Consider the following 72089-nt stretch of genomic DNA (forward strand, 5'->3'; position numbering starts at 1 on the left):
CTCATATTTAACTTTATATATATATATATATATATTTTTTTTTTTTTTTAAGAGACAGAGTCTTACTCTGTTGGCCTGGCTGAAGTGCAGTGGTGTGATCATAGCTCACTGCAGCCTTGAAACATTGGGTTCAAGTGATACTTTTGCCTTAGCCTCTTGAATAGCTGGGATTACAGGCAGGCATGCACCACCACATCCAGCTAATTTATTTTTAATTTTTTAGAGATGGGTCTCTCTATGTTGTCCAGGCTGGTCTCAAACTCCTGCCTCAAGCGATCCTCCTGCCTCAACCTTCTGAGTAGCTGGAATTCCATGTATGAGCTACTGCACTCGACCCATATAAAAATTTTTATAGATAGATGCATATGCACTGGTTAGTACACACCCATATATTTATTTGATCTGTTAGCTGAGAAGTCCTAAAAGACCTAGCATATTCTCTAGCACACAGACACCTACCATCCAGATCTTGGTTCCTAATACCATTGTCTAATAAAAGGATCTAAGGGCTTTTTGGAGACAGAACTGATTCTAGAACTGGGGCAAGAAAGACACAAGATGTGCCTAGAGCATGTTGTAGTGCCAAAAAGTAAGGAAGTGCTAGGAAAAAAAATCATGTTGTTGGATTATGTCAAAGAGGGCATAAGAGCCAACTGAAAGAGTTCCCGATGACCAATGGGGAAACAATTTGAGCAAAAAAATGAAAATAAAAGTAATATTGAATTATGACCTAAAGTGTAAAACAAGCATCCATGAGTTAGTAATGTTATAAATACATAATTGAATAAATTAATAAGGGTGTGTGTGGGTGTGGAGAGACAAATTGTCCATACGGAAGAATTCCAAATAATTTATGTAGATACTGTGCCCCCCTAAGAAGGGAGCATGCATCCACTCCTTATGTGTGGGCTGCATGTAGTGACTTCCCTCCAAAGATTATGGAAAGAGAGGAAAAAGAATAACTTTACAGTGGAGAAACCTTACAAAAACCACCTCAGCTAGTGATGAAGGTCAACATCAGCAGTCATAAATCATGATGATAGCATGTGTAGGGATGTGAAGTGACGAAAATGGCATTTTGTCTCTATGATCTTCCTCCTGTGACCTCATAAGCCCAATCTAAGACAAGAAAAACATCAAATTCCAATTGGAGAACATTCTCGAAAACACTTGACCAGTACTCCTCAAAACTCAATTTTTCTGTAAATCTAAAACTGTTCTGGAAAATAAAATCTGACCAGTCATAGTGGCTCACACCTGTAATCCCAGCACTTTGGGAGGCTGAGGTGGGAGATTTGCTTGAGGCCAAGATTTTGAGACCAGCCTGGCCAATACAGTGAGACCCTATCTCTATAAAATATTTTTTAAAATAAAAAGAAAAGAAAATCTATTTTGAAAAAGTTACTGACACATAGTTGTTTTATTATTATTGCTATTACTATTTTGAAACAGGGTCTGGCTCTGTGGCCCAGGCTGCAGGGCAGTGTTGAGATCTCAGCTCAATTCAACCTCTGCCTCCTGGGCTCAAGCCATCCTTGTACTTCAGCCTCCAGGGTAGCTGGGACTACAGGTGCACGCCATCACACCTGCTAATTTTAGTACTTTTTTGGTAGAGATGGAGTTTCACCATGTTGCCTAGGCTGGTGGCAAACTCCTGGGCTCAAGAGATTCTTCCACTTTGGCCTCCCAAGGTGGTAGGATTACAGGTGTGAGCTACAGCACCTGGCCAATTGTTCATTATTAAATGACCCAAGGCCCAGAGAAGTTAAATAATTTTCCCAAGTTAGCAAAAATGTAAATTATCGTCAGTATAACCTAAATATAAGAATAGTCTTTGTTGTGATTTTTTCTAATTTATTTAGCAAACATTTATATTATGGTTACTATGTGATATGCACTATTCTAATTGCTTTTCAAGTATTCACTGAGTTGATTCTCATTGTAATGTCATTAAGAAAGTACTACTGTTATTCCCATTTCACAGAGAGGGAACACTTGCCCAGGCTCAAATAGCTAGTAAGTGGTAAAGCTGATGTTTGGACTGACACAGTCTAGCCCAGAGATTATGTGCTTGACCACTACACCATTCAGCCTCTCTTATGTAAAGAAAACTTCGAAAAGTAGATTTAAATTAAAGTTTTCCCCACCGTTTTTTGGCAACAAAAATTGTTAGAGAACATTAAGTGCAGTTGGACAGTTACCACTAGGAGGAGTCAAAGCTTAGAAACCTTTCTAATGACTGTATTTCAACGAGAGTAAAGGACAGTTCTCATCTATATTGCCCTTAACCTGTTTCTGTTTGCTGGCCCATGAATAAAAAGAAAAACATACAAATAAAATGAATTCAGAGATGTCTGAATTTTGTAAAGTGTTTTACTTGTCTTTTTTTCCTTTATTATACATGGCCTTTCATATTGTACAATTTAACACTTCATTATATAGTGTTTTGTTTTTTCGAGTTGTTTCATTTGTCTTGTGCCCACACGGGGATGTAAACTTTCTGTTAGCAGGAAACATGGCTTATAGTGAACTCATTATTTTTAAAAATTGCATGGCACCTGGCATAGTGTTAGGTACTTTGTAAATACTTACTAATCAATTAAAATGCATAAATACCTTAATTTATGTAATAAGTGTGTTTTGAGGCTGGCATAAGTGAACTTAAAAATTCACTAGGAGTACTAGATATTTAAGGAAATCCAACAATGAATCTTTTTAATTAAGAAGAACTCTGTAATTTAGCCTCGTGTAAATCTCTATTTTCATATACAGTTTGGCTTAAAGCAGAAAGCACCTGGGTATACGTCATTGGTTGAATAAAAATTTATTTCTGTATCTTGTAGAGGTTTAAGAAAGACTTACTTGAATTCTGCCTTTTCTCCTTTCTAATGCTGATGGTAACAAACTGGGATACCCTGGGGTAATCAAGTGGTTAAAATGCTTTCTAAAGAGGCCGTGAGTTGAGATCCTGGTCCTGCCCCGCCTCACTCACCGGCTAGGCAATCCACTTGAGCTTTCTGGGACTCCATGTCCTCATCTATGAAAAGAGAGAGTTGAATGAGATGAGCTCTTTCAAAATCACCATTCAGCTTCCCAGGTAAGGGGGCAGGCAGACAGTAGAAGAGCCTTCACAGGCTCTCCCACCAGACTACCACATTTACAGTACCTATATTCTTTATCTTAGTTAGATACCATTGACATTGGGACAGTGTGTAATGATATAGTCATTGTCCACAAAATATTTAATATTTCCTTTATCCTCCCTGTCATCCAGGACGCTATACAAATATAAGGGTAGGTAACAACCTTAGGTTCCAGTTTCAAAGACAAGTATGTTAAGGGACTAGTAGAAGATATGACAGTTGTTGAACCTTTTATTTCTCTCCAAAGCTAACTTAAATAAAACGCTCAGGCTGGGCAAGGTGGCTTACACCTGTAATTCCAGTACTTTGGGAAGCCGAGGCGGGAGGATCACTTGAGCCCAGGAATTCAAGGCCAGGCTGGGCAACATAGTGAGACCCTATCTCTACAAAGAAGTAAAAAATTAGCCAAGTGTGGTAGCACACACCTGTGGTCCCAGCTACTTGAGAGGCTGAGACAGGAGGATTGCTTGAGACCCGGAGGCTGAGGCTGCAGTGAGCAATGGTTGCAGCACCGCACTCCAGCCTGGCCAAGAGCGCAAGACCCTGTCTCAAAAAATTAAAAATAAACATAAAATAAAAAAGAAAACCCTCAGATGTTAATTTTTTTCTAAAAAATAATTATAAACATTCAAAGAGTGTAAGATTATTCAGATATGTGATTTTCTACCTAGGGACACTACGGTTCATTTAACTTTAGAATCTATCATTGGCAAAGAGGTTTGGGGGCCATCTGGGAGTGGTTTATGAGCTGTAAATTGAGTGCAGTGAGAGCAATTAAGCATTTAAATTGGAGCAATGTGTAAACTTAACAGCTGGTAGGTGTTGTCAATTTCGAGCTACAGACCACCTGCTTGGCAGACCACCTGCTTGGCAGAATCTGCATACAAACTGAAAAAAAAATCAATGGAATAGTGAAAAGTAGAATCTGGATTTGGTAATTTGGAGCATAAATTCATATTGCACATACAGCTGAGAACCTTTCAGATTAACCTAGAGGTATGGCAACTCCTCTAGGAATGCTTCACTGGACAAAGATTTGTTAAGCTATTTAAAATGTGCTTAAATTACAAGTTAACTCTCTTAAATTACAACTAACTCTCACAGTTAATAGCTTGGGATTGTTACAAGAGAATCTGACCTTGAAGACCCATGTGTATTTATCTCATAATCTTTTTTTTTTTTTTTTTTTTTTTTTTTTGTGCTTAAAAACAATGATTGTTGAAGACTTACAAGCTTCTATTTAAGTGCATGGTATTTATAGAATATATTAAAGCAGTGTTTTTTTTTTTTTTTTTTACAACAACAAAAAATACCAATATTTATTCTGAAAGGCAATTGTATGTTCCAAGTAGCAGATATTAACAACTTCCAACACGATCTCTAGGAATAATCCGCAGTTCTGAACCATGTTTTAGAAAAACATTTCCAGCAGTCTGTGCAGGATTTATTCCTATTCCATCATTGGTAATAATTGCACTTGTTGCAGCAGGAACTTTAAATTCTTCTGCTGCAAACTTTAAGACTGCTGTGAAAGGTGTACTTTCAGGAACACTGAGTACTTTGTACGGCAGCCGCGGATCCGACGTCAGCGTGATCTTAAAAGAAACCTTCGACATGGTGGTGTCGGGATGAATCTAGAACATCTAAAGCAGTGTTTTTTACTGTTTCCAGGATCCTCCTTAAGGGTTGCCACAATGGTAAAAAAAAAAAAAAAAAAAGAAAGCAGGGGAGTTTCTGACCATTGATCTTCTGGCTTGCCATCATTGACCAGCTTCTTAGTTAAATACATGTTTAAAATTCTCTGTAATAAGGCACTGGTAATTGTTGAAAGGGAAAAAGATCAGGAAATTTGGATTAAATTTAGTCAGACCTATACTTACTACCCCTCTTTTTCATATTAAAATCCACCTGTCCCAGACTTGTTGCTTTCTGAGTTGTTGGGGCTTTTTTGTTTTACTTTGTTTTTTTTGAGAGAGTCTCATTCTGTTGCCCAGGCTGCAGTGTAATGTCACAATTTTGGTTCACTGCAGCCTCCGCCTCCTGGGTTCAAGAGATTCTCATGCCTCAGCCTCCCAAGTAGCTGGGGTTGCAGGCATCACCACCACGCCAGGCTAACCTTTGTATTTTTAGTAGAGACGAAATTTTGCCATGCTGGCCAGGCTGGTGTCGTTCTCCTGACCTCACGTGATTACAAGTGTGAGCCACCGTGTCTAGCCTATTTTCTGAGTTTTTTAAGGTAGCAGATTTGATAACTTTTGATAAACCAAGGGACATACATCACCTCAGGGAGCCTTATTTTTTCTACTAATTTTATTTATTTATTTATTTATTTATTTATTTATTTATTGAGAAGCTCTGTTGCCCAGGCTGGAGTGCTGTGGCAAGATCTCAGCTCACTGCAACCTGCGCCTCCTAGGTTCAAGCAATTCTCCTGCTTTCAGCCTCCCGAGTAGCTGGGACTGCAGGTGCCCACCACCACACCTGGCTAATTTTTGTAGTTTTAGTAGAGACAGGGTTTCACCATGTTGGCCAGGCTGGTCTCAAACTCCTGACCTCAAGCGAACCACCCACCTTGGCCTCCCAAAGTGCTGGGATTACAAGCGTGAGCCACCATGCCTAGCCTTGTTCTACTAATTTAGAAAGGGAATGTTTTTACAAGTTTTTTAGGGCTGTTATAGTTTCCTTGGTTCCTTAATCTTCTTACCTTGGTCTTAGAATAGGCAAGATCCTGAAACACATTCTCAGCCTTCCATACATTCATGATCTCATTCAACCAACATTAATGAAAAAAAGATGAATACGACTGTTCCTGGACCTTAAGGAGGTCCCAAGTTTAAGCAGGAGAGACAGAAACACAGAAATAACTACAACATAACAGTATTTAGAGTACTTAATGTCAGGCATTTTACTAGACAATTTATAAATGATACCATTTAATCCTACCACCAACTATAAGGGGCAGGTGTACATTTCTCCATTCGCAGATGAGGAGACTAAGGCTTAGGAAGTTACCTTGCCTTTCTTTTGCTCTCCTTTGTATAGTGCACTTGTCTCTCAAACTTTTAGTGTACCATTTGTCTGAACCCTCAAGTATATTGCATTAGGATTGTAATTTTTCAGGTGAGAACAGCTTTGTCATCTTTGTATCCCTGGAACATGGCTCAGGGCTTTTCATGTAATTCATGTTCAATAAAAGCTATTGGATTGAATGAAACATGGCAGAGTCAGGATTTGATCCTATGTGTGCCTGGCTCCAAAGCCCAAGTCCTTTCCACTCTGTTAATTTGTCTTCCTACCTCATAAGTGCAATAGTAAAAATACATACAAAATATGGGAGCACAGAGAAAGTCATAATGTGGTTCACAGGGAAGGTAATATTTGAGTTGGGCATTTGAAGAATGCCCAGTAATTTATCAAGTTGAGAAAGCAGAGAAGGCCTCTCAGCTGGAGAAACAGCTCACACAATGGCATGAGAAAGTAAAGTGAATATGATTTATGAAGAGTGCTGACTAATTCCATACTGATAAAGCATAAGTTGAAAGAAAGTGAATGATGGTTGTTGCAACTGGAATGCTAAGTTGTACTGGCATGTAAGGGACATTGTATGTCATTCTCAGGAAACAGTTTGGGCAATGGAAAGCCACTGAGGGTTTGTTGTTGTTGTTGTTGTTGATGGAGTCTTGCTCTGTCGCTCAGGCTGGAGTGCAATGGTGCGATCTCAGCTCACTGCAAACTCTGTCTCCCGGGTTCAAGTGATTCTCCTGCCTAAGCCTCCCTAGTAGCTGGAATTACAGGTGCACACCACCACACGTGGCTAATTTTTATATTTTTAGTAGAGACAGCGTTTCACCATGTTTGCCAGGCTGGTCTCAAACTCCTGACCTCAGGTAATCTGCACGCCTCAACCTCCCAAATTGCTGGGATTACAGGAATGAGCCACCATGCCTGGCTGTCACTGAGGGTTTTTAAACAGAGGACTCACTTGGCAGACAGGGGCTGGAATCAAAATATTTGGGTTCAAAACCTAATTTGCCTCTTACTGTGTGATCCCTATATAGTGAGGGTTTCCCATATCCTCCGTTTCCTAAATGAAAATGATAGCATCCTATCAACCACTGGAATTTTTATGAGATTCAAAAAAGTGCTTTGTAAGCTGTAAATCCAACTATAAACGCTAGTTATTATTAAATTAGCATGTGTATTAGTTTGCTAGGGCTGCCATAACAAATACCACAGACTGGGTAGCTGAAACAACAGAAATTTATTTTCTTACAGTTCTGGAGGCTGGAAGTCTGAAATCAAGGTGTGGGCACGGGATGTGAGGGCAATTGGCTGCAACATCTGTTACCCAAATGATCCCCAGGGTTGACTCAGCTGATCTGACTGGCTCAGTGAGTGTCCCCTTCCTCACCGCTCCATGTATGTCCCTCCTGAAGCTGCATGCTGATCGAGGAGGACTGTTCCTTGGTCAAGGATATAACAGTAGCTGTGCTTTTTCCGGGTTTTTAAGATAGCTGATTTGATGACTTCTGATAAACCAAGGGACATACATCAGGTTCTAGCAAGGGATATAATTGTTCTTTGGTCAAGGATATAAGAATACTTGTGCTCTTTCTGAGTTTTACTAGAACCTCCAAATAAGTTCTCAAGGTATTTTTGTAGGAAAATGTAGGAACTTACATCAGATCTCCCAAAACTCCAGGCAGATCCAAATAGGTGCTGTATGTAGCAGTCTGCCTTCCTTAAAAAAAGAAAAAAAAAAAAAAAAAAAGAGGGAAGGTCAGCAGGGTTGACTTCATTCTGAGACCTTGCTCATTGGCTTATAGATGGCCATCTTCTCTATTTGTCATCACATGGTGTGTCCTTTGTGTATATCTATGTTCCAATCTCCTATTATAAGGACACCTAGTCATGGATTATGGGACCCACATGATCTCATTTTACCATAATTACCCCTTCAAAAACCTTGTCTCCAAATATAGTCACATGCTGTCATACTGGGGGTTAGGACTTCAACATACATATTTCGGAGGTTCACAATTCAATCTACAACAGCACATAAGAAGATCAAAATGTAGCAACTCCACAATGTCTACTCAGGCAATGCCAAGTCAAAAATGGAAAGCCTGCATTATTTTCTTTTTTCTCTTCATCTCTTTTAAGGCCAGTCAAGTAAAGCAGTGGGAATGGAGAAGGAACAAATAAATCTGTAACTGGTTGTGATCAATTCATTGTAAGCACCACTGTTTACAGTCATGACTGTCCTATTCAACCAGGAAATGGAGGCATGGGCTCAGACCTGCATCTCTTCCTTGTGAAATAGATTCCCTGGTCAGAGGCCATGTTGGATGGAATTCCATGTCTGTGGATCAGGCTTTCGAGAAGCCTCAAGAAAATCATGCTGGCTGAGGCTCTGTGGACAAGAAAGGCAAACCCATGTCTGGAATGAGTATCTACTCTATAAGGATGAACTGCTGGCCCTCCTAGGATGGTAGGGACCCTTAGGGTGGCCTCCTCGAGGACCACAGTGTTGGTCTATACTGCTGACAATTTGAACATCAAGAGGCTGCAATAGCCAGACTGGCCCTGGGAAGTGGGAGTCCATGCTTTTGGGTCAATACATAGCCTTCATTCCTTCTACCATAGACAGTCTGTTCATGTGCCCATTGTGTCTGTCCTGGGATTGACAGTGGCAAGGGCTGGCTAACATCAATTAGCCAAGAAATTTTGTCTACTTTCTTTAGGAATTCTTCTGCGGTGGCTGCTTCTGGTGGTCATTAACATATTACACAAAAATCTTCACACTTGGAGCCTACTCTCTTGTGCCTTTACACATGCCTCTGTCTCCAATCCTCAAGCCCCTGGTCAGCCCCTAATGGTCAGGCCATTGACTACTGCCAGAGTCTGTATATATTCTTGCCTCAGGCCGTTTCTCCTTCCACTCCTGATGTTAAGGAAGAGGAGCACGTTCCTTCTCTGTTTCTCTTTGGCATCTGCCCTCCCGCAGGGAATACATGCATTCTGTGCTTCTCCTCTACACCGAATTGTACAGGGATAGGCCCAGGGTCACCCAGGTTTGCCTGCAAGTGGGTGGGCCAGCCTGTACAGTTCTGCTGCTAAACTACATCCTCCAAACTACCCTTTATCATAATTAAAGTGGTATTTTGATCTTGAATTGACTCTTGCATCCTTCTCTTAATTAGTTCCAAGCTCTGGAAATGTTACTGATTATGCAATCTGAAACCCCAACAGAAACTATCAAAGCTGGAATTTTGGCAAACAAATAGGCAGTATTTCTCTACTTTAAAATTTCTCCAGAGATGCAGGCATTTTCCCGGGTTTAGGGAATTATAGGAGTATTTGATCTTATGGTGGACACAGGAGCCTGAAGAGGTGTGAAAAAACATTGACAGAAAGTTATGAACGACCACAGGGTCTGAACAACGTGGGGTAGATGCATTCTGGTTGCCTCATCTCCTTGGCCCTCTGTAGGACTCCTTTCTAGGAGGCTGATGTGATGAGAGCCAAGACCAGCCTCCTGCAGCAATACAGATTCTTCTTTGAACTGATGGTTCATTTGGACCATGTCATGGAGAGAACTTTGGAAGGATCAGTGTGAAAATATTTTTTCTAACTCCTTTTGAAAGACCAAGTATTTTTCTTTGTATGCGTTTTTGCTGAATGTTACAGCAAGATGCTTTCTACACATTTAATTTTACACAAATATTGAATGTCTGTTGTATTTGAGATGTTGACTATATAGCATATATGTACTATATAGACTATATATGTACATATACATATACACACATATTACATATATACAAACAGTATATATATAACATATATAGTGTGTGACAGAAGGAAATAAGCAGTTACGTTTCTCACATTTCTTAAAAGTATTTTTTCATAACTACATGTCAGTATAGAATAACTAACTTTTCCTTTTCAAAGCAATGTTGAAATACTTTTGCTCAAGTGAGTAAATTATTAGGAAGTTCACACATAAGTGTGGGAACTAGAATACTCAATTTCACCTCACATGTAAGTGTCTTGTGTTTTTGTTCTAAGTAAAAAAACCAAAATGCATTTGATGTTCACTCTGAATTTTCATGGTAGCAACTGTTGTCCACATCTGGGTTTCCAGTGGCCACACCTGGGGCATCACAACACTGAAAACAGATGTATGGGCTCCTTGAGAAGCGGAAGCAAGTGTCAGATTCAATCAGAGAGGCAATGAGAATGTCACAGGGCGAAGCCTGTGTTTAATCACAAGGTGTCAACCTGGATCAAAGGATCCCACAGACTGATCGAGGCACAGATCAGTAGTTGAGAAAAGGACAAGGGCATAAGGAGATAATAGATGGAGATAGGAGATTGGAGAGCAGATAGAGAGCAAGCCAGTGTGCCTTGGCTTGTTGGTGTGTTTTGAGGATCGGGCTGCTTTGAATGAGCGCAACGCCACTATTATTCCTCTCACCCTACTGCACTGCCCAACATTTGACACCTGTAGCCTGAATGCTTTCATAGAAGGCCTAATACCATAGCAGTTAAAAAGCCTGAGCTTTGGAATCAGGAAAGCCTGGGTTCAAGTCCCGCTCCATTATTTACTACCATGTGACCATGAACAATTACCTTAACTCTTGACTTTTAGATTCTTTATCTGTAAAATTGAGCTAATAAAGGATTGTTTCTGATAGGAAGGGGTGGTGGGAATAATTATATGAGATAAGAGATTGTAAAGTTCTTAGCACAATGCGTGGCACCTAGTGACTCCCAGTAAAAGTTAGCCAATATGATTAACCTCGAGTTCTCTAACTGAACTCTGGAAAGACCTAAAGACGTGTAGAAGTGCCTTCCTCACCCTTCATCTTCACCAGAGCCATTCCATTTTTATCTACTTATATATTTTTCTTTTATGACGATATTGCTTGAATCAAGACTTATACTTTGTAGAACTAATCTTTAAGGCTGAGAACAGTGGCTCATGCCTATAATCCCAGCACTTTGGGAGGCTGAGGCATGAGGGTTGCTTGAGGCCAGGAGTTGAAGACCAGCCTGGGCAACACTATGAGACCCTGACTCTACAAAAATACAAAAAAGATTAGCCAGGCATGGTGGTGTGCAACTATAATTTTAGCTACTCAGAAGGCTAGGGTAGGAGGATTGCTTGAGCCCAAGAGTTCAAGGTTGCAGTGAGCCATGATCATGCCACTGCACTCCAGCCTGGGCAAGAATAAAATTCTGTCTCTAAGAAAAAAAAAAGAAAAAAATTATATATCTTCAAAACCATGATCTATATCACCCATGTAAGTCTTAAAATGGGCAGTTCAGGCTGGGCATGGTGGCTTATGCCTGTAATCCGAGCACGTTGGGAGGCCAAGGTGGACAGATCATGAGGTCAGGAGATGGAGACCATCCTGGCCAACATGGTGAAACCGTTTCTACTAAAAATACAAAAAATTAGCTGGGCCTGGTGGCGTGCGCCTGTAGTCTCAGTTACTCAGGAGGCTGAGGCAGGAGAATCACTTGAACCCAGGATGTGGAGGCTGAAGTGAGCTGAGACTGTGCCACTGCACTCCAGCCTGGGTGACAGTGAGACTCTGGCTCAGAAAAAAAGGCAATTCGCAATTCCAAGTACTTGCCCAGGATGCTTTACTAGAAAATTCCTTCCAGATTGGTAGATACCCTCTGGGTACAGTGTTCCATGGACTATGAAACCACTTGAGATACCATCATTCTGCTTACACTGTAATATCTTATCCACAAGGAGACAATGGAAAAATTTTGTCAACTTCTCTAATTAGGAAACATTGGATCCTTAGCATTTCCTCAGTCTATCAGTCTGGTTGATAAAAAAGAAAGTCTATTGTTTTTCTTTGGTGTCATTGTTTCCAATGCAGCTTCCCAGTTCACTGATGATCAATGCTGGCATCCATTATTGATAGGTTCTTAGATTGCTAACATAGACTTTCTTCTTTTAGATAAAGAAATTTTTACATAAATCTTGGATTAATGGCATTCATGATAAAGCTGTTTCCTGAATACAAAGCCCAATACCATGGGAATTCATACAATTCAAATAAAGCAAATAGGAGAGTAAGTGTAAGAAAAGCTTTGATTTCTATAATTTTATGCCCAAGAAGTTTAACCGAGAGAGAAGTTAAAACTATATCTTTCTAGCATTAGTTAATAGTTAAATAGTTTTCTTAAGAAAACAACAAAGCTAGATGCACCATCATTTTAAAAGGCTGATGCATCTTTTCACGCACTGAGTATTCTTAATGTAGAAGAAGGTCCCACGTGGGCTTTCTGATTATTCTATGTTTGAACAATGCCATGAAAATTGGTCTGGGATTGAATTTCTTATGCTTCCACCTCCCTTTACTGATCAGTAGTATATTAACCACCAGTACAGGGATAAAATTTATACTTGCATCTTGCAGTTTTAAAAGAGTACATTGTTTTGGTACAAGGCTTATGGCATGCGAAAGCAACAAAAGTGAATTTTATAACTATAGAAGGGCAGAGGTCTGGAAAAGTAAACAAAAGTATTATATTTATTTGACAATAATTAAAAGGTTTTTTGAAAAGCAGAAATATGTTTTTGAGATATAGAGAAATTTAGAAATCTTAATCTAGAAATTGAATAAATAAAATCTTCACTAGAGTTTTTATATTTGATCAGAGAATAGGATATATTGGTAATCGAATACCACGTGTACATTATAAATAAGGTATTCTAGAAAGTAAGTCTTCAAAGCACTGAAAGCACTGAACAATGATAATATTCTTGAAATAAAATAGAATGCAATGTCACCATTTAAAAATTATGAATTACTACATGAGTCCCAGGGTCATATATGAAATCCTATAATAATTATATAGTACTGGATTAAAAAGGGAGATGTTCAGATTACAGGCATTTCTTACTAATAGAACAATGGATGGTAGAATTTACTGCATTTGACAGCATCTAGCAGCCCATCACCACAGCTTGGAGTTTAAATTGCTTCAAAATCTGGTTCTTTTCTCTAACTCTACATTCAGTAAATATTTTTGAGCTTGTATTACTATCATAGTTATAAAATACTTTAGAATTGTTCTGTGCTTTACCTTCATGAATCTGATTAAAGTATTTTTCTGGTTAAATAGTATTATAAATAACTTATTATTTAAATATTTCCCTTAGGCAATCTGTATAAATTACCTTTATTAAGGCCATTAAATGACATGTAGACAAAAAGCAATATTTATTATCATTGAGCATTTGCAATTTTAATTTACAAACTATCTTTCTATCCATTTATTCTGATGATCTGCTGTGATTCTTTTTTTTTTTTTTTTTTTTTTTTTTTTTTTTGAGACGGAGTTTCGCTCTTGTTACCCAGGCTGGAGTGCAATGGCACGATCTCGGCTCACCGCAACCTCCGCCTCCTGGGTTCAGGCAATTCTCCTGCCTCAGCCTCCTGAGTAGCTGGGATTACAGGCACACGCCACCATGCCCAGCTAATTTTTTGTATTTTTAGTAGAGACGGGGTTTCACCATGTTGACCAGGATGGTCTCGATCTCTTGACCTCGTGATCCACCCGCCTCGGCCTCCCAAAGTGCTGGGATTACAGGCTTGAGCCACCGCGCCCGGCCTGATCTGCTGTGATTCTTAAAGAGGGTTAGGAGGTTGAAGAGCCCTGTATCAGATCTCTCCTGGTTTACCTAACGTACATCTGGATCAGATACATGCTCCGTTGAACTACATGCATGCCCAATGGCTCCCAGCAACATCCAACGGCTCAACCCCTCCCTTATTCCCTGTCAACCACAGCCCCTCTTGGGGTTAAAACCTTTTAAACAGGGCCATCTGTTCTCCACTTTGACAAACTGAGCAAAATGACTCAGCAATTCACTCTTCCAGTTTTGTTTTGTTTTGTTTTTACATTCTTCATGATGTGTTTATTTTGCATTGCATGCCTGTATCAAAATATCTCATGTATCCCATAAATATGTATACCCACCATGTACCACAAAAAAATTTCTTTTTAGTTTTCTCTTAAATTGTATTTTGGTCTGTGGTGTATATGTGCACAACCTGCATCCTGCAGGATTGTTACATAGGTACATACATGCCATAGTGGTTTGCTGTCTCCATCCCCCACCCTCCTCTTCGTTGCCTACATCAGGCATTTCTCCCAGTGTTATCCCTCCCCCTCCTCCCTGCTCCCTGCTGTCCCTCCCCTACTGTCACCACCACCCCCACACCTAGCCCAATGAGTGTTGTTCTCTTCCCTGTGCCCAAGTGTTCTCATTGTTCATCATCCGCCTATGAGAGAAAATATGCTGTGTTTGGTTTTCTGTTCTTGTGTCAGTTTGCTGAGAATGATGGTTTCTAGATTCATCCATGTCTCAACAAAGGACATGAACTCATCATTTTTATGGCTGCATAGTATTCCATGGTGTATATGTGCCACATTTTCTTTGTCCAGTCTATCATTGATGGACATTTGGGTTGGTTCCAGGTCTTTGCTTTCATAAACAGCACCAAAACAAACATACGTGTGCATGTGTCTTTATAATAGAGTGATTTATAATCCTTTGGGTATATACCTAGTAATGGGATTGCTGGGTCAAATGGAATTTCTATTTCTAGATCCTTGAGGAATCACCACACTGTCTTCCACAGTGGTTGGACTAATTTACACTCCCACCAACAGTGTAAAAGTGTTCCTATTTCTCCGCATCCTCTCCAGCATTTGTTGTCTCCAGATTTTTTAATATCACCATTCTAACCAGCATGAGATGGTATCTCAATGTGGTTTTGATTTGCATTTCTCTAATGACCAGTGATGATGAGCATTTTTTCATATGTTTGTTGGCCAAATATATGTCTTCTTTTGAAAAGTGTCTGTTCATATCCTTCACGCACTTTTGAATGGGTTTGTTGTTTTTTTCTTGTAAATCTGCTTTAGTTCTTTGTAGATTCTGGATATTAGCCCTTTGTTGGATGTGTAGATTGCAAAAATTTTTTCCCATTCTGTTGGTTGCCAGTTCACTCTAATGATTGTTTCTTTTGCTGTGCAGAAGCTCTTAAGGTTAATTAGATCCCATTTGTCTATTTTGGCTTTTGTTGCCGTTGCTTTTGGTGTTTTAGTCATGAAGTCCTTGCCTATGCCTATGACCCGGATGGTGTTGCCTAGGTTTTCTTCTAGGGGTTTTATGGTATTAGTTCTAATGTTTAAATCTTTAATCCATCTGGAGTTAATTTTTGTATAAGGTGTGAGGAAGGGGTCCAGTTTCAGCTTCCTGCATTTGGCTAGCTAGTTTTCCCAACACCATTATTAAGCAGGGAACCCTTTCCCCATGCTTGTTTTTGTCCGGTTTGTCAAAGATCGGATGGTTGTAGATATGTGGCATTGCCTCCAAGGCCTCTGTTCTGTTCCATTGGTCTATATCTCTTTTTTGGTACCAGTATCATGCTGTTTTGATTACTGTAGACTTGTAGTATAGTTTGAAGTCAGATAGTATGATGCCTCCAGCTTTGTTCTTTTTGCTTATGATCGTCTTGTCTATGTGGGCTGTCTTTCGGTTCCATATGAAGTTTAAGGTGGTTTTTTCCAGTTCTGTGAAGAAGGTCATTTGTAGCTTGACTATCCCCATCAAGCTACCTATGACTTTCTTCACAGAACTGGAAAAAAACTCTTTTGACTTCATATGGAACCAAAAGAGAGCCCACAAAGTTGCTTATCGGCTTAAGGAGGTTTTGGGTTGAGACAATGGGGGTCTTCTAAATATACAATCATGTTGTCTGCATATAGGGACAATTTGACTTCTTCTTTTCCTAATTGAATACACTTTATTTCTTTTTCTTGCCTAATTACTCTGGCTAGAACTTCCAATACTATATCAAATAGGAGTGGTAAGAGAAAGCATCCTTGTCTAGTGCCAGTTTTTAAAGGGAATGCTTCTAGTTTTTGCCCATTTAGTATGATATTGGCTGTGGGTTTGTCATAAATAGCTTTTATTATTTTGAGATACATTCCATCGATACCTAGTTTATTGAGAGTTTTTAGCATAAAGAGCTGTTGAATTTTGTCGAGCACCTTCTCTGCATCTATTCAGATAATCATGTGGTTTTTGTCTTTGGTTCTGTTCATGTGGTGGATTACATTTATAGATCTGCATATGTTGAACCAGTCTTGCATCCCTGGGATGAAGCCTACTTGATTGTGGTGGATAAGCTTTTTGAGGTGCTGTTGGATTCAGTTTGCCAGTATTTTATTGAAGATTTTTGCATCAATGTTCATCATGGATATTGGCCTGTAGTTTTCTTTTTTTGTTGAGTCTCTGCCAGGTTTTGGCATCAGGATAATACCAAATGATTTGATCTTTTGTCTCTGATCGCCTTTCTTCTTCTTGATCAATTCAGCTGTTGAAACTCATGTATGCCTTGTGAAATTCTCATGCTGTGTTTTTCAGCTCCATCAAGTCATTTATATTCTTCTCTAAGCTGGTTATTCTAGTTAGCATTTCATCTAACCTTTTTTCAAGGTTTTTAGTTTCTTTGAATTGGGTTAGAACATGGTCTTTTAACTCAGAGAAGTTTGTTATTACCCACCTTCTGAAGCCTGCTTCTGTCAATTCATCAAACTCATTTTCTGTCTTGTTTTGTTCCCTTGATGGTGAAAAGTCATGATCCCTTGGAGGGGAAGTGCTGTTCTGGTCTTTGAAGGTTTCATCCTTTTTGCACTGTTTTTTTCCCATCTTCATGGATTTATCTCCCTTTGATCTTTGAAATTGGTGATTTTGGGAGAAATCTCTGAGTGGAAGTCCTTTCTGTTGCAGTTGGAGCTATATCTTTTTTGGCCTGCAGAGGCGCTGCTGGGCTGCCTCAGATTCAGTCAGGTTGCTGGGTGGGTGGTCTTCCCCTGGGGTTTGTTTGCAGGTGAAATTAGCCCCACCTTCCCAAGGGCGTCTCTCCTTCCCTGAGCTCGATTGTCCTGGTTGGGGTCATACTGGTGTATTCACTGCCAAGCTCTCTGGTGCCAGCTTCAGTTTGAATTTTGTGGGGGGTGGGGCCTGCCAGACCTTATGACCTGTTTCCCTGCTTTCAACTCTGCCTCTTTCTGTGGGACGGTTGTTAGTCCCACTGGCATTAGTCCAAACTTCCACCCAGGTCCAGGCGACGACTTGCGGCACCAGGCGGGAGCTGTAGCTCAGATTTGCATCAACAACCCACAGTGCCCCTCAGTCTGGCGGGGCTCTCATGGACCGTAGGTTTCAGGAAGGATGAGGTAAGCACAGGATCCGAATCAGAACACCAAGGGAGTGAAGTCCCCCGACCCTCCAAGCTGGCTTCATGTTCCAGGTGGGGATGTGCCCCGCCCTGTCTTGGTTCATTCTCCCTGGGCAGCTCTCGCCCTGCTCTGGCTCCTTCCCTGGGCTCTTTTCAGAGTCCTTCCAGTCCCCCCAAAAGGAACTCAGCACCTCACTTGGAATCGTGAAGTCCTCTAGCCCTCTGCGTCTCATTTACTGGGAGCTGCATTCCGGTGTTGCCTCCTCTTGGCCATCTTGGCGTCGCCTTCTTCCAGTTTTTTTTTTTTTTTTGAGTCAGAACAGGATAAGGGAAGAGATGAAAACACCCAATTCAATTCCAGGAACTTGCTGAACAATACATCATTTGCTCAGTCACTCAATTGGGAAGAAAGATTAGAACTGAAGACCTGTTATGCCCTCAGATGCATTGCTTATCCAAAAATGTATCTAAAATGATTTAGAAATCTAGTATTTCAATCAGTGTTGGTTTCACAGGTGTGCAACCTGTGCAATCACACAGCGTCCACACTCAGAAGAGCCCTGCACTTGGTTGAATGCTCTGCTATCTCCATCTTGAAATTCTTAGTAATTTTACCTTTGAACTTACGTTTTGTAAGTGATGTTTAACGGGACAGTGGCATGAGCAGAGAAGACACGAGTGCCCTCCAGTCTTTGTTACCAAATCTCTGCATATGGCTCTCCAGATTTGCTCCATGAACACAGAATTCCACTACAATGCCTGGAAATTTAGTGGACACAAAGGAAGTACATGATTAGCATGTATGTCCACAACTAAGTACGCACTGACAGTCCTGAGAGGCCATGTTTTCCATTCAAACTGGAGCCTGTTTTGATTGCAGAGAGAAAGCAAAGGCATCTTTAAAAAATTATCAAAGGAATCATGTCATATTCACTCTTGCTCATGTTGCTTCCCTGTATCAGCCAACCACTTACACTGAAAATGATGCCATATAAGGAAAGGGAAAGATAACAGCTCTTAGTTCCTTTCCCTTTCAGTTCTTCCTTACTCATCAGCAAGCTGAAGATAGTGCTGAGAGAAACATGTGCAACCAAGAAGTGAAATAAAAACAGTTGACTTAGTTTTGTGCAGTGTTTCTACTATTCTAGTAAGAACAAAACACATGTGTGTGTATAAGCTACAATATACAAATTGTGTAATTTTGGTGATTCTGCATGAGTTAAGTACTCTGATATTTTCATTTAAAACTGGCATTGCACAATACAAAGACAAATATTAGAAATTCATGGTAATAGTTTTAAGTTTAAATTTTTCTTTATTCAGAACAACATTAAATAGCAAATAAAAATATCATTGCAAGTCCAGGAAGATCTCAAAGAAAGGAAAAAACTTCATGTTTTAGCGCTTTTTGAAAACAGCTTTACTGAGATATAATTCACATATCATACAATTTACTCACTTAAAACACACAATTCAATGGCTTTTAGTACATTCACAGGTAGGTATAGCCATCATCACAATCAATTTAGGAATATTTTCATCACCTCAGAAAGAAACATTGATAAATTAGCCAGATATAGTGGTGCGTGCCTGCAGTCCTAACTACTTGGGAGGCTGAGAGGGGAGAATTCCTTGAGCTGATCTTGAGCTCCTGGGCTGAAATGATCCTCTCACCATGGACTCCCAGAGTGCTGGGATTACAGATATGAGTCACTGTCCCTGGCCCAGCATGTTTTCAAGGTTCATCCCTGTTATAGCATGTAACAATATTTAACTCATTTTTTATGGCTGAATAATATTCCCTTGCACAGTTATGCCATGTGTTATTCATCTATTGGTCAGTTGGTGGACATTTGAGTTGTTTCTACTTTTTAATTATTATAAATAATGCAATTTGCCAGAGGAAATTAAGATATTTAATTAAAAATTATTTTTTACAAAAGAGAAAAAGATTATTGTTTAGTGCAGTACTTTTTCTTTTTTCTAGAGGTGAGGTGTCACTATGTTGCTCAAACTGCAGGGCAGTAACTGTTCACAGGCATGACTGCAGCAAACTAGGCTTGGAACTCCTGCCCTCAAGCAATCCTCCCTCCTCAGCCTCTCTGATAGCTGAGACTATAGGTGTGTGCTACTGTGCCCAGCTCTTCACTGGTTAATTTTGAAGAAATTAGAATATTTAAAAAAACCTGCTTAAGCCAGGCATGGTGGTTCATGCCTATAATCCCAACACTTTAGGAGACTGAGGCGGGAGGATTGCTTGAGCCCAGGAGTTCAAGACCAGCCTGGGCAGCATAGTGAAACACTGTCAAAAAAAGAAAAAATTAGCTGGGCATGGTGGTGCTTGACTGTGGTCCCAGCTACTCGGGAGGCTGAAACAAGGGGATTGCTTGAGCCTGAGGAATCGAGGCTGCACTTCAGCCTGGTGATTGAACCACTGTACTCCAGCCTAGGTAACAAAACAAGACACTGTCTCCCAAAACAAGCAAAAAATCTACTTAGCATGAAAACACTTCAATACAGAGAGTACGGGTAGACCTGAACAGGGAGTTCTCCATGGAAAAATATGCTCCAACCTCTGGGATTTGGGAGCAGTACAGTCAATTACAACAAAATACCGACTCCTGAGGCCTGATAAACATGAGTACCTTTTCCCTGAAATAAGCAGAAAACAATAGACATGCTAGTAAGGACCAAGGAAAACCAGCCTCTGAAGCTGCCAGGTACCTCTGTCTATTGAAGACAGAGGAGAAACAATTTAATATTTGGTGAAAGCCATTATAGTGACTTTATTTGATTTTTGTCTCGCTATTGTGACTAGTGCTTGCCATTGAAATAAATCACAGTTGGTTGGTGAATGGTCCAAATGAAAAGAAAACTAGGATATCAGTCTGAATCAAAAAGTACCTCTATGACTTAAGAGTGAGGCAAGCCTGGAGGATCCTTCAATATTTCAAAATTAGACAGAGTGAGTGGGGACTGAGGAAGGATGGTTTTCAGGACACCAATAAGTAGGATTCCTGGTTCCCTGCCATTATAGAAGTGGGAAAGAATAAAAAATCTTATGAGAAAGAAACATATAACAAACAACCTACATAGTTTGTTTTGTTTGTTAACTCTTTTATGGATATATGTAGACTAACTTTAATGAAAAAGCATAGGCAAAAATAAATGCTATAAAAAGAAATGTTGAGGCCAAGGCAGGTAGATCATGAGGTCAAGAGATCGAGACCATCCTGGCCAACATGGTGAACCCCATCTCTACTAAAAATACAAAAATTAGCTGAGTGTGGTGGTGTGCACCTGTAGTCCCAACTACTTGGGAGGCTGAGGCAGGAGAATCGCTTGAACTCTGGAGGTGGAGGTTGCAGTGAGCTGAGATTGTGTCACTGCACTCCAGCCTGGCAACAGATTAAGATTCTGCCTCAAAAAAAAAAAAAAAAAAAAAAAGAAAAGAAATATTGTTCATCTAATTGCTGATTCATCATCTAATTATATTGTGAAGCTGCTCTATGATAGCACATATAGGAAAAAGATATGGTCCTTTGTTTTCAAGGAGCTCACACTAAAAGGAAGCAGGTAAATCAACATATATACAAATCACAGTATGAACAGTGAAACGTGCAAATATGAACAAAGTGAATCCCAGAGGAAGGAGTTTCTAATTTGGGCACTAATGGGACTAAAGTTTAGAATATTTGGACTGGTCTTTGATGGATTAAAATGAGGTCACCATGTGAACAAAGAAAGGAAGTTTATTCTAGCAGAGGGAGTAACATAGCAGAAGATCCAGGATTATGAAAGAACATGTTTTGGGCCAGGCACAGCAGCACACGCCTGTAATCCCAGCACTTAGGGAGGCTGAGGCAGGTGGATCATTTGAGCCTAGAAGTTTGAGACCAGCCTGGGCAACATGACAAAACCCTGTCTCTACAAAAAATGCAAAAAGTAGCAGGGTGCTGTGCCTTGCCACTGTGGTTCCAGCTACTCTGGAGGCTGAGGCAGGAGGATCACTTGATCTGGGGAGGTCGAGGCTGCAATGAGCTGAGATCGCTCCTCTGCACTCCAACCTGGGTGACAGAGTGAACTCTGTTTAAAAATTAAAAAAAAAAAAAACAGAAAACAAACAAACAAAAAGAAAGAGCATGTTTTGTTTGGGGAATGTCACTGGACTAGGGGGCTGGAGAGTGAGGTGCAGAGCAGGGGAATGCAGGAGACAGCAGCCCAGGAGAGGAGGGCTCCAACCTCAAGCTACCGCCCAGGAATGTTCTCTTTGTCCTGTGGAATTTGAGGTGTTTAAGAAATGGCCCTGTGTGGCAGTTCTCGCCTGTATTCCCAGCACTCTGGGAGGCTGAGGTAGGTGGGTGGATCACTTGAATCCAGGAGTTCGAGACCAATCTGGTCAATAAGGTGAAACTAAAAATTAAACTCTACTAAAAATTAGCCAGACATGGTGGTGGGCACCTGTAATCCCAGCTACTTGGGAGGCTGAAGTGGGAGGATCTCTTGAACCCAGGAGGTGGAGATTGCAGTAAGCTGAGACCGCTCTGCACTCCAGCTTCTAAAAAGAGAGAGAGAGAGAGAGAGAGAGAGAGAGAGAGAGAGAGAGAGAGAGAGAGAGAGAGAGAAATGATATGAACAGGTGTAACTTGGGGCTGCAGGAAGGAAGAATCTTTTAAGGGAAATAAAGAGAACTGAGGCTCAGAGACCAATAGGAGAAAAGGCAAGAAATGGCAGGTTAGGCTATTGGCCATGGCAAGGGAAAAGAAGAAAGATCTGAGACGTATTTCAAAGTATAATAAAAAAAGATTTAAGGATCAGCTGAAGGTAAGTTGGGCCTACCTAAAAGTCCTCACCTGTAAGAGAAGTTTACAACCAGTTGAGAAGGCAAGACAACCACACACACACACACACACACACACACACACACACACACACGTGCACGCACAAATCCCCGAAAAGAAACAATAGCCTAGGCAGTAATGACAAGTCATTTTGTACATGATAGACTTTGTTTTTTTTAAACAGTCTCACTCTGTCGTCCATGCTGCAGTGCAAGTGCAGCAGCGTGATCTCGCCTCACTGCAACCTCAGCCGCCCGGGGTTCAAGTGATTCTTGTGCCTCAGACTACAGGTGCCTGCCACTACACTCAACTAATTTTTGTATTTTTAGTAGAGATGGGGTTTCACCATGTTGGCCAGGCTGGTCTCAAACTCCTGATCTCAGGTGATCTGCCTATCTCGGCCTCCCAAAATGCTGGGATTACAGGCATGAGGCGCCGCACCCAGGCCCATGATAGACACTTAATGCTTGGTGGATGAATAAATGAATAATACAATTGACAAATGCTATAAGAGTTCAAAATAACACAGTGGCACCCTATGAAGTGCAATGTTTATGAGAAAAGGCTTTGGAATCAGGCCTTTTTACAAGTCTGGCACAATTACTTAGCCGCAGGAAGAACTTGAGGTTACTTAAACTTACTAAGCTTCATTTTCCTCATTTGCAAAGTGGGCAGAATAATTACTCCTTCGAAGTGTAGACGTGAAGATAATAAAAGTATTGTATGAATAGGGCCTAGCACATAGTACATGAGCAACAAATGATACATATTACGTTTATGATGGCTTGGGGATGGCCCAGGAAGACTTCTCTAAGAAGGTGGAATCTTTTGAACCTAAACAGGTTTCTGTAGGAAGGGTACTTCTCTTGTTGGCAATGAAAGCACAAGACATTCATTATAATTACGAGGATTAATATGAGCAAAATTGAAAGTAAAACAAGGCAAATTCATAAACTGATTTCTCTGTGCTTCTTTTCTGTACCCCATAACATTATGTACATATTGGGTTTTTAAGGGCTAATTCCTTCACTCCTTGAAAGCAAGAAATGTGTCATTCATGGCTGGAGTTGTACTCAGTAACTGACACAGTGTACACTTAAACATGATGCTGAATGAATAGAGGAATAGACAGAGATGGACACTTCATGTGACATTGTCACTGATATACACTATCAGAAGGATATCTTTTTTTTCTCCTGTGAAGTAGCTATTTTTATTTGAGTCACAGCTGGAGGATGGTTTTAGATCCTTGGCAACAAAAGGGCAGCAGCTTGATTCTTTTGTGGCCTAGAACTTTAAATAATAAACTATCTTCAAAAGGAAATTAAAATGCATTGAAAAGATACAAATTTATAACTTCATAACTAGTTATTAATAAATTCCAGAACAGATCTTTGAGCAATTCTTCACAGTAGCACAAGAACATGTTGCAAGCAAATGCAATCTTCCAACGCTTTCTGGAAATAACTTTAATTTGTATGAGAAATATTGTTTTAAAATTACTTTTTGCTCCCTATAACTTCACTATTTATCCTTAACAGTCTGGATGAAAATTGTAGCCTTATTTTTCACACAACTAAAAATGTAGATTATCTAGAATATACTTTTAAAAGTGTTATGGATGCTGGGCGCAGTGGCTCACACCTGTAATACCAGCACTTTGGGAGGCCGAGTTGGGTGGGTCATATGAGGTCAGGAGTTTGAGACCAGGCTGACCAACATAGTGAAACTCCATCTCTACTAAAATACAAAAAAATTAGCTGGGCGTGGTGGTGGGCACCTGTAATCTCAGCTACTTGGGAGGCTGAGGCCAGGGAATTGCTTGAACCCAGGAGGTGGAGGTTGCAGTGAGCTGAGATCGTGCCACTGCACCCCAGCCTGGGCAACAGAAAGAGTGAGACTCTCTCTCAAAAAAAAATTTTATGGATAATGGAGATACAGGCTTCTCTTTCTCTCTCCTCACATCTTTGTAATCTGTAATTATAAAAATGTAGATTTCTTCCTTCTCTTGTTTCCATTCTTTTTAATTATCCAGTCAGTATTCCATATTAGTATATTGAAAGCTCCTCACCGTTTTTATAGCGGCATAGTATTCCACTTGTGAATATACCATTGTTTATTTAACCATTTCTTTCTAAATAAGTGGTTCTCAATGAGAGATTTGGGAGGTTTTGTCCCTGACAGGGGACATTTGGCATTGTCTACAATCATTTTGGTCTGGGGGGTAAGTGCTGCTGGCATCTAGTAGCTAGATGCCAGGGATGCTACTAAATATGCTACAATGCACAGGACAGTCCCGTAACAAAGAATTATCTGATCTAAAATGTCAGTTAGCACTGAGATTGGGAAATCCTGCTATGGATGGACATTTGGGCTATTTCCAATCTCAGTGGCTATACAAACAATGCCACAATAAATGACCCTGTAAATGTGTCATTTTTCTGTAAATGCAAATCTATTTTTTAGAATAAATTGCCAGAAGTGAGAGTGCTGGGTCGAAGAATATGTGCAATTGAAATGCCCTCCAAAGGGATGTGGATTCTGTAGTCCCAACAGTAGTTTATTTCTTTTTCTTTTTTTCTTTTTTTTGAGACGGAGTCTCAAGGCTGGAGTGCAATGGCATGATCTCAGTTCGCTGCAAACTCTGCCTCCTGGGTTCAAGCAATTTTCCTGCCTCAGCTTCCAGAGTAGCTGGGATTACAGGCAGGTGCCCTCATGCTTCACTAATTTTTTTTTGTATTTTTAGTAGACATGGGATTTTACCCTGTTCGCCAGAATGGTCTCAATCTCCTGACCTTGTGATCTGCTCACCTGGGCCTCCCAAAGTGCTGGGATTACAGGCGTGAGCCACCACACCCGGCCAGTAGTTTATTTATTTCTATAATCTCATGAACAAAGTGTGTTGCTACACTTGTTTTTTCACAATCTGAGAAGTGCAGGATGTTATTTCAGTTAGTCTTAATTTGCAAGTACCTTATGATAATGTTTTTTTTATGGTGAAGGGCCATTTGAATTTCATTTTCTATTGCCTTAGTGTGAGATTAAGACAGTTGTCTGAACACTGGGTTGGGTTTTCAGAGAGACTGTAGCTATAGCCAGGGTTTAAACAGAGTAAAGGAATCTGCACTTTTATCAAGGTGCCTGAAGATACAAAACTCAGGAAGTCTAGTCCAAGCCAATGTATTAGACGGTAGGGAGACAGGACAAGCCCCAGGTTCAAAAGGCCAGAAGGGGATTGGAGCCTGAGTAAAGGAGCCTAGAGTCCAGAATCTGCCTGGGGAGTCAGACTGGAATAAAAAATATATTGAGGCAAAAGCTAATTATGTGAGATGACTAACATAGCAGCAGCTGGCTTAGAAGGAACAATGGCTGGATGGATTCCTTTCTCCTCGAAGAATTTTGTTCTTTCTGCTATTATAGTATTTAAGTTGTATTGTGATTGTCATGCACAGTGCCTGCATGACACTTTTATTAGAGGCAGAAACGAGAAGGGAGGGAAGGATTTCTGTTTGCTTCTGATATTATTCTTTATCTTTTTTTGGGGGGGTGGAATTTTGCTCTTTCGCCCAGGCTGAAGTGAAGTGGCCGATCTTGGCTCACTGCATCCTCTGCCTTTCAGGTTCAAGCCATTCTCCTGCCTCAGCTTCCCTAGTAGCTGGGATTATAGACGCCTGCCACCACGCCTGGCTAATTTTTGTATTTTTGGTAGAGATGGGGTTTCACCATATTGGCCAGATTGGTCTCAAACTCCTGACCTCAGGTGATCCACTCCCTTTGGCCTCCCAAAGTGCTAAGATTACAGGTGTGAGGCACCGTACCCGGCCCTTATTCTTTATCTTCTTATCCCTTTTCTGATACTAATCTTGAAGTTCTGCCTTAGCCATCCTCTATTAATCTCTATTTGCACTATAAGTAATTGGTTTTTTGCTCCAGGTAACATTCTCCATCACCGCCTCCAAATATACTAATTAACTGTGACAATTAAAGTGTTTATATTCTTTAATTGAAATTAATAAATATACTTGGCTGATGATTTGTGTCTTAGTGACCTAAGACTTAGGGTATGAGGAAAGTCCTGCTCTTGTTAAAAAACAAAACAAACCAAAAACCCATGTTATTATTACCGGTAGAGGGTCTTAACTGCAGGCTGTCCAGGTTCTTGGCATTTTGAACAAAGAATTGGGCAAAACGCAGAGCAAAGCAAGAAAAGAATGAAGACACGAAAGCAGAGGTTTATTGAAAGTGAAAGTACACTCCGCAGTGTAGGAGCCCTCCCAGCAGTGGCTCAAGGGCCCTGGATACAGATTCTTCCCCAGACCAAATATCCGCTAGAGGTTTCCCATTGGCCACTTGGTGTTCACCACGTGTAAAAGAAGTGGTGGTCCACAATGAGTTTGATTGGTTGCTGATAGCAGCCAATCAGAGGCTGAAGTTACAAAGGTCACACTCCTATGCAAACATCTGATTGATTGTGGAAAGCAATCAATCAGAGGCTAAAGTGAAGTCACAAAGTTGCACTTCTGTGCAAATGAAGCCTTGGCCCATTTGTGATGCCTAGTGAAATATACTCAATTCAGTTATACAGATACCCTTGTCTTATGAAATTCTAGAAACATTAGTCTCCCGCTTTACTTTTCCTGATTACTTGATAAAACCCCTGAGACAGGGTCTTGCTTTGTCACCCAGGCTGGAGTGCAGTGGCTCAAACATGGCTCACTGCAGCCTCCACCTCCAGGGCTCAAGCGATCCTCTCACCTCAGTCCCACAAGCAGCTATGACTACGCACCACCACGCCTAGCTAATTTTTTGTATTTTTGTAGAGATGGGGCCCCACTATGTTGCCCAAGCTGATCTTGAACTCCTGAGCTCAAGCAATCCTCCCACCTCGGCCTCCCAAAGTGCTGGAATTACAGGCATGAGGCACTGCACAGAACCAATACTATCTATTTTCATAGCATTTAAAAAATTGTATTACCAGCCTTTGTTCAACAGGTTTTTATGAGTGTAATTATCTATTTTATAAATTATTTTTATTGTATTTTAAATTGGATGTTTCTTGATGACTTAGCAAGAAATTCATTATTCCCAACAGTAAAAACCTATTAACATTAAATTATAAAATTTAGTATTTCCAGAATATTTCTTGCAGACACCAATCCCATCAATGTTTCAACCCAATTTAACAGGCATCTTGTGAAAAATTGGTATAGAAAATCAGAATGTTGCTCAACGCCTAATTATCATAAATTAAAGCATTTATTGTCTTCTATGTTCTTAGTACTGTATTTAGTTATAGGACAGTTCAAAGTTGAGTAATACATATTTTCTACCTCCCAGGACTCACAGATTAATAATAGAAATATGCAAAATATACAACTAATGATAATATGAGCCAGACTGTGGTGTATTTCTTTTCCCTTTTTTAAAGCCCCAATTGTGATTATAAACAAATGCTAAATTAATACAAGGGTTGAATCAGAAGTGGTCTTACCAAACTGGTGACATTTGCTCTAGGCCTTAAAGGATGAATGGGATATAAAAAGATGAGATGGAGGGCAAGGCCCTTCCAGGCAGATGGAAGAACATGAAAAAGTCTTTGAGTAGTCATTAAAAATGTGGCCTAGTCATTTGAGGTGCCCGAAGTGCAAAGTGGAAGTGGGGCAGAAAATGACAGATGAATAATCAATATTGGAACATAGGGAGAGTGGGTGTTGTTAGTGAAAGAGAAGGAGGAAATAAGTGATTGATAGGTTATAAATAATATGGAAGTAGATGAACTGGTTTAGGAAAAAGACTGAGGAACTGGTGTTATGGTTGTTAAAGATTCAGCAGAGGAAAAGAAATTAGCAAATATGCAGGTGAAAAATTTTAAAGTATTCAGGTTTGAAGATTCATATTATTTTATTGTATCTCTTGGTGTTCTTCCTCACTTTAGAGATACATCTTGATAATGAGTTTATTCATTTCTTCTTCTTTATGGTGATATTTTATAATTAGTCATATTTAAAACTTAAAAAAAATTAATAGGTCTCCTCTAGAGAATCCCATTCTGTTTTCACTTCTGGTTTCATGGAGCTATTTATCAGTAATCTCAAAAACAGGTATTAGAAAAGAAAATATTCATGAGAACACATGGACACAGGGAGGGGAGCACTACACACTGGGGTCAGTTGGGGGGAGATAGGGGAGGCACGGTGGAGGTGGGGAGTTGGGGAGAGATAGCAAGGGGAGAGATGTCAGATGTAGGTGATAGGGAGGAAGGCAGCAAATCACACTGCCACGTGTGTACCTATGCAACAATCTTGCATGTTCTTCACATGTACCCCAAAACCTAAAATGCAATAAAATAAATAAATGGGAAAAAAAAAGAAAAAATATTCACAAATAGATTTAATCCCACTCCTACTATTTTCTACTTCCAATTTAAATGAGCCATTGATGTCACATTCTTTCTTCCTTTTATAAGAACTACAATTGCGAAGTGCATAACAATGTTTCCATCAATGACAAACCACATATAGAACGGTGCCCATAAGATTATAACAGAGGCTTTTTTTCCTCTTCTTTCCCCACATTTGGACCTTCAGAATGAAGGAGGTTTTTATACTGTATTTTTACTGTACCTTCTCTGTGTTTAGAGATCTTTAGGTACATGAATACTGCTGTGTTACAATTACTACAATATTCAATACAGTAACATGCTGTAAAGGTTTGTAGCCTAGGAGCAATTGGCTATACCATCTAGCCTAGGAGTGTAGTAGGCTATACCATCTAGGTTTGTGTAAGTGCACTCTATGATGCTCACACAAGGACAAAATCACCTAACAATGCCTTTCTCAGACTGTACCCTGTTGTTAAGCAACATATGGCTGTGTTTTATATGGGAGATGGATACCAAAATGTGATTCTCTATGTCTACTATGAGTAATTTTTATTTTTTGCTTTGTACTTTTTATATTTTTCCAGAAATAACATCAATACTTTGTAATCATAAAAATATATTTTAGGAATAACTATTGGCTTGTACAATTTTTCTTGCTTTTGTGAAAATACAGAGGAAAAATTAATATTCTATTACAATGAAAATGGTATATGTTAACAAAGGAATTGTTTTACAGAAACTCCTTAAAAATAAAAAGAAAATCAAGGCCAAAGCAAAAGTCGTGTCATGACTTAAACACTTTTCCCCCTAGGATTCAAAATCTATTAATTTTAACAGTGGGGCTACTGTTTGTAAGAGCACCAAATATTCTGAATGGATAGAAGCCTCCAGCTGTAAGCTGATGAACTTTTGTGGTCTCAAAGCATTTGAGGGTTTCTACCCTTAAAATACCATTTCTCATGTTACAGCAGTTGAGAGTGTGCAAAATGTATAGAACAGATTGTGTTTCACTCTGTTTATTTGCTTGGCTTGTTGAAGTTAGATTAATACTGTGGGAATCCTTACTCCATTCAGAACTCTGAATACATACTTATGGTATTTATATATCTAGAGTTTAAGTGATCACTCTTGCCCACCATCTGTACATGGATAATTTTTATCCTGAGAGTTATGTATGGTTCCAATGTATTGTTTTGACATTATACACTATAGTTGATTCAAACAGAAGTAAATACCACAACAGTTGGTACTCTAAAACAAAATTCAGACCAGTAATTTTCACAATTTTGTGGAATCTAATATGCCTATTACCCACACTGAGTCCACGGCAGAATCAAAGTGAAAACTTGGAAAAGTAAGAATGAGATCTGTATACAAATTTTCATCCCTTACTTGACAAAAAATTCTCAGTAAAATCAGTTGAGACGACAGAGTTCAATTTAGGAAAGTTGTATAGAGCTAGTGTTCCCCAAACTTCTCAACTATGGCTGTTGACCGATATTTATGGCTTCTCTTTTCATTTATATTTTATTTCTTTTCAATCACAGTATAACATAACTTGTTTAATTTTTTTCAAAGGCTAAAGATTCAAAAACAAAACAATTTGAAAGCAAAAAACTTACTGCGAGTGTAGATACTACCTACAAAATATGAGAATAAGATGCGGAGATCTTTATGGATTATAACCTTTTAGATGATGATGATGATGATAATTATTTGAGACAAGGTCTCACTCTGTTGCCCAGGGTGGAGTGCTGTGTCAGGATCTTGGCTCACTGCAACCTCTACCTCCCGAATTTGAGTGATTCTCCTGCCTCAGCCTCCCAAGTAGCTGGGACTACAGGGATGTGCTACCATTCCTGGCTAGTTTTTGTATAGATTGACACAAAAGCAACTGTGGTTTTTGCAATTTTAAAAGTTATTTAATTTTTTTGGTAAAGACGAGGTTTCACCATGTCGGCCAGGCTGTTCTCAAACTCCTGACCTCAAATGATCTGCCCACCTTGGCCACCCAAAGTGCTGGGCTTACAGGTGTGAGCCACTGCACCTGGCCCCTTCTAGAAATTTTAATAGTAGCCAAGGCATGATCGGAACCAAACCATCTAATTCCAGCTACAAAGAGTTGTTTGAAAACTTGTTTTTAAAAGTTTGAATAGTCTGTCCATAATCTTAACACTTCCCACCAGCTTAAAAAAAAGAAAAAAGCAGAGGATAGCACATGGATTATACAAAAGGATAAAAGAATTATTATTATTATTTTTATTTTTGAGACAGAGTCTTGCTCTGTCACCCAGGCTAGAGTGCAGTGTCGTGATCTCAGCTCACCGCAACCTCTACCTTTAGGGTTCAAGCGATTCTCATGCCTCGGCCCCCTGAGTAGCTGGGAATACAGGTGTGTGCCATCACAACCAGTTAATTTTTGTATTTTTAGTAGAGTTGGGGTTTCACCATGTTGGCCAGGCTGGTCTTGAATTGATCTGCTGGTCTCAGCCTCCCAAAGTGCTGGGATTACAAGCTTAAGCCACAGTGCGCAGTCAAAAGTATTATTTTAAACATAACTGATGTTACTTATTTACAAATTTTTATGTATTTCTAAATTTCAATATATTTAAAGTTTCTGTTGACTAATTTAATCAAAGCCTGTCTAAAGTTGAAGAGAGAAAAGATTCTGATAAGTTCTGTATTGATTAATTCCTAACCTTAGTTGTAATGTATATTGACCTAACTCTAACATTATCTAAAACTATTAGGTCAACCTAATATTAAGATAATATTATTAACCAAATACTAGGTCAATATTATCATAATGATCTAATTCTGAATGTTCATACCCACATGGTTGACTCTAATAATTGTTCAATATGTCTGTAGTTCATCAAGGAGTTTGTCTTGTTCTAACAACAAAAAGAAAATAGAAAACAGTGGGCATATTCAATCATCAAAGAATCTAATAACAGAGAAAAATGTAATTTACATTTCTTGAATGCCACTATATATCAGACATTATGCTAGGCATTTTACATGAATTTCTGATTTAATCTTCCCAATGATCCTATAAGTAATGTATTATTTTCCTATTTTACAGATGAAGAAAATGAGACTGGAAGGTGGAAAGTGGAATGTAGATGACACTGAGCTCTTCTTTGAGATGAAAACCCAAATGAATGAGGATAAATCAGAGGAAGCTATTATAAGGCAGGGAGGTTGAGCAAAAATGTGTCACATGAGTTTCAGCACGAACAAAAGCAAGGTAATATTTATTTAAAATGTATTTAGAGGATAATGGTAAGTCATTATTAACTACTCCTCTAAAATAGTAATCTTCAATGGTTACAGCCAATATGCCAATAAAATATTGGGCATTACCAAAAATTAAATGGAAAATTAAATTGAAAACACTGTCCTTCCCTTGAATAAACTATGATATATCCACATCTAAAATATTCTACCCCATTCTGCCTGTTTCATCTCTAGAAATGAATAATGGAACCAGCCAGGCATGGTGGCTCACACCCACAGTCCCAGCACTTTAGGAGGCAAAAGTGAAAAGATGGCTTGAGCCCGGGAGTTTGAGACCAACCTGGGCAACATAGTGAGACCTGTTCCAAAAAATAAATAAATAAATAATTTAAAAATAAATTTATTTAAAAATAAATAAATAAATAATTTAATTAGCTAGATGAGGCATGCATCTATGGTTCCAGCTACTCTGGAGGCTGAAAGTCAAAGCCACAGTGAGCCATGATCATGCCACTGCACTTCAGCCTTGGCGACAGAGCAAGACCCCATCTCAAGTAATAATAACAATAATAGTAATAATGGAACCAAGGAAGGCTCAAATGAAATTGATTTTTTATGGAAAAGTGTCACTGAAATGTTTTAGGCTAAGAATAGTGTCTTTCATTTGCAGATCACTCTTCATGATATGCTTGTCTAAACCCTGGAGTATGGTGACAAGAAAGATGAACCTGCTCACTCAGACTCTTATTCAGTAATTCATATAACAAACTTTAATCACTATACAGACACTAGAAATCAAAGATGACAAAGGTACCTTTTAGACACTTCCTGTCTAGACATCCCTGCCATTTTACTCTGATTTGGGCTATAAATCTAACCTGCAACAGGCTCTACCTGCCCGTGGGTTTGGCGAAATGATTCCTTATTGTTGCACTGGTTTTCTTCAGCTGCTATCCTTTTTTTTTTTTTTTTGAGACGGAGTTTCACTCTTGTTACCCAGGCTGGAGTGCAATGGCGCAATCTCTGCTCACCGCAACCTCCACCTCCCGGGTTCAGGCAATTCTTCTGCCTCAACCTCCTGAGTAGCTGGGATTACAGGCACGCGCCACCATGCCCAGCTAATGTTTTGTATTTTTGGTAAAGACAGGGTTTCACCATGTTGATCAGGATGGTCTCGATCTCTTGACCTCGTGATCCACCCGCCTTGGCCTCCCAAAGTGCTGGGATTACAGGCTTGAGCCACTGCCCCGGGCAGTTCAGCTGCTATCCTAAACCAGCCCTGGTCCTAGATCATTCTCCCATCCCTCAGAGGAAAGCTGGTTACAAAAAGTTTTATTGTCACTATTCCTCACTGCAGCTAGCCTGGCTTTATGGACAAAATGTTTGATCTATGTTACACCCTGCGATCAAAGTCCTTATGTCAACTTCAAATCCTTGCAGAAAAGAAAGTGGCAGAACCATCTCTATTCGTAGACCTCAATTTTTATGTAGAGTAAATTATTTTAATCAGGCCTTAGTGCAGATCATAGCACATGAAGACTATAAATCTACGTACATTTTCTAAAATATTTATTTGATAAAATATTTTCAATTTAATTTATCATTTAGAAAGAAAAAGCACAGCTTGCTGCCAGTCCTCTCATTTAATTTTCCATAAACACACTCTTTGAGGCTGAAGCAAATCTGATTTTCAATGTGAAAGCAAAACATTAAAACTATTCTTGAAGTTATTTCTAAACAGAACTAACAACAGAATCATCTGAATTATCAAAATCATCTATTTTGGGAAAACTGAATTTATCAAATGAATCTTCAGCCACCAAGTGTCCGAGAATAATGTTAATTAACATCATATATAGGAATGCTATGTTTTTTAGGATTTGACATTTTTAGTCATAGAGAATTACTATATTTTGCCATGGAAATACCACTACTAAAAACAGAATGCTATAAACAGAATGATGTATTTTTTTCTTTTTCTTTTTTACGACAGAATCTCCCTCTGTCACCCAGGCTAGAGTGCAGTGGCACCATCTTGGCTGACTGAAACCTCCACCTCTCAGGTTCAAGTGATTCTCATGCCTCAGCCTCCCGAGTAGCTGGAATTACAGGCATTCACCACCACGCTCAGCTAATTTTTGTTATTTTTTAGTAGAGATGAGGTTTCGCCACTTTGGCCAGGCTGATCTTGAACTCCTGGCCTCAAGTGACCTGCCCACCTCGGCCTCCCAAAGTGCTGGGATTACAGGCATGAGTCACCACTCTCAGCATGAATGATGTCTTTTGTTTACAAAGCTGATGTACTGGAGCAGTGCAAAAAATAATAATAAAAGCGAGATATTTCATGGCAAAGTTATCTCGAGGTAAATGCTGCAGCAGCAAGTGCTGCTGGCAAGTATTCTCTGGGCAAATGGAAAAAGGGTTAATGAATGTTAATTCAATTAATGTTAACAAGCTCCTAATGGGAAATACATGGATCTTTGAAATAACATTAACCTAGTAACTACAATGGAAGTTAAGGTCAGAACTAGCCTGGTAGTTTCAGAAAACATGAGAGGGCTGGGCCCCTACTTCCCAAGGTTGGCCCTTCACTGGGCACGGAAGATTGATAGCCAAACACCATGCCTTTTCTGATGCTGGCTTAGGTGAACTTATCAAGCCAGACTCCCTGGTTTGGCCATCTTTTTATCCCTACAGTTGTCATCATCTATTTTCCAGACTGGAGTACCTCTCATATGAGCAGCTGGATACAACTGCCCCTACTAGAGGCTTGTACTTCTGCTGAAGGTTAAAGATTTCTCACAGGTTGAGTTCTCTGGGAAGAACACCCTGAGATGGAAATTAGCATGCAGGAAGTTTATTATGAAGTCTCTTGGGATCAATACCTGTTTGGTATGGGAAGAAACCAAGATTGAGCAGAGGGAGAATTTGGCTACAATATAGTCACCACAAGGCCTTAGGGACTCGCTGGGGAGCTGTGAAGTTGGAGAGTTGCCTCCAGTTGAAGTAAGGGGGCCTGGTGGTTGATGATGTTGAGCACCTTTTGATGTACTTTTTGGGCATTTGAATATCTTCTTTAGAGAAATGTCTATTCAGATTCTTTGCCCATTTTTAAATTGGGCAATTTGTCTTTTTATTGAGTTATAAGAGTTCTTTACATACTGGATAAAATTATTTTATTATATATATGATTTGCAAATATTCTATGGTGTCTTTTTACTTTCTTGATAGTGTGCTTTGAAGTACAAATTTTTTCTATTTGATGAAATCCAATTTATTTTTCTTTGGCTGTTGTGCTGTGGTGTCATATCTAAGAAATCGTGGTCTAATCCAAGTTCTCAGCTACAGTTTCTTCTGGATTTTATAGTTTTAGCTCTTACATTTAAGACTGATTGTGAGCTATCTTTTGTATATGATACACAAGTAAAAATTCAACATGGACAACAACCTATACACTGTAACACTTGGCCAAATTACAAAGCAGTTGAGTGAGGCCCTCTAAAGGCTTAAAGTAAAAAAGAATGTTTTCTATCAGAACGCCTGGTTGTGTGTATACTGCCATGAAAGGCCTGCAGTTCTTGGCACGTTGCTACAGTACATTCAATATCCTGAATACAGTTTGCAGAGATATATATGGCTTGCGTGCATCATAACATCTTCTTGTACCTGAGGGCCTACATCTTGTGCGTTGCAGGATGTTTAGCATAATCCCTGGCTTCTCTACATCTCTACCCACCTGCCTGGGTCAAAGATAGATCCTTCAGGCACACTGGGTGACAGTGCCCACTCCCCAGTATTTGCACAGGCATGTGGCTGACAAGTCTGTCCTTAAAGCTCTGAATATGTAAATCACTGCAGGTAACATAGAAGAAATGAAGAAATATTTTAAAGAGATTAATCAGACTTTAGGTTAAACTGATCAAATATATTAGAGGTAGCCTTTAGAAAGTTTTCAAAGCAAGCTGGGCATGGTGGTATATGCTTGTGGTCCTAGCTACTCGGAAAGCTGAGGCAGGAGGATCCCTTGAACCTAGCCTGGGCAACATAGCAAGGCCCTTGTCTCTGGGGGAAAAAGAGAAAATTTTCTAAGTAGAAGAGCAGAAGAAAAGAAACATTTTAAGAGCTAAATTGATGTGTGCTCAGGAAGAAGTATCCTTGATAAAGCATCCTACCTAGACCTCAGCAGAAGAAACTACCAATTCTGGTTGGGTGGTTGTACGTAAGAGAGTTTAACCTGAAATAATAGTGAAATTTAAAGCTAACAAAATATCTTAAAGATCTGGACCACAGGCATTAATCGGCTGAGGAAGTAAAAGCTAACGAATTCATTTATAAAGCTTAAAGAATTAAATTAATTTAAGCTAGTTGAAGTTAAGTTGTTTTGCAACTATATTCCACCTACTTTTATAATGTTTGTACCCTAAGATTTCCTTTCAGGAGAGCAAACTAGTTTTTTTTTTTTTTTGGAGGTGGAAGACGGTGATGTGAATGACCAGGACCCTGTGTAGGCCTAGGCTAGTGGGTGTTCGTGTCTTCGTGTTTTGTTTTTTTTTTAAAGAAAAAAAAAGAAGAAAGAAAGAAAAAAAAAAAAAGAATGAAGGAGAGGAAGAAAGAGAAAGAGGAAGAGGGAGAGAGAACGGGGGTGTTGCTTTATTGCCTGGGCTAGAATTCAGTCTAAAAATGGTTATGCCTATAATTGTGCTTAATAATAGAGACATGAAAAAAAAAATGAGGGAAGAAAATAACAGACAAGCAGCCAACCAATATTTCATTGAAACCTGTAAATAGATGTGATGTGGTACTGATAAGAGTGTATATTTTGTGTATTTAAAGTGGAGAGTTCTATAAATGTTAATTAAATTTACTTGTTCCGGATCTGAGTTCAAATCCTGGATATCGTTGTTAATTTTCTATCTTATTGATCTGTCTAATATTGATGTTGAAGTCTCCCACTGTTATTGTGTGGGAGTCTAAGTCTCTTTATAAGTCTTGTATATCTGGGTATTCCTGTATTGGGTGCGTATATATTTAGGATCTTTAGCTCTTCTTGTTGCATTGATCCTTTTATCATTATGTAATATCATTCTTTGCTTCTTTTGATCTTTGTTGCTTTAAAGCAACTCCTGCTTTTTATTTATTTATTTATTTTTGCTCTCCATTTGGTTGGTAAATCTTTCTCCATCCCTTTGTTTTGAGTCTTTGTGTATCCTTGCATGTGAGGTGGGTCTGGATGCAGCATACCAATAGGTTTTTGGCTTTTTTGCCTGTCTGTGTCTTTGGATTGGGGGATTTAGTTGATTTAAATTTAGAATTAATAATAATATATGTGAGTTTAATACTGCCATTTAATGTTAGCTGGTTGTTTTGCCTATTAGTTGATGTAAATTCTTGATTATGTTGATGCTCTTTACTTTTTGGTATTTATTAGAAAGGCTGATATTGGTTGTTCCTTTCTATGTGTAGTGGTTCTTTCAGAAGCTCTTGTAAAGCAGGCCTGGTGGTGATGAAATCTCTGAGTGCTTGCTTGTTCACAAAAGATTTTATTTTTCCTTCGCTTATGAAGCTTAGCTTGACTGGATGTAAAATTCTGGGTTGAATGTTCTTTTCTTTAAGGATGTTGAATATTGGCCCCCACTCTCTTCTAGCTTGTAGGGATTCTGCTGAGAGATCTGCTGTGAGTCTGATAGGCTTCCCTTTATGGGTAAACTGACCTTTCTCTCTGGCTGCCCTCAGTATTTTCTCCTTCATTTCAACCCTGGTGAATCTGGCGATTATGTGCCTTGGGGTTGGTCTTCTTGAGGAATATCTTTGTGGAGTTCTCTGTATTACCTGGAGTTGAATATTGTCCTGCCTTGCTAGGTTGGGAAAGTTTTCCTGAATAACATCCTGAAGTGTATTTTCCAGCTTGGATTGATTCTCTTTGTCACATTCAGGTACACCTAGCAAGCGTAGATTAGGTCTTTTCACATAGCCCCATATTTCTTGGAGACTTTGCTCGTTCCTTTTTATCCTTTTTTCTCTAATCTTGTCATCTTGTTTTATTTCATTAAGTTGGTCTTCAACTTCTGATATCTTTTCTTCTGCTTGATCGATTCGGCTCTTAAAATGTGCATAGTTCACGAAGCTCTCGTGTTGTGTTTTTCAGCTCCATTAATTCACTTATATTCCTCTCTAAATTGTGTATTTTTGTTAACATTTCACCAAACCTTTTTTCAAAGTTCTTAGTTTCTTTGCATTGGGTTAGAACAAGTTCTTTCAATTCACAGAAGTTTCTTATCATCCACGTTTTGAAGGCTGCTTCTGTTAATGGACCACACTCATTCTCCATCAGGCCTTGTTCCGTTGCTGATGAGGAACTGTGAATCCCTGTAGAGGGAGAGGTGTTCTGATTTTGGGTATTCTCAGCCTTTTTAGGCTGTTTTCTTCCCTTTGTTATAAATTTATCCATCTGTGGTCTTTATAATTACCATCTTTATAATTGGGTTTTTGAGTGGACGTCCAACTTGTTGATTCCCAGCGCTAAAATCTGAGCAACCCACTGTGCCGGCCAAAACAGTGGCGTTATGATTGATGGTGCTTTTCTGACTCTGCACCAAGAACCGCAGCACCAAGACAGTGGCAAAACTGCCTCACCGGCCACAAGAGTCATTCTGGCGACCCGTGAGGCTCCTCCAAAAATTTGTCTGAAAGTGTGGTGTCCTCTCGTTCTCTGCGCTTTCACTGGGAGCTACAATCCTGAGTTGCTAGTGATCAGCCATCTTGGATCTCTCTAAGATGAAAGCAAATTAGTTTTACTGTCTAATCAGTTAACTAAACATGCTGTTCTGAGAATTGAGAACTGAAAGGGTTTAAGCCTTAAGTAAAATGCAGGACAAGCTGGGCACCTTTGCACACACCTCCGTTTTCAGCTACTTGGAAGGTTGCAGTAGCAGATCTCTTGAGACCAGGAGTTCAAGGCCAGCTTGAGCAAAATAGTGAGACCCTGTTTCTAAAAAAAAAAAAATTGAATAAAATTTCTTGCTTTTGTGAAAAATGGAAATTTATGTGCAAAACTCATTTATTCATTCAACAAATACCTATTGATCATCTATTTGACAGGATGTTATTCTAGGCACTGGGGATATCACAGGAAAAAACCCCCACAAAGTCTTGACTCTCCTGGAGCATATGTTCTACTAAAAGAGCCAGATAATAAAAAATACTTTTTTCAAGTGGTGATAAGTACTGTGAAGCAAAAAAAGGAGCAGAATGACTGAAATGTTTTGTTAGATATGTGGTAGTCAGAGAAGGCGAAAATTGCTCTGGTCCAATTAATCAATATTGTTCAATAAAATTATCAGTCATCAAGCACTTCTTGGGTGCCTTCCAGAATAATAATAGCAGTATTTGAATACTTCTAGTATCAAGCATTATTTAACTTATCCTTACAACAAGTCCGAGGTAGGTATTATTAGTCTTTCAAATTTGCAGTAGATGAAACTGAGCCTGAGAGAGGCTGGCTGTTCTAGTTATCTATTGCTCTGTAACAAAACTTCCCAAAACTTGTTGGCTTAAAATAACAACCATTACTTCTTTGCTCATAACTCTGCAGTTTGGTTAGGGCTTGATGACCAAACACTTGGTGATGAGCCAACAGCTTGTAGACTCCACATGGTGTCATCTGGAATGGGGCTTGGAGGCTTGATGGAGCTGGAGGATCCACACCTGAGATGGTCTCATACACAAAGCTGACATATTGCACTGGCTGTCAACTGGAAGCTCAGCTGGGGCTGTTGGGAAAGAGCCTCATTGCTTCACGGCCTCTACAAATAGCAAGATTAGGCTTCTCACAGCATGGCCGTCTCAAGGGCAATTAGTTGTCTGAAATGACCACTGGCTTTCCCCAGACCACAAAAGTAAAAGATGCCATGTGTATTGGTCCGTTTCTCACACTGCTATAAAGAAATACCTGAGACTGGATAATTTAGAGAATAGGTTTAATTGGTTCATGATTCCACAGGTTGTACGGAAAGCATGGCAGCATCTGCTTCTGGGGAGGCCTCAGGGAGCTTTTTCTCATGGCAGAAAGCAAAGCAGAAGCAGGTATCTTCACATGGCAGGAGCAGGTGGAAGACAGTAGGGAGGTGCTACACACTCTTAAATGATCAGATCTCATGAGAACTCACTCACAACACAGCACCAATGGGGGGTAGTGCTAAGCCATTAATTAAAACTCTGCCCCATGATCCAATCACCTACCACCAGGCCCCACCTTCAACGCTGGAGATTACAATTTGACAGGAGATTTGGTGGAAACACAGATTCAAACCATATGACCAGGACTTCTTAATAGCTTCACCCAGAAGTCTCATAAGGTCACTCCTGCCACATCCTCCTGGTAAAAGTCAAGAAGTCAGACCCGATTATCAGAGGGACTACACAGGGGCATGAATAATGAATACCAGGACACATGATTCATTAGGAGTCACCAATATAATTGGCTACCACAGTTTACCTTTGGCTTCTACCTTTTTTTTTGTTTTGTTTTGTAGTCAGGGAGCCTGATGAGCCAGAATAGGTTTTCAGAGAGTCTCCCTGCCTTTGGCCTCAAATGATTTATTTTCCTCCACAGGCAAATTGTACTCACATCTCTGAACATCTCCAAAGTCTCATTTTATTTTTGTATTGGTCCCAAATCTATATCTACCTGGGATCCCTATTTCATGGTACCACCATCTACGCAGATGCTTAAGCCAGAAACTTACTCATCTCCCCCTCTCTCCTCCCATTTCAATTTAGCATCCTATATTGCTAACTTTACTTCCTAAACAGCTCCTAATGCATTCATTTCCTTCCTGTTTCACCTCCTCAATTCTAAGCTACCAAAATCCGTTACCTGAACTACTGTAAAAAAAAAAAAAAAAAAAAAAACCAAACCCTCCAAATAATACCCCTCACCCCCTTTTGCTCTTCCTCTAATTTGGTGGTTCTAAATTAGGTATGATGTTCCCCCTTGGGGACATTTGGCAATGTCCAGAGGCATTTTTGGTTGTCTCCTCTCAGGGGGCGGGTGCTCCTGTCATTTGAGGTAGAGAAGCCAGGGATGCTTCTAAACATCCTACAATACACAGGACAGTCCCTTACCACAAATAATTGTCCATCCCCAAATGTTGATAATGCTGAGGTTGAGAAACCTTGCAATCTTTTTACCACCAAGTAGCCAGAAAATTCTTTTTCAAAGGCAATCATGACAACACACTTCTTCAAGCTCTTCCTATTGATTTTAGGTTAAGACTGTGAATCCTTTTTTTTGGTCTATAGGGTCTACAGTGTAGCTCCTTCCAGCCTCTTTCATCTCCGCTTGTGCACTCTCCCTCTTTCTTTTTGTGTTCCAGCCACATGGGTCTTCCTTCAATTATCATATACACACTGTGTCTCACCACAGGGCCTTACTTACCCTTTGTTAGTAATGCTCCTCTGCCTAACCCCTGCCCCATTACCAAATACACACACCTAGTTAACACCTGTTCATCTTTCTGATCACAGTTCAAATATCTCTTCCTTAAAGATTTCGTTAACCCTCCAGACTAGGCATGAGTTCTCACAGCCCTATGAAACTTTCATTCACAGCAGTGTATATTTATGCACTTATTTGTGTCACTATTTGATTAGTGTCTTGCCCCTCCCTACACACTAGATATAAACACCAGGAGGGCCAGGTCATGTCCATCAGGTTCGTGTTGTAATCCCAGTTCCTACTGCAATGGCTGATATACAGTAGCCACTCAACAATATTTTAAAAATTAGTAGTCTTTAATTTTTAGAACAGTGTCAGGTTCACAGAAAAATTGAGCAGGTAGTAGAGTTACCATATAACTCCCCTCCTCCACCTCCAGTTTCCCCTATTATTAACATGTTGCATTAATGTGGTACACTTGTTACAATTAATGAACCAATATTGATATGTCATTATTAACTATAGTCTATCATTTACATTAAGGTTTATTCTCTGTGTTGTATAGGTCTATGGGTTTTGACAAATGCATAATGTCACATACACACCATGACAGTATACAGAATTGTTTCAACTCCTCAAAATCCCCTGTGCTTCACCTATCCATTCCTCCTCTGCCACCGCTTCCTGCAAACTACTTGTCTTTTATCTGCCTGTAGTTTTTTCTTTTCCAGAATGTCATATTATTTGACATCATACAGTGGGTAGCATTTTCAGATCGACTCCTTTCGCTTAGCAATAGGCATTTTAGGTTTCCTTCATGGAAACTTTTCTTTCATGGCTTCTTAGCTAATTTTGATCAAATAATGATATTCTACTGTATAGATATACCTGTTTGTTTATCTATCTGTGGAAGGACATCTTGTTTCCAGTCATTGGCAATTATGAATAAAGCTGATATAAATATTTGTGTACAGGTTTTTGTGTGAACATACTCATTTAGCAATGATGACAGCTCTTATTGCTTTACCTCCTTGTCAGCATTTAGTCTTGTCAGTTTTTTTATTTTGGCCATAGGTGTGTAGTAGTATCTCGTTGTTTAATTTTGTATATTTTGAATACAAGTTCTTTACCAGACATATATTTTGGAAAAAAAAAATTCTCTCAGTTTGTTTCTGGTCTTTTAATTCTCTTAACAGTATCTTTAGAAGAGCAGAAGTTTTAATTTTTAATTAACTTCAACTTATCATTTTTTAAGTCCGTGGACTGTGGTTTTGGTGTTTCCTCTAAAAACTCATTGTTAAACCTAAGTAACATAGACTTTCTCCTTTGTTATCTCCTTCTGTAAGTTTTATAGTTTTGAATTTCACATTTCTGGCTACTCTCAGTAGTATTTGTTAAATAAATTAATGAGAGCTAATGGCAATAGAAATGAAATAGAAGAGCTTGGGTGAGAAGAAAATTACTGGCTTGATAGATTTAGAAGGCATCAGCATGCAAAAAATACTTAAAGCCTGCTGGGAACCCATCTTGAAAACTGAGTTGCTTTCAGACATAGTTGAGATAGGCAGCTGACCAGAAGGACAAGATTTAGGGCAAACCAATAGGTCAGAAGAGATCACAAGGACCTGATTTATTGATCAGAGATTGAGGAGAGGCAGTCCAGTACCCTGGAGAGCTCCCAGAGCATCTATATTTTCGACACATGGGAGCTCTCAAATGCCCCTAGCTGACAGCATTTGAGTTCTCTCAAAGTCTCACAAGACCAGAAACCTATATAATGGCACTGCATGAATTTCAATAACTCTTCTTAAATATTATAACAATATAAAATTACAACAGTATAAAAAATTGAGAAATAGGAACACGAGGAAAATAAAATTCTACCACATAGAGAGGACCATTAAGTATATTCGTTATTAATTGATGATGAATTGACACGTATAAATGAATCCTATTTATTCATTCCCATCTTCCTTTGCCAGAAATCCTTCAAATGCTCCAATTTAATGTATAAATTCTGTGGAATTAAATTTTATTATCTAAGATTATATAATTAAATATACTTTGCTTCAGTTATAATTATTATTTGTGCCAATCCCTTGTCCCTGGTGTCAGAGAGCCAGTGAAGAGAGAGCCAGTGAAAAGTTAACCTAACTGAAAAGAGCCAGTGAAGAGAGAGTGAGTGAAGAGAGAGCCAGTGAAGAGACAGCCAGTGAAAAGTCAATTGAACTGGATTGGGATACCAATTGGGATACTAAAGCTTGATTAGATGTGTAGTTTTCCATCCAATACCAGTCCTCTCCTTTCTTGAGCTCCAGATGCATTGCAGTCATAGCAACCTCTTTATTTGCAGTGTAATTCCCCCTGGCTGAATCCAATTTCAGCACAATGGCAGAGAGATATTTCTCAAGGATGGACTTATTTTAAAGCTTCTTATGTTTCTCTTATTTCTATATAAGACAGTGGTTAAAGAGTAGTTTCCAAAGTCAAACAAAACTGGATTCAAATCTGTATATTGTATGACTCTGTACAACTTGCTTGTATTCTCTATCTCAGTCGTAGAATTAATACTATCTTCTTCATAAGATTGTTTGAAAAATTAAAATAGCATGTGCAAAGTACTTTTCATGCAGTTTGGTACAAGGTAAACATTCGGTAAACGTTATTGTTATTTCTGTTACTATTGTTATTATCATATGAAAGCTCAAATTTAGTTAGCATGTTAGTAGACTCAAAGTATGTCGGCAGCTCAGAATAACAACCCTTTTTGTTTTGGGAAATAGCTCTCTCCAACTATAATTATGTGCTTCTTGTGGTGCAGTTAATGTTACAAAAGACTCCTCCTCTCTGCCTATAAGGTGGGTATTGATACAGTTTTATTGGTCAAAATATCTCATCCTCTTGGCTATAGCACCTGGCCTAGGTTGGGCATGTGAGCTAAGCCTAGCCAGCTAGAATACTTCCATGATATGCAGAACAGTTTGGAAGTTCCCCAAAAAACTAAAAACAGAGCTCCCATACTGTCCAGCAATCCCACTCATCATTATATACCCAAAAGAAAGGAAACCAGAATATCAAAGAGATATCTGTACTCTCATGTTTGTTGCAGCACTGTTCAAAATAGCCAACATTTGGAAGCAAGCTAAGTGTCCATCAACAGAGGAATAGATGAAGAAAATATGGTACATATACACAGTGGAGTATTATTCAGCTATAAAAATAATGAGATCCTGTCATTTGCAACACATGGATAGAACTGGAGGTCATTACGTTAAGTGAAATAAGCCAGGCACAGAAAAAGTTTGCATGTTCTCACTTATCTGTGGGAGCTAAAAATTAAAACAATTGAAATCATGGAGATAGAGAGTAGAATGATGGTTACCAGAGGCTGGGAAGGGTAGTGGGTGAGCATGTGGAGGAAGTGGGGGTGGTATATGGGTACAAAAAATAATTAGAAAGAATGAATAAAACCTAATATTGGCTAGCACAACAGGGTGACTATAGTCAAAAAATTTAATTGTACCTTTAAAAATAATTGAGTATAATTGGATTGTTTGTACCACAAAGAATAAATGCTTGAGGTGATGAATACCCCATTTACCTGATGTGATTATTATACATTGCATGCCTATATTAAGATATATCATGTAACCCATAAATATATGCACCTACTATGTACCCACAAAAATTAAAAATGAAAAAAGAATACTTCCCTGGGATTTTTTTTTTTAGCTAGAGCTATAAGGTGGGGTATGGAGGTAAAAGAGGAGGTGAAGGTAGTGAATTCCTTTTTCTTAACTGATTTCTATACTTAAATGTAACCTTGCTGAAAGCTGTTTCCACTACATAAAGAAGCCATCTGCAACAGAGAATGAACGTACCATTTAGACAGGAGCAGAAACAATGAGAGAGGGCGGGAGGATCATAACATCTTTCTACTCTGTATTTCCAGACAACACCAAGAGAAGGGGTCCCACCCTTCTGAGGCTTGTTTTGGTTGCAATAATGACCCTTGCAATAAAAAATGTCTTGACCCATATAAGTCTCTCACAATGAGACCCAACTGCCTTTCCAAGCTTGTTCTTATTCTTTACACTAGGTTCCACTGAACATTTTCCTCATTCCTAGGATGTGTCACACCCTTCACACTTCTATGCATTTGCACTACATCTTAATTACTTATCAATGCCATTGCCTCCAGACTCTGAGCTCTGCAGCCCACCTTGTGGAGATATATATATGTATATTGTATATTTATATATATATACACATATATATATGTATATTTGTGTGTGTGTGTGTGTGTGTGTGTGTGTGTGTGTGTGTGTGTGTAATTTTTTTTAAATTTTACTTTAAGTTCCTGGATACATGTGCAGAATGTGCAGGTTTGTTACATAGGTATACATGTGTCATGGTGTTTTGCTGCACCTATCAACTAGGTTTTAAGTCCCACATGCATTAAGTATTTGTCCTAGGGCCGGGCGCGGTGGCTCAAGCCTGTAATCCCAGCACTTTGGGAGGCCGAGGCGGGTGGATCACGAGGTCAAGAGATCGAGACCATCCTGGTCAACATGGTGAAACCCCGTCTCTACCAAACATACAAAAAAATTAGCTGGGCATGGTTGTGCGTGCCTGTAATCCCAGCTACTCAGGAGGCTGAGGCAGGAGAATTGCCTGAACCCAGGAGGCGGAGGTTGCGGTGAGCCGAGATCGCGCCATTGCTCTCCAGCCTGGGTAACATGAGTGAAACTCCATCTCAAAAAAAAAAAAAAAAAAAAAAAAAAAGTATTTGTCCTAATGCTCTCCCTTCCCTTGCCTGCCACCCCTCGAAAAGCCCCCATGTGATGTTCTGCTTCCTGTGTCCATGTGTTCTCATTGTTCAACTCCCACTTATGAGTAAGAACATGCGATATTGGCTATACACATTTTAAATGCTTGTATCCTGTCCTAACAGTGGATAGCACAGTTCTTCACATATAGAAGAACATAGATAACATTATTAAACAAATGAATATCCATTTTAAAATTTATGTAAGGGCTGCTCCGTGATTTATGCTCTGTGCCAGAGGAATTTTCAAGGAAAGGATGTAAAAAAGGATAATGCCCTCCTATCTCTAAGTAGCTCAGAGTCTATTAGGAGAGTCTGACACGTAGTGAATGCTGTAAGAGAAAAAGAAATGAAGCACTTAGGTATATATTATCTCATTTAGTCTGTATGATAAGGCTTTAATGTTGATGTTCTTATTTTTCCCATTGAGCTCCCCAAAAATTATCAGCTGTGAGAGTTTAAGAAACTTGCCTAAGATCACTCCACAGGTAAAGTAACAGAGGCTGGCTGGCAACTGAAGTCCTCTTTCCTCCAAGGGTTCCTATCTCTGCTACTCAGTGGACAAATTAGCAGTGTGAAGCAGAAAAAGGAAGAAGGTTTATTCTTCTTGCCATAGTATAATTCATTCTCTCTCTCTCTCTATCTCTCTCTCTCTCTTTCCTCCACCCAAATTTTGATGATTTAATATTCAAAACCTTGTGTCATGAGCAGGGTATGTGGAGATGGGAATTGGAACCTAGCCCTGTGACTCTTAATTGAGTGATTTGTTTTGACTGCAAACACACTTTTCAATCACTCACCTTAAGTTTTCAACTGCCAAGATAGCACTACTATCACTTGATGGCAGCACACCCAAATTCTTATGGGATTGGAGTAGGGGGGAGATGACTTGATGAATCTAAAATTATTAGGTAATAGTAACAGTCAAAATTTAAATTTTTTATGCTTCTGAAAGTTGATGTCATGCCACTGCACTTGGAAAAGATGATATGATGCTTAATTTTAGATTCATTTGTATAGTTTCAATAGATTCCATAGTTAAAACTTATGCTTTATAGATATAAGACTATATAGCTATATAGACAAGGAGACTCAGACAATTTAAAATAATAAAAACACTAACGCCTTTCTGGCTAACTTCACGAGGGTACAACTTGACAGCCCTTGGCTTTATGTCCACAATGTGAAAGCATTCTTGTTTCCTACCCAGGGATTTCACTGTTGACCTTGAGGCATGAGACACAATAAAAACCCACAGTAGCCATGTAGACAACTCAGAGATGCAAGGCAGGGATCTTAACACCCTGGGGAGAAAACTCCTCACCAATGTGAGATGGGAGCTGGTGGATGTATTCTTCTTCTTTCCTCCCCCAGTGGACTGAGAACTACCTTCATCTCCATGCAACTGCCTTTGTTTCTGCTTTCAATGTCTTTATTGTCTACCTTCACTAGTTTTTCAGCTGGCAAAGAGGTTCCTCCGCCATCATCTCTTAAGCCACAGCTTTCACCCCTTTCCCTGCTGCTGCTGCCCCTGCCTTCTCCTTAGTCACTACCTTACATCCCCCACCCTTCTCTTGCCCCTGCTCTGGCACTGAGAAAGCTATCACTTTGTCTTTTTACCCCAATCTCAAAGCCCTCACTGTGCTCAGGAACCCTGATCTACTTAGATGATAACAAAAATATTTTTTTATTTTTAAATTGTTTTAAAGGTTTTTTTTTGGAGACAGGGTCTTGCTCTGTCACCCAGAATACAGTGCAGCAAAAGGGTGCAGAGAAGGGTGGGGGATAGAAGGTAGTGAATAAGGAGAAGGCAGGGGCAGCAGCAACAGGGAAAGGGGTGAAAGCTGTGGCTTAAGAGATGATGGCAGAGGAACCTCTTTGCCAGCTGAAAAAGTAGTGAAGTGCTCGTTGTAACTTTGAATTCCTGGGCTCAGGTGATCTTCCTGGCTCAGCCTCCTGAGTTGGGACAACAGGAGTGTGCCACTATGCCCTGCTAATTTTTATTTTTTTATTTTTTTGAAACAAGTTCTCACTCTGTTGCCCAAGCTGGAGTACAGTGGCGCGATCGTGGCTCACCGCAGCCTTGACTTCCTAAGCTCAAGTGATCCTTCTGCCTTAGCCCCCCAGCAGCTTGGACTACAGGCATATGCTACCACACCTGGCTAATTTTTGTATTTTGTGTAGAGACAGGGTTTTGCCATGTTGCCCAGGCTGGTCTTGAACTCCTGGCTCAAGTGATCCACCTACCACAGCCTCCCAAAGTGATGAGATAGCAAGCAAAAGCCACAGCGCCCAGCTTCTTCTAATTTTTTTAAAATTTTATTTTGTAGAAACAGGGTCTTACTATGTTGGCCATGCTGATCTTGAACTTCTGGCCTCAGGAGATCTTCCCTCCTTGGCCTCTCAAAGCTCTGGGATTACAGCTGTGAACCATCACAACTGGCCTTGTTTTCTTTTTAACATAGAGGACTCCATATAAAAAGTGCTTTAATCCCAGATGAATCACTAAAAAAGGAATACAGTCGTGGTAATTTAGAGTGAGAAAAAACTTAGAGATTATCTAGTTATCAAACTCCCTTGCTTTATAGATGAAGAAATTGAGATTCAAGAGATAAATGACATGCACATGTTTATATGGTGTTCCTATTGGTATATTTATTACTGCATAACAAATTACCCTAAAACATAATGGCTTAAAACAACAACTTTATTATACCTAAATATTTGGCAGGTTAGCAATTAGGACAGATATCAGCTGGGTGGTTGTTTTCCATGTGGTTGACTGAGGCCACCTGGTGGTATTTAGCAGGCAGATGGCTGCCTGGAGGGTTCAAAATTGGCTCATCAACATCTCATATTTAGGGTGGATAGACCGGAAGCCTACGCTCAGTTGAGACTCAATCAGAGCACCTGCAGGTGACTTCTGTTTTATGATGGTCCCAGGGTAGTTAGACTTCGTACCTGACAGTTCAGGACTCCCAGAGACAGTGTTCCAAAATATTAAAAATAGAAGCTGCCAATTTGTGAAGTTCTCTGACCAGATAACATCAATCAGAGAGAGTAGGAGTAAAGCTGAACAATCAAAAATCTTCAATAAATATTGAATTGAAACTAAGAGAGCTTTTTAATACCGATTTTCATGAAACTCTGACTTTTCCATTAATTGTAATCAGAGTCTGAATCACACTGAAGTCCTGAAAGGAGAGGAGATAGAAATTATTCTGGATGCTACCATTATTGTCATTTGCATGTCTGTCTCTGTTACTTTTTAATTTTTTTTAGAGACAGGAGGGTCTTGCTATGTCACCCAGGCTAAAGAGTGGTGACCATTCACAGGCATGATCATTGCACACTACAGCCTTTAACTCCTGGGCTCAAGTGATTCTCCTGCCTCAGTCTTGGCACCATAATGACCTTGATCAAATTAATTAATTTTTTTTGAGACAAATATTCACTCTGTTGTTCAGGCTGGAGTGCAGTGGTGTGATCATGGATCAGTGGTGCGCTGCAGCCTTGACCTCCCCAGGCTCAAGGGATCTTCTCATCTCAGCCTCCCTAGTATCTGTGACTATAGGCACGTACCACCATTCCCGGATAATTTATTTTTGTATGTTTTGTAGAGACAAGGTCCTGCTGTGTTGCCCAGGCTGTTCTTGAACTCCTGGGCTCAATTGATCCACCGCCTTGGCCTCCCAAAGTGTTGGAATTACGGATGTGAGCCACCACGCCCAGCCAATCAAAATAATTTCTGATCTTAGTGCCTATTTGAAAAATAGGGATAATAACAGGGTTGTTATGCAAATGAAAAGAGATAATACATGCAAAGTAATATAATGTTGACTATTATTATTTCAATCTTCTTTTCTCCATCTATCTAACCATTTTTCAACTTTGTACCATTCATTGCTCTTGTTGCACTTTGTGCTTACTGTTACATTTGCCAATCTGGCTTGTAATTTTCTTCCTACTTCCTTGAAGGTAAGAACAGGATCTTATTTACAGTGATATTCCCAGTGTCTGGTATGTAGAAGATGCTTGTCAGGGAACAAACTTTTTGGCCAGGCACGGTGGTTCACACCTGTAATCCTAACACTTTGGGAGGCCAAGGTGTGCAGATTGCTTAAGCTCAGGAGTTTGAGACCAGCTGGGCCAACATGGCGAAAACCCATCTCTACAAAAAAATTAGCTGGGTGTGATAGCTTGCATCTGCGGTCCCAGCTACGTGGGGGTGCTGATGCAGGAGGACCACTTGAGCCCAGGAGGTGAAGGCTGCAGTAAGCTGTGTTTGTGCCACTGCGCTCCGGCCTGGGTGACAAAGTGAGACCCCATTTCAAAACAAACAAACAAAAAACCAAATTTCAGCAAATTAAATTTCAAAGCTTTGATTGAGTTATTTTAGTGACTCATGAACTAAGCAGCAGCTAATCTACAAAACAAAAAGGAGCTCTGATGAGCTAAACAGAATGGGTGAGTTTTATAGGCAGAAAAAAGCAGAAGCAAAGAGAAACAAAAAACAAATAGTAGATTGACCATTTCAGGGTTAATTTCCTTATAGGGATAAGGAAATCTTCTTGGCCTAATGGGATTTGGCTATTATCTCTTAGGTTTTGGTTTGGTAACGTGATACTGTAGCATGGGTGATTCCATTTTGGACCTGCTATGTTTTCTTTAACATAAATGAATGTTAGCCGGGCGCGGTGGCTCAAGCCTGTAATCCCAGCACTTTGGGAGGCTGAGGCGGGTGGATCACGAGGTCAAGAGATCGAGACCATCCTGGTCAACAGTGGTGAAACCCCGTCTCTACTAAAAATACAAAAAAAAATTAGCTGGGCATGGTGGCGTGTGCCTGTAATCCCAGCGACTCAGAAGGCTGGGGCAGGAGAATTGCCTGAACCCGGGAGGCGGATGTTGCGGTGAGCCGAGATCGCACCGTTGCACTCCAGCCTGGGTAACGAGCGAAACTCCGTCTCAAAAAAAAAAAAAAAATAAAATAAATAAATAAATAAATAAATAAAAGTTTTAAAAATAAATAAAAAAATAAATAAATGTTGAGGAAATGAAGACTTTTTTTTGGCTATTCTAACCCTAACTAATATTCTCTCTTTTGAATGCATATAATAATTATAGTATTCACTACACAATCTAGCATTTAATTATTTAATGTCTCTTACTGCTTCATACATTGTATTTCTTCAATTAGATTAGATATTCCTTGAGGGTACACAGTAATCTAATAAATACATGTTAAATTATAGAAAAATATACAGTAGGCACTTAACAAATTATTGTTAAATGAATGAGTGAAACACTTTACCTCTTGCCTTTCTATTAATGACTTGCCCATTAATATTTCTAGGATCTTAGTTGTTAGAAGAAAAATAGGAAAGGAATAGTTGAGTTTTGCTTCAGTGGATGGTGGTATGTAAGTATCCTCTGTCACAAATTCACTTAATTACTTTGGAAAGTTATTTATAAGGTTATGGGAATCACTGTCATATTTATAATGCACTACCACTTGGCAACCAATTACATAACTTCCTATGTTTCACTTATACTCTCTCAAATCTTTTTGATATTAGTTGCATGGCACACTTAGTTTAAGAGAAACTGCTTATTTAAAGTAGCAAAAAGATATTCTCCCATTTCAATGAAGCAAAAAGGTTTGTCATGACTCAAAGTACAATGAAATATATTTTATAGGCTGAGGTTGTATTATTGATAAGAATTTTGCTTTACTTTGCTATGAAGATTTTCTATGATAAATGCTCCAAAAGTTTTTTTTTTTCCTTAGCCCTGCCTAAGCAGGACATCAAAAAATTTGATTATAAACTCATAACTGTTCCTCTCTATGGAAATCTTTAGTAAAAGGTGAAAGATTCATTCATTATGAAGAGAAATCAGAGCATCCAAAAGTTTTAATATGGCTAATCTTGAAAGTTCTGGCCACTGGTGGCAATGGAGCCTGGGCGAGCTGGAGGTGCCTGGGGTATGGAGCAGTTGGGCCTTCTGGTCTTGCAGAAAGGTATCATGTGAAGGCCAGGAGTAGTGGCTCACGCCTGTAATCCCAGTGCCTTGGGAGGCTGAGGTGGGCAGATCACCTGAGGTCAGGAGTTCGAGACCAGCCTGACCAATATGGTGAAACCCCATCTTTAAGAAAAAAAAAAAAAAAAAAGAAAGGTATCATGTGAGTAGTGGTCTTTGACTACTGACACTTGCCATAGCTCACATTAAGTGTGATTTGAGGATTGAGCCTTCCAGGGAGGAAGTGAGCTGAGAAACAGTTCCTAGCACCTGGAAGCATCCTGTACCTAAATCTTTTCAGGACTCCAGAGTCCCCATAGGGATTTTCTCCACTAACTCCATTTCTGGAGCATCTAGATCCTGTCAATGTCTTGTACATTACAGTCACCACCGAATGTATACATTTTTGTTTTAAAAAGATGGCTGGGCACAGTGGCTCATGGCTGTAATCTCAGAGCTTTGGGAGGCTGAGGTGGGAAGATGGCTTGACCCCAGGAGTTTGAGGTTAGAGTGAGCTATGATTGTACCATAGCACCCTAGCCCAGGCAATAGAGCAAGAACCTGTCTTTAAAGAAAAAGAGAAAAGTTTTATGGGCTGTTCAGATACCAAAGAATGTTTTTGGGTAATTTTAAAAATGTTATGTAGGGTTAATTTGAGGATGCAGAAAGCACTCATCACTCCTAGAGGGCTTTCTACCTTTAGATAAGGCTGGAAAAAGAATAAAAGCTCTGGGCTGGGCACCATGGCTCATGCCTATAATCCCAGTACTTTGAGAAGCCAAAGCAGGTGGATGGCTTGAGCACAGGGGTTAAGAGACCAGCCTGGGCAAAATGGAAAAATCTTGTCCCTACTAAAAATACGAAAAAAATTAGCCAGATGTGGTGGTACCTGCCTGTAGTCCCAGCTACTTGAGAGGCTGAGGTGGGAGGATCACCTGAGCTTGGGAAATTGAGGCTGCAGTGAGCAGAGATTGTGCTATTGCACTCCAGCTTAGGCAACCAGAGTGAGATCCTGTCAAAAAAAAAAAAAAAAAAAAAGAAGGAGGAAGAGGAGGAGGAAGAAGAAGAAGCAGAAGCAGAAGAAGGAGGTGGAGGAGGAGGGAAAAAAAAAGAAGAAGGAGAAAAGAAACTCTGGAGTCAGATTTATCCTAGACAATTTTAATTCCAGTTTTGCCACTGTGCTGGTCATTATCTTTGACCTTCCAGGTTGATTCTCTGTCCTTTCTTTGCCCTGGTCTGTGTCCAGGCAAGGCCTACTTCTCTGGTCTCTATTACCCCAGCTCACTTGCCCTCTGGCTTCTGGTTGGGTCAGGCCACCATAAAGGCATCTTATAAGATTAATGTATGGAGATCAGAGGGCACCAGGAAAGAAAGGTCAGAGTATTTATTGTACACTTCACCCCCATAGTCATATCCACTGCTAGAGTGACCAGCTTGGCCCAGCTTGCCCAGGACTTTCCTAATTTTAGCACTGAAAGTCCTACACCCAGGATGGTTGGTTGGTCACCTAATCTATTGGCCTTCTCTTCCAAGTTTCCAGCTTTAGCTGGGTTCAAGCTCCCTCTCCTCATCTCATTTCTTTACCTTCTCACCATCTCTCAACCCACTTCTGTCTCTACCAACATGACCCCACCATCCATCCTCTTCTCTGTTCATGTGTTGGTTTATCTACCTCTTCATCTATTTTACTATTAATGCCTACATTGATGATTCCCAAATATACATCTATAGCACTCCCCTGCCCTCATATTTGGAGTGCTAACATTTATTGAAGGCTTATTCTGTGACAGAAACAGTTGCAAAGATTTTATAAGCGTTATCTTATTTAATCTTTAGAATGAGCTTGTAAGGGAAATAATATTATTATCTCTATTTTAGCAGATCAGGAAACCAGACATTTAAAAGGCTAGTAACCGGTGGATTAGCCAATTTTCAGACTCTGCCCTATGTGACTTCAGAGCTCCTACCCCTCAGGGAGATCCTATCTGAGCATCCTCTGTGTTCTTCCTCCTTCTCTGGTTCTAGTTTCCCTGATAACACTCACCTCTGCCTCAAGTTTTATGTATATCTATTTGTCTGTTGTTGTTCCAAGAGGACAGGTACTTTGTTTCCTTTGTCTCTGTATACCACTATCTAGAACTGTTATTCTTAAACTTGAGCATACATCAGAATAATCTGAAAGGCTGGTAAAAAACACAGATTGCTGGGCCCCACCCCCAAAGCTTCTTTTTTTCTTTCTTTTTTTTTTTGTTTTTTGAGATGGAGTCTCACTCTGTCACTCAGGCTGGAATGCAGTGGCGTGACCTTGGCTCACTGCAAACTCTGTCTCCCAGGTTCAAGCAATTCTCATGCCTCAGTTTCCTGAGTAGCTGAGACGACAGGCGTTTGCCACCACACCCAGCTAATTTTTGTATTTTTATTAGAGATGGGGTTGCACTATGTTGGCCAGGCTGGTCTCAAACTCCTGACCTCAAATTATCCACCCACCTTGGCCTCCCAAAGTGCTTGGATTATAGGCATGAGCCTATATATATATATATATATATATATATATATGTATCTCCACCTCCTGGGTCCAAACAATTCTCCTGCCTCAGCCTCCTGAATAGCTGGGATTACAGGTGCATGCCACCATGCCCGACTAAAGTTTTGTATTTTTCACCATTTTGGCCAGGCTGATCTCAAACTCCTGACCTCAGGTGATCCACCTGCCTCGGCCTCCCAAAGTGCTGGGATTACAGGTGTAAGCAATTGCACCTGGCCAGGAATGTACTGTAGATTTATAGTAAGTTCCCAGGTGATGCTAGTGCGGCTGTTCTGGAGACCATACTTTGAGAACCAAGGGCTTAGAACATCCCAAGCTCAATCAAGGTAAGAAAACTGATTATTAATTGTTGAACTAGTTAATTCATTCACTTGACAAGTATGACAATTGACAATTACTTGAATTCCCTCTGAAAATGAATAAAGGAAATACTTATTAAGTTAGTATTTTCAAATCTCTTTAGGGAGTACCTCTTCACTCACCAGAGAAGCTAAGAGGGAAAGTTCCAATTTGAACAATGGGTGGACAGAGGTAAGCTAGGAAAAGGAAACCTTCTATTCATTTTTTAAAATTGTGGTGAAACATACCTAAATAAACAAATGAAAAAGTTCCACACACGAATAATAGCTGCCACAGTTACAAGGTTGTTTGGTTTTATTAAAAGATATGCATTTTAGAGCAGTTTTAAGTTCATGGCAAAATAGTAGATTTCCCAGATATAGGCTTACTTCATTTTTTTAATTATGCTTCACAGATACTGAATTTTTTTTTTTTTTTTTTTTTTTTTTTACAAATTAAATATTTGGGGCAATGTGGCATCAAACAAATATACTAGTACCATTTTTCTGACAGTATGTGGTCATTTTGTGTCTCTGTGTCACATTTTGGTAATTCTGACAATATTTCAAACTTTTCATTATTATTATGTCTGTTATGGTGTTCCATGATCAATGATCATTGATGTTTCTATTGTAATTATTTTGGGGTGCCATGACTGTGCCCGAATAAGATGGCAAACTTAATTCATGAATGTTTTGTGTATTCTTACTACTCCACCAACCAGCCGTTCCCCTATCTCTTACCCTCTCCTCTTGCCTCCCTGTTTCCTGAGACACAAAAGTATTGAAATTAGGCCAATTAATAACCCTACAATAGCTCTAAGTGTTCTAGTGAAAGGAAGAGCCACCCATCTCTCACTTTAAATCAAAAGCTAGACATGATTAGGCTTAATGAGGAAGGCATATTGAAAGTTGAGATAGGCCAACAGCTAGGCCTCATGTGCAAAACAGCCAAGTTGTGAATGCAGAGTAAAAGTTCTGGAAGAAAATGAAAAGTGCTACTCCAGTGAGCACACAAATAATAAGAAAGTAAAACAGCCTTATTGCTGATATAGTGAAACTTTTCATGGTCTGGATAAAACATCAAACCAGCTATGTTCATTTTTGTAAACCAAAGCCTAATACCTGTATTAACAAATCTAGACTGTAGCAGTCAGAGTAGACTAAAATATGCTGGGTGGCAGACAACTTCAAACTGCAGTGGCTAACACAACAAAAGTTTGTTTCACCATTTTGAATATTCACATGCAAAAAATTTCTTTCTTGTAACAGGGTCTTGCTCTGTTGCCCAGGCTGGAGCTCAGTGCCAAGATCACAGCTCACTGCGGCCTCAACCTTCCAGGCTTAATTGATTCTCCCACCTTAGCCTCTCAAGTACCTGGGACTACCAGTGCTTGCCACCATGCCCAGCTAATTTTTTTTTTTTTTGAGGCAGGGTTTTACCATGTTGCCCAGGATGGTCTCAAATTCCTGTGCTCAAGAGATACCCCCCACCTCAGCCTCTCAAAGTGTTGGGATTACAGGCATAAGCCACCACACCCAGCCACAAAAAGATTAATACAGACCTATACCTCTCACACTGTGCACAAAAATTAACTCGAAATGGATCATAGACTTACATGTAAGTGCTAAGAGTTCTTAGATATAACACCAAAACCATGTGTATTTTAAAAAGATAAATAAGATTTCACTGAAATTAAAAAAATTTTTCCCTTCAAAAGACATTAAGCCTGGCAAGGGTGGCCTGCATCTGTAATCTTAGCTCCTTGAGAGGCTGAGGTGGGAGGATAGCTTGAAGCCAAGACTTCCAGACCAACTTGGGCAACATACAGAGATCCCATCTCTAAAACAATTAAAACCAAATTAGCTGGCAGTGATAGTGTGCACCTGTAGTCTCAGCTACTTGAGAAGCTAAGATGGGAGGATTGCTTGAGCCTAGGAGTTCGAGGTTTTGATGAGCCACTACTATACTCCAGGCTGGGCAACAGAGTGAGACCTTGTTTCTGAAGTGCAGGGGAAGACACCATTAAGAAAAATGAAAAGAGAAGTCATAGACAGGAAGAAAATTTTGCAAATTATGCTTCTGTTAAAGAACCTAAATCTAGAATATATAAATAACTCTTACAACTTGATATAAGAAGACTGCCTGGTTAAAAAAATACTCCAAATATTTGAGTAGACACTTCACTAAAGAAGATATAAAAACAGCTAACAAGCCAATGAAAAGATGCTCAATAGCACTAGCCATTAGGGATGTGAAAACTGAAACCACAATAAACCACATCACTCCAACTATTTTTTTTTTTTTTTTTTGGTGGTTGGGGGGGTGGGAATAAGAAAATAACTTTATTTCATTGTGGCGAGTGGGCAGATGTCCAGCCTCCTGAAACTGCTTCTTGGTGCCCACCGCCTTGGTGACCTTGAGCACATTGAAGCATACAGTCTTGCTCAGGGGCGGCATTCGCCTACTGTGATGATGTCACTGATCTGGACGTCCCTGAAGCAGGGGGACAGGTGTACAGACATGTTCTTGTGGCACTTCTCGAAGTGGTTGTACTTGTGGATGTAGTGGAGGTAGTCTCTGCAAATGACAATGGTCCTCTGCATCTTCATCTTGGTCACCATGCCAGAGAGGATCCACCCTCGAATGGAGACATTACCAGTGAAGGGGCATTTCCTGTAAATGTAGGTGTCCTCAATAGCCTCTTCGGGTGTCATGAAGCCCAGACTGATGTTGTTGCAGTATCGTGGGAGCTTCTCCTTGCCAGTTTCTCCCAGCAGGACCGTCTTCTTGTTTTGAAAGATGGTCGACTGCTTTTGGTAGGCACCCTCGTTCTGAATGTCCTGAACATCTTCCTGGCCACCTGAAAAAAGGAAAGCCCACTCCCACTATTTTAAATTATTATAATTGTTATGTTTTTAGAGACGAGGTTTCACTATATTGCCCTGGCTTGTCTCAAGCTTCTAGGCTCAAGCCATCCTCCAGCCCTGGCCTTCCAAAGTGCTGGGATTATAGACATGAGTCACCGTGCCTAGCAACCCCTACTGTTATGAGTGAAATCAGAAAGATAGACAACAAGTATCAGTGAGGATATCAGGAAACTGGAAGGCTTACATATTGCTTATACTTTGGAAAACAGTTTGGCAATATCTTAAAAAGTTAAGCATAAACTTACATACAACTCAGCAATTCCATTTCTAGGGATCTATTCAAGAAAAATAAAAAATGAATATCCGCACAAAGACTTGTACACAAATGTTCCTAGTAGTCTTATTCATAATAGCTCCAAATTGAAAACAACCTAAATGTCCTTCAACTGGTGAATGGATAAACAAAATATAGTGCATTTGTTCAAATGGAGCTCTATTTAGCAAAAAAAGGAAAGAACTACTGATTGGTACAATGTAGATGAACCTCAAAAACATTATTCTGAGTGAAAGAAGCCAGATGCAAAAGACTACTTATTGTATGAGACCATTTACATGAAATTGTCAGAAAGCAGATAGCCAATTGCCTAGGATTGGGAGTGGGAAGGAGGGTTGACTGCAATGGGCATAATGAATTTTTGGGGGGCGATGGAAATGTTTAAAAGCAGATTGTGGTAATGATTGCACAATTCTAGTCACTGCTTATTGTAGACATTTAGGAACTGAAATTGACAGACAGTCTATCTCAACACAAGCTTCCATGATTACCACAGCATGGGGGAGGGAGATGTGCCTCTGCTTCCTTTTTTTGAGACGGAGTTTAGCTCTTGTTACCCAGACTGGAGTTCAATGGCACGATCTCAGCTCATTGCAACATCTGCCTCCTGGGTTCAAGCAATTCTCCTGCCTCAGCCTCCCGAGTAGTTGGGACTACAGGTTTACGCCACCATGCCCAGCTAATTTTTGTATTTTTAGTAGAGACGGGGTTTCACCATGTTGACCAGGATGGTCTTGATCTCTTTACCTCGTGATCCACCCACCTCGGCCTCCCAAAGTGCTGGGATTACAGGCGTGAGCCACCATGCCCGGCCATGCCTCTGCTTCTTAAAGATTCTCCTGACAAGTGATACATGTCACCCGTTTTATTGGTCAAAGCAATTAACTTCAGGAGTGCAATTCTTTTTTTTTCTCTTTTTTTTTTTTCCTTGAGACAGAGTCTCCCTCTGTTGCTTAGGCTGGAGTACAGTGGTGCGATCTTGGCTCACTGCAACCTCTGCCTCTCAAGCAATTCTCTGCCTCAGTCTCCTGAGTAGCTGGGATTGCAGGCGTAGAGTACCACGCCTGGCTAATTTTTGTATTTTTAGTAGAGATGGAGTTTTGCCATGTTGGTCAGGCTACTCTGGAATTCCTGGCCTCAGATAACCTGCCAGCCTTGGCCTCCCAAAATGCTGGGATTACAGGTGCGGCCACAGCGCCTGGCCAGAAAGTGCAATGTTACTATGTGTCTGGAAGAGAGGGAAACCAGAATACTTGTGAACAACCCTAAGGATGATCACAGAAATATATACAACAATAAAGGGTACAGTTTACTCTGACCAGAGTTCACTTTGCTTTATACTTCTGAAGGACCACAGTTACAGCAAGTATTTTTTTTTTTTGAGGCAGTCTTGCTGTCACCCAGGCTGGAGTGCTGCAGCAGCCTAGATTTCCTGGGCTCAAGTGATCCTACCACCTCAGCCTCCTGAGTAGCTGGGACTACAGGGAGGTGCCCAGTTAATTTTTAAATATTTTGTAGAGGCAGGGTCTTACTATGTTACCCAGACTGCACACTGGTCTTGAACTCCCCAGCTCAAGTGATCCTCCTAACTTGGCCTTCTAAAGTAGTGGGATTACAGGTGTGAGCTGCTGGTGCCTGGCCAACAGGTATTCTTCATGTTTTACTGTGACTCCCTGAGTGTCCTTAAATCACTGAACACTTGGTTTTCTTAAATATTTGCTTACACCTTTGCACTCACACATTTGCATAGAAAAATAAACTTTTTTTTTTGATAGAGGTGTAATTGACTTCTCTAATGTATAAGGATTAGAATACTTTTGTGTAGCCAGAGCCTAAAAGACCAGTAAATGGCAATTACAGGAAGGCAAATTATACATCTACATAAGGAAACATTTTCAAATTATTAGAGTTTCTGAGGTGGAAATGAATGCCTTTGAAGTATTGAATCACTGAAGATTTTGAAGTTGAGGCGTGGTGTCCACTTCACAGAAATGTTGAGGAAAACTTAGACGAAATGTTCTCCAAAACAGGTGTTCTATAATTAGGCTTAGCTGCATGGCAAATATATCTGTTTGTGTAATATCTTTATCAATTTTTGGACTACATCTACATTTTCATATTTTATTTTTTTACCTTAATGCCACATTCCTGAATGGGAATGCATCTACTTTTTTTAAGTCAAAATTTTCGTCAGCCAATGTATGAAGGTCATTTAAGCTAATTTTTTTTTGAAACGAAGTTTTGCTCTTGTTGCCCAGGCTGGAGTGCAATGGTGCCATCTCGGCTCACTGCAACCTCTGCTTCCTGGGTTCAAGCAAATCTCCTGCTTCAGCCTCCTGAGTAGCTGGGACTACAGGCATGCACCACCAGGCCCGGCTAATTTTGTATTTTTAGTAGAGAGGGGGTTTCTCCATGTTGATCTGGCTGGTCTCAAACTCCCAACCTCAGGTGATCCGCCCGCCTCGGCCTCCCAAAGTGCTGGGATTACAGGTGTGAGCCACCATGCCCGGCCACTTAAGGCAAATTTATGAGAGATGATGGTCAGAATTGAAATAAGGTGAAACCTGGAAGGTAGTAGGTAAGTAGGTACAGTGAGGGTGCAGTAAGAAAACAGACTTAAAAGATTAGAACTATTATTCAGGAGAAGCAGAGAAGTGGAAGGGTATGACCACAATATTTAAAGTATTGAGTGGTACTGGATAAAATGGATATACTTATTTGCCATATTCTGAGATCATAGGTTGTGGGAACCCATTTTGAAATATGAGCCAAGTGAGCTTAGACCACAAGAGGTACTTTTTCAGAGGCAGAAAAAATACGGTCTTCACTATCCCTGTGACGTAAGATGAGACAAAAACATGAAATGGTTTTAAAAATATTTTGACGAAATTATAAATAAAGGTTCTACACGTGGCTACTAAGAGGAGCTGGGTTCTATCTAGGGGTAAGTTAAAGAGACAAGCATACAATCTCACAGCTTGTCAGTTGGGACCAAGTCGGTAGCAGAATCTGGGCAGGATAAGGGTCTGCACTAATAAGAAACAATTCTGTATTCTTAAACCATTTTGCAGGGGACTATTCTCAGATTTCATTACAACTAGGAAGGACTGCAAAGCGGGTAAACAGAAAACAACCTTTCATCGTTGGGAAACAAATCATCTGAGAGTCTTTCATAAAAGCAGCTCCTGATAAGGAATTTGGGACTGGACAGTGAATCGCTGAATAAAATTTAATTCCGACATCCTGGGTCTTCTCCCCGCTGAAGGAAATTCTAATAGCAGGCCTTAGGGTGAAGGTAGAGGAAACGTGCTTTAAAAGAAATCGGCACAGCAAGATGCACAGAGCACAGTCACGATCATGCACATTGAAGGTCGCACACGACCCTGTCCTGCATTAACAGAGCCAGCCGGCGATCAGGAGTGCAGTTGCTCACTATTGTGTTAGCCCCGGCGGCGGAAGGACTGAGTCTCACTGCAACGTTAAAGAGTCCTTCTTTGTTCAGCCCCTGCCGGGGACGCAGGGCGCGGTGTTCATCCGCGCTCGCTGCGCAGTCCCCGTCCCCCCCCCTCGGCTTTGGAGAGCTGCCATTCGGCACCGGAGTCGCTTCGCGCTCCCAGAATGCACCGGCAGTCCGCGGGAAACCAAAATGGCGAGGGGCTGTAGGGAAGTGGGCTGTGTTTGAGGCCGGTGTAACAACGTTCATTCTACCACCAACCCTTGTCCCCAAGGACCTCGGTTTGTGCGTGCATATGTGCCGGCTACCTGGTGGGGCGGGTGCCCAGTAAGTGCTCGGACTCGCAGGGGAAGCGCCCACGGGGACGGATTGGTTGTTTTTTCCTGTATGAAGCGGTTGGCACCACTGAAGTGACCGAATGAGGTGAGAGACCTTGGCCTGGGAATAGACTCTTCCGGAGGAGATGGGGGTGGGGGGAAGGAGGAAGAAAGGAAGCAAGTCTAAAAGGGAAAGATGGAGGACCAAGGTGGGGGTGGGGGCTCTTGTATGTGGGTGCCTTTGCATTTGTGTGTATGTTGAAAAGAATGGATGTAAAGGAGTAGTCAGTTGAGTGTTGGAGAAAATAGGGACTAAAGGAGCGAGTGGGTCGTTGGAGGAGTCTGTTGGAGGAACAAGATAAAACGTTGAGACGGGGGAAGCTGCGTTTGGAGGGCAGGAAGGAACCTGGGGGCGGGAGACGGTTGGAGGGGCTGGGTGAACCTGGTGACGAGGGGGTGGGGAGGCGAGAGGAGGACCCGTTGGAAAACGGGGGCTGAAGGAAATGTGGGGAGCAGAGTGGAGGGCTGCCTGGGACCTTAGCGGGGCGCAATGGGAAGTAGCAGTTTGGAATCGGAGGGTGGTGGAATTGTATGGAATTGGAGGGTCGAGTGTAAAAGTGCTGGTAAGGATACGGGAAACACTGAAGTGGAGCTTGGAAGCACACGCCGAAAGCTTCAAAGGGAAGAGGTGGGAGGGAAAGTGAGATAGGGGGAGAGCTAGATAGATACCTTATGTTTGGAGCGTACCAAAAATCTGAGGCGTTTCTTCTGTTTAATGAAACCTAACTCATAGAATCTACTTCTTGGGTGTAGATATGTATTGCATTCATTTTACCACCGAGGTAATTATGGTTTAAGGAATTTTAACTAATTTGCCAGGATTTCTTAACAACATATTTCGGTAGTGCCAGAACTCTAACTCTGACTGTGTTTTACAATCTGGTGTCTTTGGTTGTTAGAATTTTTCTTTGGAAGCAATTAGAGGGAACAGATGGATTTATCGGGGTGCTCTGACGAACAGAAAGGGTTTGTGAACAATGGGAAAAGGCTTATGTAATGTTACTCTATTCCTTAAAATATTTAACTTTGATTAAAGATAGAAACCATCTAACACTAACTTAAAATGTGAAAACCTAGCTAGGCCTGTGTGTAATACATAGGAAAGCACCATGTGAGGTCAGTACAGAGCTAGAAATATGTAAATAGTACCTATTTAATTTGACTCCAGAGCCTCCGGTGGTAATAACAGTAACTTTCTCCTTCAGATAGATTCCATGTGACCCTCCTGTATACCTAGCCTACAGGCTGGTTTCAATTTCCATGGTTTCATTCTCTCTTGGGAATTACTGTTTTTTTTTGGGCATTAAATTTCAAAGATAGTTGAATGTAGAAGTAGTTAATGTGGATGCAAAGTAATTAAATTCATAATTATCTTTTTAAAAGGTTTGAAAATGCTTTAAAGGGACCTGTTTTGACTGATGGCTATAGGTGCCCGATAGTTTAGGCAAGAAAATAGTTGATTTAAAATTTCTTACCATAAAGTATTTTATTTTCTATTTGGAATATTATTTACACTGCAGCTATTGGCAGTTATAGCTTGAGAGGGAATACAAAATGACTCTGTTGTTTTTTCAGATTCCTAAATATAAAAATGTATTTGAATTCACATTTGAAAATTAGTTCGCCTGCGTTTTTTAAAGTGCTAAAAATGTTCGAAATATTTGAATTAAGAACGCACCTGTTTCCTGATACTACATTTATAATGTTAATGGGTATTAACGGAAATTTCTAACTATCAGGATGAAATGCACACACAGTTTTAGAGCTAGTTGTACAGAAATCATCTGGTTAAGCCTTTTTTCCAGTTATCCCCGTTGCCTCAAATCTCTGTTAGGAAAGAAATTTTATTCTGTGTATTTTACTGTGGGTCATAAACTCTTTGATTTCATGGATTATAAATATACCTTTTCATGAGATCTTTGAAGGATAATTTGCTTTAATCATTTTTCAGCATAATCTTTACATCTGACTTGAGGAAACTGGCGGTATAGTATTGACCTATGGTTTAACAGAGGAATTTGCCTCCAAGGAGTTGCCATGACTAATATCTGTAGCTTGATAGTTCTGAAAGTAAAACTTAACAGCTGTTTTAGTCTACACTTCTATGAATTACCTTTGATGGCTAATATTTTTGTACTTTGTTTTCCCTGTTCTTCAGGAAAATTTGTTTATCGCTGTGAAATCCAGTACTGTATAACAATCCTAAATTGGAATGTAAAAGTTTCCCTGTGGATATTTCTTTTTTCTTATTTTTGAGACAGAGTCCTTCTCTGTCACCAGGTTGAAGTGCTATAAAATTGAATTCTATAAAGAATTCAAGTGATTTCCTGCCTCAGCCTCCTGAGTTGCTGGGACTACAGGCCCACGCCACCACACCCAGCTAATTTTTGTGTTTTTAGTAGAGAGGCTTTTTAATTATGTTGGCCAGGATGGTGTTGATCTCTTGATCCACCCACCTCAGCTTCCCAAAGTGCAGGGATTACAGGCGTGAGCCACTGTGCCTGGCCAGATATTTTTTATATGTTAGAGTAGTGCAATCTAGTAGAAATTTCTCCAGTGATGGCAGTGTTCTGTATCTGCTGTATCCGGTATGGTAGCCACTAGGTGCATGTGGGTATTGAACACTAGAAATGTAATTAGTGAGACTAAGAACTGAATTTATAACTTAATTCATTAAAACTAAAATTTAAGTGACCATATGTAGCAGTGCTACTGTACTGGACAGCACCGTATTAGGGATTGTTGCATCCATGGATTAGGAATTGTCACACTCATTAACCATGGAAACCACAGGAATCCAAGGATGAGGAATTGCCTTAGAACTGAGGAAGTACAGATTCTTTTTGTACATTTAAGATGAAGTATTCATTTTTACCACATACCATGTCTTCTGTCATATTTCTGTTTGCATATAACATTGCAACAGAATAATGAAAGGTGATGACCTCTCTGGTCATTTTAGAATATGAGATTCTGCTTCCTGTGTCAAAAAACAACAAAAAATGGATGTTAGGAATATTTTGTTGTTTAAACAATTTACTTGTTTTTACACTTCCGTTAAAAAAACTTAAGGAAAATTTCAGACATACACAAAGTGAGCAGAATAGAATATTGAACTTATATGTATCCATTCTTTTTTTTTTTTTTTTTTTTGTAAAAAGAAACAGGGTCTTGGTCTGTTGCCCAGGCTGGAATGAAGTGGTGCTGTCATAACTCACTGCAGCCTCAAACTCCTGGGCAGAAGTGATCCTCTTTGCTCAGCCTGCCTAGTTAGGACTACAGGTGCATACCACCACACCTGGCTAATTTTAAACTTTTTAATTTTTAATTTTTTTTTGTAGAGATGGGGTCTTACTATGTTGCCCAGGCTGATCATGAACTGACCTCAAGTGATCCTCCTGCTGTGGCCTCCCAGAGTGCTGGGATTGAACCACTGCACTTGGCCCATTGTTTTTATTATTAAAGTTTTATTTTTTAGGTAAAGTTTACATATATTGAAATGCACAAATCTTAACTGTACAGTTTTTTAATAAGTTAATTATTGAGATATAATTTGTATACTATAGTTATAGGTACATAATTCACATGCATCCTTTGAAAGTGTACAGTTCAGGCCGGGTGCAGTGGCTCATGCCTGTAATCCCAGCACTTTGGGAGGCTGAGATGGGTGAATCACAAGGTCAGGAGTTTGAAACCATCTTGGCTAACGTGGTGAAACCCTGTCTCTACTAAAAGTACAAAAATTAGCCGGGCGTGGCCTGTAGTTTCAGCTACTTGGGAGGCTGAGGCAGGAGAATTGCTTGAACCTGGGAGGCGAAGGTTGCAGTGAGCCGAGATCGTGCCATTGCACTCCAGCCTGAGCGACAGCAAGACTCCGTCTCAAAAAAAAAAAAAAAAAAGAAAATGTACAGTTCAGTGATTTACTCAGTGATATACTCACAGAGTTGTGCAACCATCACCATTACCTAATTTCAGAACATTTTTATCATCCCAAAAGGAAAATCTTTATCCATTAAAAGTCACTCCCTTTCACCCCTCCCCTATCCTCTGGTAATCACTAATCTACTTTCTGTGTCTATAGATTTGCCTGTTCTGGACATTTCATATGAATGGAGTATTACAATATGTAGCCTTTTATTTCTGGCTTCCTTCACTTAGTATAAATATATTAGTCCATTGTTGTACTGCTATGAAAAAATACCTGAGACTGGGTAATTTATAAAGAAAATAATTTTGATTGGCTTACAGTTCTGCAGGTTATACAGGAAGCGTGGCTGAGGAGGCCTCAGGAAGCTTAAAATCGTGGTGGAAGGTGAAGGGGAAGCAGGCATGTCTTACATGGCCAGAGCAGGAGGATTAGAGATGGGGTGGTGCCACACACATTTAAACAACCAGAGAACTCAGTATCATGAGAACAGCAAGGGGGAAATCTTCCTGCATGATCTAATCACTTCCCACCAGGGCCCTCCTCCAGTGTTGGGGATTACAATTTGACAGGAGATTTGGATGGGCATGTAAAATACAAACTATATTGTTAATGTTTTCAAGGTACATCCATGTTGTAGCATTTATAGTCACTTCGTATCTTTTTATAACCAAATAATATTTCATTATATGAATATACTCCTTTTTGTTTATCTGCTCATCAGTTGATGGACATTTGGGTTGTTTCCACATTTTGGCTATTATAAGTAATGCTATAGTGATTATTCATATACAGGGTTTAGGTGAACATGTTTTCATTTCTCTTGGGTACACGTATCTAGGAGTGAAATTGCTGAGTCAAATGATAACTCAGATTAATGTTTTGAGGAACTGCCAAACTGTTTTCCAAAGAGACTGCGCTGTTCTACAGTCTCACCAGTGATTATCTCACCAGTTTATCCACATCCTCACAGATACATGTTATTGTCCATCTTTTGATTATAACCATCCCAGGGTGTTTAAAAAATGGAGTCATCTTTTTATTCTTGAGTTGTAAGAGTTTCATATGTTTTGGGTACAAGTCTTTTATCAGATATGATATGCAGACTTTTTTTTTTTTTTCCCATTCTGTGGATTGTCTTTTCACTTTCCTTTTTTTGTTGTTATTTTTCTTTTGACATGGAGTCTTGCTCTGTTGCCCAGGCTGGAGTGCAGTGGCATGATCTTGGCTTACTGCAATAGCTGCCTTCTGAGTTCAGGCGATTCTGCCTCAGCCTTCTGAGTAGCTGGGACTACAGGCATGTGCCACCATGCCCAGCTAATTTTTGTATTTTTAGTAGAGATGGGGTTTCACCATATTGACCAGGCTGGATCCTTTTACTTTCTTGATGGTGTCCTTTTAAGCACAAATGTTTTTAATTTTGATCAAGTCCAATTTATTCTTTTTATTTTTGCTTATGCTTTTGATGTCATATCTGAGAAACCATGGCCTATCAAGGTTACAAAAGTTTATGCCTGTTTTATTCTAAGAGCTTTATAGTTTTAGATTTTACGTTTAGGTCTGTCATCTATTTTGAGTTAATTTTTTATATGTGGTGTGAGGTAGGGGTCCAACTTCAGTGTTTTGCATGTGGATACCAGTTTTCTAATACCATTTGTTTAAAAAAAAAAACAACTATTCTTTCCTCATTGACACAATTTTGTTTGACAATCTTGTCAAACATAAATGAACAGATAAAAGCTTGTTCCTGGATCCCAGTTTTATTCCACCAATTTATGTGTTTGTGCTGAGGACTGTACCATAACATTTTAATTACCATTGCTTGATAGTAAGTTAGGAAATTGGGACATGGGAGTCCTCAGGTTTTATTTTTCTTTTTTAAAAAGTTTGTCTGTTCTACGTTCCTTTCACTTTTCCAAGTAAATTTTAGGATTAACCTGTGAGTCTGCAAAAAACACAGCTGGGATTTGGGAGACTTGCCATTTTAATATTGTTAACATCTATGAACATGGATGCCTTTCCAGTTACATAGGTCTTATTTAATTTCTTTCTCTGACATTATATAGTTTTCATTGTACAATACTTGAATTTCTTCTGTTAAATTTATTCCTGATCCAGGCATGGTAGTCCCAGCTACTCAGGAGGCTGAGGCAAGAGGATTGGGTAGGAAGATTGCTTGAGCCCAGGAGTTTGAGACTGCAGTGAACTTTGAGAGCTATGTTGTGCCACTGCCCTCCAGCCTGGGCAACAGAGCAAGGCCCTGTCTCTAAAACTATAAGTATTAAAAGAAATATTTTGAACATAGAGAAACAATATAAACACCTTTCCTTGATAATAAAGCATCACTTTCTCCTGTCCTCATGTTAAAGTTCTTATTGGTACTTGAACCCCTCTACTGATTCTCAGTTCTGAGGATTTTTTCATAGCAGTTAAAGAATTCTCCCATAATCAGGCAGATAGAAGTGTAGTTTATGAAGCACTTATCTCATACTAAAAATACTTTTTAAATTTCAATGCATTGTCATTGTTATATAGTTATGGATCCTAATGACATTGCCTTTTTTTTTTTTTTTTTAAATAGACAGGGTCTCTGTTGCCCAAGCTGGAGTACGGTGGCATGATCGTAACTCACCGTACCCTCAAACTCCTGGGCTCAAGTGATCCTTCCACCTTAGCCTCCTGAGTAGCTAGGACTACAGGTGCATGCCACCACAGCTGGCTAATTTTAAAAATATTTATTCTGTAGTGACGGGCCCTTAGTATGTTGCCCATGCTGGTCTTGAACTCCTTGCCTCAAGCAGTCCCCCTGCCTTGGCCTCCTGAGGTGCTGGGATTACAGGCAGGAGCCACTGGGCCCAGCCAGGGCCAACTTTTGGCATCCATAGGTTCTATGGGGCATACTGTAGAACTTGAGTATTTATGAATTTTGGTATCCTGGTAGGTTCCGTGACCAGTGCCTTGTGGATACCAAGGGACAACCACATAGCATATACGTAAGCCAGTAACATAGTCGTTTGTTATCAGTATTATGTATTGTATATAATGAGTGTATGCGCAAGACTTTATGCTACTGGCAGTGCAGTAGGTTTGTTTTATACCAGCATCACTGCAAATACATTACAAAGCATTGCATTACAGTGGTTACAAAGTCACTGGGTAATAGGGATTTTTCAGCTCCATTATAATCTTAGGGGACCACTGTTGTATATGTAATCTGTCATTGACCAAAATGTTATTGTGCAGCACATGACTGTACTTGGAAGGATTAGCAAGGTAAAAAATGAAGGAGGGGGCCAGGTATATTGGCTCACACCTGTAATCCTAGCATTTTGAGAGGCTGAGGCGAGCAGACTCCTTGAGGCCAGAAGTTTGAGACCAGCCTGGCCAACATGATGAAACCCTGTCTCTACTAAAAATACACACACAAAAATTAGCAGTGCATGGTGGCACATGCCTGTAATCCCAGCTACTCAAGAGGCTGAGGCATGACAATCACTTGAACCCAGGAGGCGGAGGCTGCAGAGAGCCGAGATTGTACCACTGCACTCCAGCCTGGGCAACAGAGCAAGACTCTGTCTCAAAAAAAAAAAAATAAATAAATAAATAAAATAAAAGATGAGGAAGAAGGGTAATTTTGGTAGTAGGTACAATATGTATGAATGCCTTGGATGGGAAAGATCTTGGTTTGTGAAGAATTGATAGGCATCCTGGGGTGAATCTTGAGATGCAAAGACATATTCCTAGGGGAGGAGAAAACTAATATATTAATCATATTTGACTTGTAGTATTATCAGTCTAGTAAATATGTTAGTTTCTCAGTTTTGTTGGTGTTTGAAGAACTATTTTGTATTTTTCTGTATAAGACTTAAATATAGAACTTTGAAAATGTATACTACAGGCTTCTGTCTTTGAACTTTTTTTTTGTTGTTTCAAAATTCTGCAGACAGCCACAGGTTGAATATCCCTTATTTGAAATGCTTGGGACCAGAAGCGTTTTGGATTTTAGACTTTTTCAGATTTTAGAAATTTGCATATACAAATAAGATATCTTGGGGATGAGACCCCAGTTTAAACACAAAATTCATTTATGTTTCATATGTACTTTATATACTTAGTCTAAAGCTTATTTTTTCCTTTGGGACATCGAATAAACTATGTGTTGTGCCACCTGAGTTTTGACTGTAACCCGTCACAATGTCAGGTGTGGAATTTTTCACTTGGGGTTGATGCTTAGAAAATTTTAGATTTTCTGCCGGGCGCGGTGGCTCAAGCCTGTAATCCCAGCACTTTGGGAGGCCGAGGCGGGTGGATCACGAGGTCAAGAGATCGAGACCATCCTGGTCAACATGGTGAAACCCCGTCTCTACTAAAAATACAGAAAAAAATTAGCTGGGCATGGTGGCGCGTGCCTGTAATCCCAGCTACTCAGGAGGCTGAGGCAGGAGAATTGCCTGAACCCAGGAGGCGGAGGTTGCGGTGAGCCGAGATCGCGCCATTGCACTTCAGCCTGGGTAACAAGAGTGAAACTCCGTCCCCAAAAAAAAAAAAAAAAAAAAAAAAGAAAATTTTAGATTTTCAAGCATTTCAGATTTTGGACTTTCAGATTAGGCTTGCTCAACCTGTGTTAGTATCTGAGGACACTTTAACAACCGAGTTGAACCATCTGTAGAAATGCATCATTTCATCACTGGTAGATAACTTCAGTTAGACCTATAAAAAAAGCCTTAATGGCAAAATATACTGTGGACAAGAGGCGGAATAGTGACAGTGAATGGCCTGATTTTACCATTTCTTAAATCTGAAAATATTCTTAGCATTCCCCACTGTATGTGACGTCGGTTCATAATTGGGATCAAAAATGACAAGTACCTAGAATAACTTAGTGTATCTCAGAAATAATAGTATCACTTTAACTGGGGTTTACCATAGTAGAGCCAAGTGTTACCTATCTTTCTTCACAACTTTAAGGAAGTACTTTTACTTCTGAGTTCCAGATTTTTCATTTGTTAAACAGTAGTCTCCCTTTCCTATTTTATGGTATTACTGGGAGGAAAAAAATGAGACACAAATGCTTTTGAGAAAGTTAAACAGTATAGTAAGACGCAAGTATTTTCTGGCCTTTGTGATCCATATACCTACTATCTACCAAAGATCCATTTAATACTTTTCTTTGTAGTAGTTGGAACTTTTTAAACTAGAGGATAAAGTTAGTGGCTTGCAGCAGGAGCCCCTAAGTTCTATTATTTCTTTCTCTTTGGTCTTAGGACCAAAGTCTGCAGGATTACAATGAAAATGCTGAATTTTCCAGTTCATCCTTGCCTGAATTGTTAGTGTAGGCTCATTTTATGTAGTTTAATCAACTTTATAAATTCTGGACTTGAACATTAATGTATAAACCTGTACTTAATTCACATTTATCTGTGGTTTTTATGTATATTATTGACCTTGTTGGTTTTGGTGTTTTAAGTCTGTAGTTAATTTTTCTTTGTTATCCATTGTATATATGAGATAATATCATCAAGGATTCAATTTGCACGAATAATTTAGATGGCTGTGGATATTGTGATATAAAGATTCTACCAATTGTCACATTGATTTTTTTTAAAAATCAGATATATTTTTAAAAATCTAATACTGTTTCTAGATGTTTGGTATTTGCCATTTTGAAAATACTTGATATGTTATATTTAATCATGTCATTTTCAATTTATTTTTTTCAAACAGAATCTCACTCTGTTGTCCAGGTGGGAATGCAGTGGTACGGTCTGGGCTCACTGCAACCTCTGCCTCCCAGGTTCTAGCAATTCTTGTGCCTCAGCCTCCCAGGTAGCTGGGATTACAGTTGTGTGCCAACGTTCCTGGCTAATTTTTTAATTTTTCAGTAGAGGTGGGGTTTCACCATGTTGGCCAGGCTGGTATGGAACTCCTGACCTAAAGCGATCTACCTGCCTCAGCCCACCAAAGTGCTGGGATTACAGGCATGAGCCACCATGCCCGACCTCATTTACAATTAAGATCTGTATTTTTTATAGTTTATAAAAGTCTTTTTGTGATCACAAAAATAGA

The 72089-nt window shown here is 39.8% G+C and overlaps 2 protein-coding genes, 1 long non-coding RNA gene, 1 other non-coding gene and 1 pseudogene across 7 annotated transcripts in view; 1 reads left to right on the forward strand and 4 right to left on the reverse strand.

Annotated features, from left to right (window-relative positions):
• The window catches only part of LOC116529970, a 13234-nt gene extending 11142 nt beyond the window's left edge, over window positions 1–2092 (reverse strand). Inside the window, exon 1 of the long non-coding RNA XR_004259765.1 lies at window positions 2083–2092. This is a non-coding gene — a long non-coding RNA (uncharacterized LOC116529970). The remainder of the gene's footprint in view (window positions 1–2082) is intronic.
• A 2341-nt stretch (window positions 2093–4433) lies between these two features.
• Window positions 4434–4786, reverse strand: LOC116529971 (ubiquitin-fold modifier 1). The gene has a single exon (XM_032247911.1). The coding sequence runs from the start codon at window positions 4757–4759 to the stop codon at window positions 4502–4504; it is 258 nt and encodes an 85-aa protein (XP_032103802.1). The 5' UTR covers window positions 4760–4786; the 3' UTR covers window positions 4434–4501.
• Window positions 4787–10240: 5454 nt separating this feature from the next.
• Window positions 10241–60009, reverse strand: LOC116530026 (annotated as a pseudogene).
• On the reverse strand, window positions 51948–52064 carry LOC116530059. The gene has a single exon (XR_004259809.1). It is a non-coding gene; the product is annotated as a U5 spliceosomal RNA (small nuclear RNA).
• Window positions 60010–61848: 1839 nt separating the features above from the next.
• The window catches only part of MTF2 (metal response element binding transcription factor 2), a 60183-nt gene continuing 49942 nt past the window's right edge, over window positions 61849–72089 (forward strand). For 3 of the 4 annotated variants that reach the window (XM_032247971.1, XM_032247969.1, XM_032247972.1), the window contains exon 1: window positions 61849–62144. Coding sequence is in view for 1 of the 4 variants with exons in the window: in XM_032247969.1 (XP_032103860.1) it covers window positions 62140–62144 (5 nt within the window). In the remaining 3 variants the exon portion in view is untranslated. Of the gene's footprint in view, window positions 62145–62548; window positions 62662–72089 lie in introns of those variants that run through there. The other variant, XM_032247970.1, reaches the window with a different exon arrangement.

This window comes from Sapajus apella, unplaced genomic scaffold (genome assembly GCF_009761245.1).
Source record: "Sapajus apella isolate SASKATOON/1434 unplaced genomic scaffold, GSC_monkey_1.0 scaffold64, whole genome shotgun sequence".
NCBI classification, from domain to species: Eukaryota; Metazoa; Chordata; class Mammalia; order Primates; family Cebidae; genus Sapajus; species Sapajus apella.

What these genes read in the sequence shown, in the direction of transcription:
- LOC116529971 (XM_032247911.1), bottom strand. Translation starts at nt 4,759, where the DNA reads ATGTCGAAGGTTTCTTTTAAGATCACGCTGACGTCGGATCCGCGGCTG.